Source organism: Salvelinus sp. IW2-2015, unplaced genomic scaffold (genome assembly GCF_002910315.2).
Source record: "Salvelinus sp. IW2-2015 unplaced genomic scaffold, ASM291031v2 Un_scaffold944, whole genome shotgun sequence".
In the NCBI taxonomy this organism is placed as follows: Eukaryota; Metazoa; Chordata; class Actinopteri; order Salmoniformes; family Salmonidae; genus Salvelinus; species Salvelinus sp. IW2-2015.
In genome coordinates, this window is record NW_019942659.1 from 388,746 (window position 1) to 450,008 (window position 61,263).

A 61,263-nucleotide genomic window follows, 5' to 3' on the forward strand; every position below is an offset into this window, starting at 1 on the left:
AATATTCATCCTCCATGCTTAAAACAAGCACCGGCCATGCCACGGTTGTGTGTGTGTGGGGGGGGGGAAGCCCTGTAATTCTGATAAGTCAGAGTAGTACCAGCCAAGCCATGCATGCCTGTAACGAAGATGCTGGGAGTTCAAACAGTGTACAGGAACAAGAGTTAGCATACTGAACACAGAAACAATGCTCTGATGGATCGATAACAAAGGAGTGCTAGATAAAGGCGTGATAATCAGGATAAGTGATGAAGTCCAGGTGTCCTTAATGATTGTAGGCGCAGGATATTATAATCGAAGGTTTTGCCAATGGGTGTTAGATGAAGTGCATACCCGAGATCCTTTTACAGGCATGCATAGGCTTGGGCTTTTTAACTACTCTACTATACCAGGGCAAATTACAAGGCTTCCCCCCCCCCCCCCCCCACACCACACACACCAGTGGTGGCCGGGTGTGCGGTTAATGTAGAAGATATAGGAGGGTTTGCCAGTGTGATTGAGATTAAATCTTTGGATGATTGAGTATGCCGTTGCCACTGTACCATTTTCGTGCTATTTACAGGAGCCGATATTGGTAGACCGGTGACAATGACTGTTTGAGCCGCCTCTACGAAGTGAGTGCCATTCACCCCAGTCTCAAGTGACCGAGAGCAAGTAGACGTAGACAATGCTTGATGAGTATGGCCTTATTTCTATTACAGCATATTGGATGACTGTCATTCATATTCCATTCACCCAGCTCAATGCAACATCGATAGGTTTAGGATACTACATGACACTTGAAATTTCCCTATACTCATTATGAGGTTGCTACAACTTAGCCTATGAGTGAAAGATTAAAACGTAGGTGCACACTCTTGCCTGCATCTAGCTGATCTAGTCCAACAGCTGCAAACGGTATGTTTATTCCCGTTTTGTTACCTTTGCTTCCACTTAAGAAACGTTTTTCAACAGTCAGCGGAATGAATACACCACTGAACACAAAATATTTCTCTAATTTCTTCAGAAATGGTGCTACCCTAAACAGTGCTGTTGAGGCTACTGTAGACCTTCCTTGCAGTGTGTTTAATCAATTATTTTGTATAGTTTTAGTTTTATCTAAAAAGGATCACTTTAATGTTTCACAATAAAATTGAATAAATGAAATTCACTGAGGAGGATGGTCCTCCCCTTCCTCCTCTGAGGAGCCTCCACTAACATAGAGACACACTTCCTCACACACACAAACACACACCGTTAGTAATAATACATTTCTCTGTGGCTGTACTCTGATTTATCCAGAGCTCTGCCCCACTGTAAATCTAAATACTCTACTTTACACTTACATTACACACTGCTTATCATGATTTTTCCATTCATGACACAGAACACTCATCAGCAACAACATAAAAGAACGGCGCAATACACCCAATACCAGTCGCCCCTTCCATACTGTTCAATATCTTCATTTTGCCAAACAACTACACCTCCATGACAAAAAAATATGTAATTACAGAGTATCGATACAGACATAAATTGGGCCAATAAATCACTGTTTGCTGGTGTGAAACGGTTTACTTGAGCGTGTCGGCAGAATTAGAACCTGAGAATTCAGTGAGAAACCCTCTCAGTATGCTTGACTAGGGAGGAGGGAAGGGCAAGGGATGGGCAGCCAGAGAGGGAAAGAGAGAAGGGTGTAAGAGGAGAGAAAAATTAAGGGAGAGAAGGAAGGAGTGGATGAACTGGAAGAAGAGGAGAGTTGGTGTAGGATAGAATGGGATGAATGAACACAGAGACTAAGACTGAGACTGAAGGAGAGAAGTAAAGTAAACATATTTGGTTGGAGAGAGGAGGCAAGACGTGAAGAGCAAGGGGATTGAGAGTGAGAGAGAAGGCGGGAGGGGGTGAGAGGGGGGTGGAGGGAGTGGGGAGCATGAGGCAGATGACAAATTGTGATTAATAGATGGTGTCCGGGGAAGCAGTGTAGAGCGTTGCTCATTAATAGAGAGAATTAGAGAGGCTGTGTAACTCAATCTGCACACTGCCACTTGCAATCAGGGACCATAATCAGATATACACACAGGCAGAGGTGCATGCACACACACATAGGCCTACACGTGTGTGTGTGTGTGTGTGTGTGTGTGTGTGTGTGTGTGTCTGTGCGCGCGAGAGGTCGCAGACACACGCAGATACATACAGTTAAAGTCGGAAGTTTACATACACCTTAGCCAAATACATTTCAACTAAGTTTTTCACAATTCCTGACATTTAATCCAAGTAAAAAATTCCCTGTCCTAGGTCAGTTAGGATCACCACTTTATTTTCAGATGTTAAAATGTCAGAATAATAGTAGAGAGAATGATTTATTTCAGCTTTTATTTCTTTCAACACATTCCCAGTGGGTCAGAAGTTTACATACACTCAATTAGTATTTGGTAGCATTGCCTTTAAATTGTTTAACTTGGGTCAGACATTTCAGGTAGCCTTCCACAAGCTTCCCACAATAAGTTGGGTGAATTTTGGCCCATTCCTCCTGACAGAGCTGCTGTAACTGAGTCAGGTTTGTAGGCCTCCTTGCTCGCACACGCTTTTTCAGTTCTGCCCACACATTTTCTATAGGATTGAGATCAGGGCTTTGTGATGGCCACTCCAATACCTTGCCTTTGTTGTCCTTAAGCCATTTTGCCACAACTTTGGAAGTATGCGTGGGGTCATTGTCCATTTGGAAGACCCATTTGCGACCAAGCTTTAACTTCCTGACTGATGTCTTGAGATATTTGCTTCAATATATCCACATAATTTTTCTTTCCTCATGATGCCATCTATTTTGTGAAGTGCACCAGTCCCTCCTGCAGCAAAGCACCCCCACAACATGATGCTGCCACCCTCGTGCTTCATGGTTGGGATGGTGTTCTTCGGCTTGCAATCCTCCCCCTTTTTTCCTCCAAACATAACAATGGTCACTATGGCCAAACAGTTCTATTTTTGTTTCATCAGACCAGAGGACATTTCTTCAAAAAGTATTATCTTTGTCCCCATGTGCAGTTGCAAACCGTAGTCTGGCTTTTTTATGGCGGTTTTGGAGCAGTGGCTTCTTCCTTGCTGAGCGGACTTTCAGCTTATGTCGATATAGGACTCGTTTTACTGTGGATATAGATACTTTGGAACTGTTTCCTCCAGCATCTTCATGAAGTCCTTTGCTATTGTTCTGGGATTGATTTGCACTTTTCGCACCAAAGTACATTAATCTCTAGGAGACAGAACACATCTCCTTCCTGAGTGGTATGATGGCTGCGTGGTCCCATGGTTTTATACTTGCATTACTATTGTTTGTACAGATGAACATAGTACCTTCAGGCATTTGAAATTGCTCCCAAGGATGAACCAGACATGTGGAAGTCTTACAATTTTTTTCTGAGGTCTTGGCTGATTTCTTTTGATTTTCCCATGATGTCAAGCAAAGAGGCACTGAGTTTGAAAGTAGGCCTTGAAATACACACACAGGTACACCTCCAATTGACTCAAATGATGTCAATTAGCCTATCAGAATCTTCTAAAGCCATGACATAATTTTCTGGAATTTTCCAAGCTGTTTGAAGGCACAGTCAACTTAGTGTATGTAAACTTCTGACCCACTGGAATTGTGATACAGTGAATTATAAGTTAAATAATTTGTCTGTAAACAATTGTTGGAAAAATGACTTGTGTCATGCACAAAGTAGATGTCCTAACCGACTTGCCAAAAATATAGTTTGTTAACAAGAAATTTGTGGAGTGGTTGAAAAACGAGTTTTAATGACTCCAACCTAAGTGTATGTAAACTTCCGACTTCAACTGTACACACACACACACACACACACACACACACACACACACACTTATATAGAAACGCTTGGTCAGTCTAATAAAATATGTCAAAGCCTTGCTATAGACAACATGGCACCATGCCTGCACTGTATTTCAATCGTCCTCCCTCTCAATCGCTTTCTGTCTCTCAAGCTTTTGGTTCAGGTCAGGCCCTTTCCAAAGATAATAATTTGGCCTGGGTGCCATCTCTGCAACATACACAGCGGTAACTCCCAGATAACATGTTGGCTTCCTGTTTGAGACCTGATTGGTTTGTTGATCGTTTGTTTTTAAGAGGTGGTCCAAGACAACTCCACACACATCAGGGGTCTCTCTCTCCCTCTCAACTTCCTATTCATCCTAATGACAATTTTGGAAAGTTACTCAATATCAATTTTGTACCAATAACTTGCTTAACATAATCTCTTTTATATCGAGCACATCTAAAATGACAGTCTCAGTGTTAGGAGATACAGTATAGCCTACTCAGGCAGTTAAGGATGTTAGTCAATTGTACAACAGAATGTCCCACCTGAGACTTGACCCAGCAGCCCTCTGGTGCGCCATCCATCCACCTGGCGGGAAGGCCATCCTATCAGTCATCACCAGTCAGACACGTGAAGGCCAGAGGATAAGTGGTGGGATGTAATGGTCATATTACAGGACAAGCACCAATGTCCCCCTATTCCAGCTATTCGTGACCACACTGTAGGGTCCACTGACTTTCTGCACAACCTGTATTCCCTTAAATCGGTAAGACTCTCTTTGGTTTAGCTTTTAGGTGAATATTGAGAAAGGTGTTAAGAATATCCATGTGTTGTCAGGTGTGTACACCTTAGAGCAGTTTATTATTTAATAATGACAAAGAAGACTCAAAGGCTTGCGATATGATTGTCGATATCCCCATCTAGAAATAGAATGATATTCGAAAGTTTTGTTTTATCTGCTGTTGGAATGGACAGTTCCAACATGGTGAATGACTTCAATAATCATCTAAACAAGATTTATTTAGCATATTTAAACATTTTAACCATACTAACAGTTAGTGGTGCATGTCAGAGACACATATGACAAGATAAATATATAAATCACAGACTTCTATATTCATCAGATCACTTCATATTTTATAAAGCTCTCAAAAAAGCGAATTCTCTGTCAATTGTCTTCGCCTCTTGGCATCGATCATTTAAACCTGGGGCAGTCAGTCAGGTCAGCAGCTACATACAGTGCCTTTGGAAAGTTTTCAGACCCCTTGACTTTTTCCACATTTTGTTAGGTTACAGCCGTATTCTAAAATTGATTAAATAGTTTTTCTCTCCCTCATTAATCTACACACAATACCCAATAATAACAAAGCATTTTTGCTAATTCAAAAATAAATGTCATATTAACATAAGAATTCAGACGCTTTACCCAAGACTTTGTTAAAGCATTTGGCAGCGATTACAGCCTCGAGTCTTCTTGGGTATGATGCTACAAGCTTGGCACACCTGTATTTGGGGTGTTTCTCCCATTCTTCTCTGCAGATCCTCTCAAGCTCCGTCAGGTTGGATGGGGAATATTGCTACACAGCTTTTTTCAGGTCTCTCCAAAGATGTTCGATCGGGTTCAAGTATGGGCTCTGACTGGGCCACTCAAGGACATTCAGAGACTTGTCCTGAAGCCACTCCTGCGTTGTCTTGGCTGTGTGCTTAGGGTCGTTGTCCTGTTGGAAGATGAACCCTCACCCCAGTCTGAGGTCCTGAGCACTCTGGAGCAGGTTTTGATCAAGGATCTCTCTGTACTTTGCTCCATTCATCTTTGCCTTGATCCTGACTAATCTCCCAGTCCTTGACGCTGAAAAACATCCCCAAAGCATGATGCTGCCACCATCACCATACTTCACCAGTAGGGATGGTGCCAGTTTTCCTCCAGATGTGACGCTTGGCATTCAGGCAAAAGAGTTTAATCTTGGTTTCATCAGTCCAGAGAATCTTGTTTCTCATGTTCTGATAATCTTTAGGTGCCTTTAAGCAGACTCCAAGCAGGCTGTCATAGCCCTAATTGGTGATGTTGCAGAGATGGTTGTCCTTCTGGAAGGTTCTCTCCCATCTCCACAGAGGAACTCTGGAGCTCTCTCAGAGTGACCATCGGGTTCTTGGTCACCTCCCTGACCAAGGCCCTTCTTCCCCGATTGTTCAGTTTGGCCAGGTAGCCAGCTCTAGAAAGAGTCTAGGTTGTTCCAAACTTCTTCATTTAAGAATGATGGAGGCAATGGTGTTCTTGGAGACCTTCAATGCTGCAGACATTTTTTGGTACCCTTCCCTAGATCTGTGCCGGAGTTCTACGGACAATTCCTTCGACCTCATGGCTTGGTTTTTGCTCTGACATGCACTGTGTCGTGTCTTTGGCACCATTAAAACTGAAGACTTATCTTCATCAAAAATTCTCTGTAATTATTATTACGTGATTAAACTACTTAATCATGTAACTGTAATTAACTAGGAAGTCGGGGCACCAAGGAAAATATTCAGATTACAAAGTTATAATTTTCCTAATATAACTTTCAGATGTTTTAATATCTGATCACTTAGTCTTCTGATTAATTAATTATTATTTACCTCACATTAGTCTCATTCCAAACGTCGTAAATTGTTGGTTATCTGCACGAACCCAGTCTTCACTATGACTCATCCATACATCAATTGTCTTAAAATCCTTTATTTACTAACTAAGTAATTCACAGAAATGCATCACACAAACAAACAAAATAGATATGTTTACAAAGAAATTATAGTGGGTTGTGCCCTAGTGGGCTAAACCGGTATGGCGGCTTGTTAGACAGAGTGATAATTATAACAATTGAAATGCTAATCCTTTGCACATGAACGCTCACTCATTCGGGAACAATTGCAATCAATATATATATTTACGCTCAGTGTGTCGTCGGGATCTCTGTTGAAAAGTTTGTTTCTGTTGGAGAGTTTGCCCGCTCTCTCTCTGTCGTGATTAGAATGGATAGTTCAGGGTGACATTCATTCATGTCGTTATAGAATAGATGTTTCGGCGGTTGTCGGTCTTCGCGTTCAATGATACCGAATTCCTAGCTGCAGACTAGTAATTAATATCAGACTTGTTCTTATTCTGTCGGTATCGATAGTCTAAGAGTTTAACCACTTGGTATGGTTAAAAGATTCAGCCATCTACTCAAACCTTAGGTTTATGGTCTCTACTCAAACCTTGGCCCTCTCGTGGTAAGCTGGTCTGCAACCTTTAGCCATCTCGTAATTGCGGTAAGCTCGGTCTCCTCTCAAACCTTGGCCCTCTCGTTATCGAGGTAAGCTGGTCTGGTGATAGAAAACCCGAGTGGGGGTTTTATTCAGAAGAGCAGAAAAGGGCCTGTCCCAGGACGCCAGACCATAACTGTGCTCATGGGCGGTCCTCTGATTTAGTTAAACTCCAAAGGGAATTGGAGTATCCTTCATTAACTTCTTTGGGATAGAGGGCAGCATTTTCACATTTGGATGAATAGCGTGCCCAGAGTGAACTGCCTCCTACTCAGTCCCAGATGCTAATATATGCATATTATTATTAGTATTGGATAGAAAACACTTTGACGTTTCTAAAACTGTTTGAATGATGTATGTGAGTATAACAGAACTCATATGGCAGGCAAAAACCTGAGAAAAAATCCAAACAGGAAGTGGGAAATCTGAGGTTTGTAGTTTTGAACTCAGCCCCTATTGAATACACAGTAGGATATGGGTTATTTTGCACTTCCTAGGGCTTCCACTAGATGTCAACCGTCTTTAGAACCTTGTTTCAGGCTTCTCCTGTGAAGGGGGGCCGGATGGGAGCTGTTTGACTAAGGGATCTGCCAGCAGTCTCGTTCTCAGTCATACGCATTTCACATGAGAGGTATCTCTCGTTCCATTGCTTTTCTACAGACAATGTAATTTTCCGGTTGGAACATTATTGAACATTTATGATAAAAACATCCTAAAGATTGATTCTATACTTAGTTTGACAAGTTTCTTCGACCTGTAATATAACTTTTTGAACTTTTCGTCCGACTGGACCTGAACGCGATTTTGGATTTGTTTACCAAACGCCCTAACAAAAGAAGCTATTTGGACATAAATGGACATAAATGATGGACATTATCGAACAAAACAAACATTTATTGTGGAACTGCAATTCCTGGGAGTGCGTTCTGATGAAGATCATCAAAGGTAAGTGAATATTTATAATGCTATTTATGACTAATGTTCACTGCGCAACATGGCTGTCACGTTCCTGACCTGTTTTCTGTTAGTTTTGTATGTGTTAGTTGGTCAGGACGTGAGTTTGGGTGGGCAGTCTATGTTTTCTGTTTCTATGTTGGTTTAAAGGGTGACCTGATATGGCTCTCAATTAGAGGCAGGTGGTTTTCATTTCCTCTGATTGAGAGCCATATTAAGGTAGGTGTTTTCACACTGTTTGTTTGTGGGTGGTTGTCTTCCGTGTCTGTGTCTGTGCACCACACGGGACTGTTTTCGGTTTGTTCGTTTTATGTAGTCTATTCCTGTTCATGCGTTCTTCACGTTATATGTAAGTTCGTGTCCAGGTCTGTCTACATCGTTTATTTGTTTTGTAGTTTATCAAGTGTATTTCGTTTCGTCTTCGTCTTGTTTAATAAATCATCATGTCATATCACAACGCTGCGCCTTGGTCGAATCACTACTCCTCCTATTCGGATGAAGAGGAGGAGGACAGCCGTTACAATGGCGGATATTTCTTTTGGCTGGTTTGGCCTCTGAGCTCCGTTCTCAGATTATGCTTTTTCCGTAAAGTTTTTTTGAAATCTGACACAGCGGTTGCATTAAGGAGAAGTGTATCTAAAGTTCCATGTTCCAAGTTCCAATTCCACTTGAATTTTCATCAACATTTATAATGAGTATTTCTGTGAATTCATGTGGCTCTCTGCAATATCACTGCATGTTTTGGAACTACTGAACATAACACGCCAATGTAAAATAAGATTTTTGGATATAAATATGAACTTTACCGAACAAAACATACATGTATTGTGTAACATGACGTCCTATGAGTGTCATCTGATGAAGATCATCAAAGGTTAGGGATTCATTTTATCTCTATTTGTGCTTTTTGTGACTCCTCTCTTTGGCTAGAAAAATGGCTGGGTTTTTCTGTGAGTTAGTGGTGACCTAACATAATCGTTTGTGGAGCTTTCGCTGTAAAGCATTTTTGAAATCAGACACTGTGGCTGGATTAACCTGTCTAGGACTGGGGTTCCGTTCCGCTAGCGGAACCCCTCGCCAACAGCCAATGAAATTGGAGGGCGCCAAATACAAATCAACAGAAATCTCATAAATCAAATTTCTCAAACATACAAGTATTAGGCACCATTTTAAAGATAAAATTCTCATTAATCCAGCCACAGTGTCCCCAGTCCTAGACAGGTTAAACAGTCCAAAATCACATTACACAATTTCACAAACAGCATCATCCTCACTCATTCATCTTATACAACAATTAGATGTAAGCCTCATATCTGAGGCTATTGTACAAACAGCATTATGGTAATGTGGCCGTATTGTCTCCCATGAGTTTCGCAAAATTGTACCAAACGGACCAGTTCGTAGCTGGATTCTTCACAGATCTTTTATACCTTCGCCAGAACATAAATGTCGTTCGGTTCTCCAGTTCTGTGAGGTGGAAGTAATTCCTTTGTTCTCTCTATGATCTCACTCTCTCTCTTTACTGTCTGGCCATGAGGCAGGATCTTCCCTAGGAATTTACGACCTCTCTGACCACAGCAGCCTGGTTGTAGGAGACAGAGAGAGGGGGATGGTGCTCGCTGTACCCAAAGAGGGCAACGTCATGACAACTGTCAACTGTGGGACCTTATATAGAAAGGTGTGTGCCTTTCTAAATCATGTCCAATCAATTGAATTTACCACAGGTGGACTCCAATCAAGTTGTAGAAACATTTCAAGGATGATCAATGGAAACAGGATGCACTTGAGCTCAATTTCGAGTCTCATAGAAAAGGGTCTGAATGCTTATGTAAATAAAGTATCTGTTTTTTGATTTTAATAAATTAGCAAATGTCTAAAAACCTGTTTTCACTTTGTCATTATGGTGTATTGTGTACATTGCTGAGGAAATTGTTTCATTTAATACATTTTAGTGTAAGGCTGTAACGTAACAAAAAGTCAAGGAGTCTGAATACTTTCAGAAGGCACAGTACATGCTCTGCATGTGCACACAGCAGTGCACACGCATGCGCACACACACAAAGGGCCAGACTTATAATACTGAAACACTTTGTAAATCTGTCCTTAAACCTATGGAGACTAACATGTGTCACTCCATTTATGAAGTTACACTTATACATGTCCTCTTATCTATGATATATTATCTATTTTATAATGCAGATGGATCTAGCATAGTGTTCTCTGGTTTACTCTCAGCTCTCTTGTTATTTGTCTAGAGCATGACCAATATATCGTTTCCCCGATATTATCGGCTGGTATTGGTCTTTTACAGATATATTGATAACCGGCTTATAATTCCACCAATAACCAATATTTAATAAATAGGATGAAAAAAGGTAACTCATGCTTATCTGAACACTTGCGACCATTTTCATGTGTCATTATTGTCACAATGTATGAAATCAACATATTTCTTGGACAATTGCTCTTTTGGATAGCAATTTATGAGAATTCAGTATGGAAAATGTTTCCCTGCTGAGAACTGGAATATCGGCAGATATAGTGGAATCTGTATGTTTTGTCCCACCAACAAATTGTAATCGGACCCAAAAAACCCATATTGGTCATGCTCTAGTTTTTTCTTCCTGCGTATGCTAATGTGACCAGAGGCTTGTCTGGCGCCCAGCGGCTCAGGCAGCTGACAGTATGCATCCTGGGGAGTGATCTATTGATCCATATTCAATATGTGTTTCACTTTCTTCCTCACTAAAGTTGACCGATGAATAACTAAAGTGTAGAACTGACAGTACATTCCACACTTAGGCCACAAAAGGCTGAAAACAGCCCAGATGCTAGTGTGCGAACGAAAGGCCTTAGGCCAGTCTTGTTAGATCTTCTCCACAAACAAATTTACTCAGGCTTAATTATTTTCAATCAATTTCATTGGCAAACATGGTTTAAATGGACTTTATTTATTTTTACAAAAATATGTTCTCTACATTAGAGGCTTTTTGAAAATGAAATGTCCCGAAACAGTCAGAGTGTGGAGGAGGGTGATATGGCACAACGAAAAACTGTCAAGATGTCACAGAATAAAGAAGATTGTACTGTTGCAATGATGTGCAGTCATGGTAGGCAGGCTAGGCAGTGTTCACCCTGTGATAATCCCCCCTAAAAATGGTGTTATGAAAAGCCAAATAAAAATACTATTACTTTATATAAAAATTGTCATTGTTTTTTCTTTTATAATGTTTTCTTTTTTTTAACTAGTGATTTTTATGCTCAAAATCAAAAAATGTGCCTAAACTGCATCAAAACCTCAGGAAAGGCGCCAGGTCATTCATGCCTTTTGTTCCATCCATTCAAATTGTTGACGCGCATGGCCATTCCTGACTCCAGTCACTGTTAATGGACAGGGTCAGATGCTTTGCCTAGCCTGAAGTAGCTTCATTCGTTGCATATTTTGCACATGCATATTGCCTGAACATGTTGTGTGGGTATTAAACTGGGGTAAGCTCTGCACATTTGGGCGTGTCCAATTTGGCGCTTGCATCCCTTGAACTGAAGGAAGCTAGCTGATGTAATGACGGCGACGGAGAGGATGGCTGCCATTTTATTGGCTCTTAACCAACCGTGCTATTTGTTAGATTTTTCGTATTGTTTGTAACTTATTTTGTACATAATGTTGCTGCTACCGTCTCTTATGACCGAAAAGACCTTCTGAACATCATAACAGCGATTACTCATCTCGAATTGGACAAATAATTTTTCTTTAATGAGTCGGACGGGAAGGATATACTCCAAACACCCGAAGAGGCCCTCATTCATGTCATTCGCAGGAGAAAGAAACTGAGATTTCACGGAAAGAGATCGGGGTACCTTGTGAGGACCAGGTTACGAGTGGCTAATCTGCCTTTGCCATCCGTACTGTTAGCCAACGTTCAATCGTTGGAAAATAAATGGGACGAACTAAAAGTACGTATATCCTACCAACAGGACATTAAAAACGGTAATATCTTATGTTTCACCGAGTCGTGGCTGAACGACGACATTAATAACATACAGCTGGCGGGTTATACACTCTATCGGCAGGATAGAACAGCAGCCTCTGGTAAGACACGGGGCGACAACCTATGTATATTTGTAAACAATAGCTGGTGTACGATATCGAAGGAATTCTCGAGGTTTTGCTCGCCTGAGGTAGAGTATCTCATGATAATCTGTAGACAACACTATCTACCTAGAGAGTTTTCATCTGTATTTTTCGTAGCTGTCTACAATACCACCACAGACCGATTCTGGCACTAAAACCCACACTCAATGAGCTATATAACGCCATAAGCAAACAGGAAAACGCTCATCCAGAGGTGGCGTTCCTAGTGGCCGGGGACTTTCATGCAGGGAAACTTAAATCAGTTTTACCTAATATCTATCAGCACGTTAAATGTGCAACCAGAGGTAAAAAAACTCAAGACCACCTTTACTCCACACACAAAGGCGTGTACAAAGATCTCACTCGCCCTCCATTTGGCAAATCTGACTATAATTCTATGCTCCTGATTCCTGCTTACAAGCAAAAATTAAAGCAGGAAGCACAAGTGACTCGGTCTATAAAAAAGTGGTCAGATGAAGCAGATGCTAAGCTACAGGACTGTTTTGCTAGCACAGACTGGAATATGTTCCGGGATTCTTCCGATGGCATTGAGGAGTACACCACATCAGTCACTGGCTTCATCAATAAGTGCATCGATAACGTTGTCCACACAGTGACTGTACGTACATACCCCAACCAGAAGCCATGGATGAGGCAACATTCGCACTGAGCTAAAGGTTAGGGCTGCCGCTTTCAAGGAGCGGGACTCTAACCCGGAAGCTTACAAGAAATCCCGCTATGCCCGTCAACGAACCATCAAACAGGCAAAGCATCAATACAGGACTAAGATCGAATCGTACTACACCAGCTCCAATGCTCGTCGGATGTGGCAGGGCTTGCAAACTATTACAGACTACAAAGGGAAGCACACCCAAGAGCTGCCCAGTAACACGAGCCTACCAGATGAGCTAAATAACTTCTGCTCGCTTCGAGGCAAGTAACACTGAAACATGCATGAGCGCTTCAAAGAAAAATCCTGGATGGTTTGTCCTCAGGGTTTCGCCTGCTAAATAAATTCTGTTATAACCACAGACATACTTTTAACAGTTTTAGAAACTGTAGAGTGTTGTCCATCCAAATCTACCAAGTATATGCATATCCTAGCTTCTGGGCCTGAGTAGCAGGCAGTTTACTTTGGGCACGCTTTTCATCCAAAATTCAGAATGCTGCCCCCTATCCTAAAAAAGTTAAACAGCTCAACATTCACAAGGCCGCAGGGCAGGACGGATTACCAGGACGTGGACTCTGAGCATGCACTGACCAACTGGCAAGTGTCTTCACTGACATTTTCAACCTCTCCCTGTCTGAGTCTGTAATACCAACATGTTTCAAGCAGACCACCATAGTCCCTGTGCCCAAGAACACTAAGGTAACCTGCCTAAATGACTACCGACCCGTAGCACTCACGTCTGCAACCATGAAATGCTTTGAAAGGCCGATCATGGCTCACATCAACACCATTATCCCAGAAACCCAAGACCCACTACAATTTGCATATCGCACCAACAGATCCACAGATGATGCCATCTCTATTGCACTCCACACTGCCCTTTCCCACCTGGACAAAATAACACCTATGTGAGAATGCTATTCATTGACTACAGCTCAGCGTTCAACACCATAGTGCCCACAAAGCTCATCACTAAGCTAAAGACCCTGGGACTAAACACCTCCCTCTGCAACTGGATCCTGGACTTCCTGATGGGCCTCACCAGGTGGTAAGGGTAGGTAACAACACATCTGCCACGCTGACCTGAAACACCTGCGGGGCCTCTCAGGTGCGTGCTCAGCACCCCCCCCCCCCCCCCCTCCCCCCTGTACTCCCTGTTCACTCATGACTGCACGGCCAGGCACGACTCCAACACCATCATTCAGTTTGGCAATGACAGAACAGTGGTAGGCCTGATCACCGACAACGATGAGACAGCCTATAGGGAGGAGTCAGAGACCTCAGCATGTGATGCAAGGTCAACAACTCTCCCTCAACGTGATCAAGACAAAGGAGGTGATTGTGAACTACAGGAAAAGGAGGACAGAGCACGCCCCCATTCTCATTACGTGGCTGCAGGTTGAGCGCTTCAAGTTCCTTGGCGTCCACATCACCAACAAACTAACGGGTCCAAGCACACTAAGACAGTCATGAAGATGGCACGACAAAACCTATTCCCCTCAGGAGACTGAAAAGATTTGGCATGGGTCCTCAGATCACTAAAAGGTTTTACAGCTGCACCTCAGGAGCATCCTGACGGGTGCATCACTGCTGGTATGGCAACTGCTCTGCCTCCGACCGCAAGGCACTACAGAGGGTAGTGGTACGGCCCAGTACATCACCGGGGCCAAGCTTCCTGCCATCCAGGACATCTATACCAGGCGTGTCAGAAAGGCCCTAAAAATTGTCAAAACTCCGGCCCCTAGGCATAGGCTGTCTCTCTGCACCCGCACGTAGCCAAGTCTAGGTCCAATAGGCTTCTAAACAGCTTCTACTCCCAAACCATAAGACTCCTGAACATCTAATCAAAGGCTACCCAGACTATTTGCATTGCCCCCCCCCCCCCCCCCTCTCCTACGCTGCTGCTACTCGCTTTTATTATTTATGCATAGTCACCTTAATAACTACCTACATGTACATATTACCTCAATTACCTCAACACCGGTGCCCCCGCACATTGACTCTGTACCAGTACCCCCTGTATATAGCCACGCGATTGTTATTTTACTGCTGCTCTTCAATTATTTGTTATTTTTATCTTTTACTTTTTTTGTATTTTCTTAAAACCGCATTGTTGGTTAAGGGCTTGTTGTATTCAGCGCATGTGACAAATAACATTTGATTTGAGCTAACTAGCAAAAACAACCTCACAAATGGACATTATACTGCATCTCAAACATTTTCCAAGTTGGAATAATGGAATGCGCCGTTTGAAGGGTTTGAAGAGTGGAGCGTCAACTATAATGAAAGACCAGACAGAGGCAGCACACAGGAGCTCTACGTGAGGCAGCATACAGGAGCAGGCAACCACCATCTCGCTCATTGCTAGCTGTCGGCAGGCTAACTGTGAGTACTAGGGTGTATTCATTCTGCCAATTCTGTTGCAAAACGTTTCTTAAACGGAAGCAGAGGGGACGAATTGGGCCGGGACTTACCTAAATGTGTCCAATAGAAACTCTTGTTTTAGTCCAAAAATGTTCCGTTTTGCAACAGAATCGGCTAAATGAAAACACCCCTGGACTGTCCACTTGTCAGAAATGTCATTACCAATTAATACTTTTTACCCAGTCTTTTACACATCTTGGAAATTTACTTGGCTTCCACAAGATGGATGTGACTAACTACAACGATTCAGTGTGCGTGGCTGCATGGGGGGCGCACTAGAGCGGAAGGATTCTTCTCTCCGACTGGCTGGATGCTCTAATGGATGGAGCAGACTACCTGTGCTACCAGCTACTGTTTGTGTGTGTTTGTCTTTTTGTGTCAGTGTGAAAATGGAACTGAAGGAGGCCTTGGGGATGCGTCTCCCACACGACCGTGGTTCTTCTGTGTCCATGCATAATAAAATAATGGACATGGGGTTCTGTTGTGACTTCTGCAATGCTGTCACCAAGATGTTCAGCATGAAGGACAGACGAATAGACTTAATTTACAAGTAAAGGTAGGCCTAATACATTTTCCTTTGCAATTTGGGGATTAGGCTACTGTTGAATGAACATGAGAATAGACAACATCCCTTTGATTAATCAATCAAATGTAATTTATAAAGCCCTTCTTACATCAGCTGATGTCACAACGTGCTGTACAGAAACCCAGCCTAAAACCCCAAACAGCAATGAATGCAGGTGTAGAAGCACTTCATTTATCAAGCTAGAATTGTGTTTTGATGAGACACTTTTTTGACGTTTTTAACTGCATTTTTCTGTCATTTCGATTGTTGATATCGACATTTTGTTAGAATCTTATTTAATATATACACTGAGTATTCCAAACATTAAGAACACTTGCTCTCCTAACCCTGAGACATGACATAGACTGACCAAGTGAATCCAGGTGAAAGCTATAATCCCTTATTGATGTCACTTGTTAAAATAAATCCACTTTAAATAAGTGTAGATGAAGGGGAGGAGACAGGTTAAAGAAGAATTTCTAAGCCTTGAGACAATTGAGACATGAATTGTGTACGTGTGCCATTCAGAGGGTGAATGGGCAAGACAAAACATGTAAGTGCCTTTGAACGGGGTATGGTAGTAGGTGACAGACGCAATTGGTTTGTGTCAAGAACTGCAGCACTGTTGGGTTTTTCACTCTMAAMAGTTTCCCGTTTATATCAAGAATGGTCCACCACCCGAAAGGACATCCAGCCAACTTAACACAACTGTGGGAAGCATTGGGTCAACATGGGCCAGCATCCCTGTGGAATGCATTCGAAACCTTGTAAAGTACAAGCCCCAACAAATTTATTAGGAAGGTGTTCCTAAGGTTTGGTATACTCAGTGTATGTGTGTGTAATAATATTTCATGTGTGTATATGAAGCGTGTGTATCTTGGCTACATTGGTATTTACATTTGGTGAACATTTTTGGTCAATTTATTTTAATAGCCACTCAGGTTTTTGGAGCTATCTGTTGTATGGATGAACTTGGGCTTCATCAAGGTTTATTTGTGAATAAATCTGGCTTGGATAATAGCCCGTGCCTACCCAGCCACCGACCTCACCGCACGTCACTGGCCTGTTGACATTAACAGAGACATCTGAAGGCGCTAAAGGTATAGAATATGTTGAGAAACAAAGAGAGAAGGAACGAATGAAAGAGTGAGAGAGAGCAAAAGAAAAACGGGAGGTTGTCAGTAGCAATGTGTCTTTCACCACTAATGAGATCTGAAAGCTGGAGAAACACAGAGGCACTGACAACAGCCCTGAGAACACCACTCTCCTCCTTTCACCCTCTCCCTCTCACACACATACACACACAGTTTGTCATTCTTCACACCGTGTCTCAGTCTCACATCAGTACATCCCCTATCCATATCACTCTCTTTTCACCTACCCTCCAACCACCAAGAAAACTTTAAATGTTACACAAAGATATAGCCCTTGATCATGACTCTCAGTTCCATTACATTACACATAAGAGTAATTGGATGAAGGCGTCTTCTGTAGGGGTACCTTTTAAGATCTCAGATGATTGGTCTGAACATTAACATGCATTGCTTGCGGTATGGTTTTGGAAGCATAATAACCTTATCTTTCATATCAGCAAGAAATCTTTTTCTAAAAACAAAAGGTTAACTTGATACACACCTTGATAGGGTTATGGTTAGTGTTCCCACATGGCCATATCTCCATGTTACAGTGCTTTTTTACGGAAAACAGACAGCAGATAAGCGGCGACCATCTGTGCTAATTAGCCATCTAGCATGCTCTGAACACCTGTGTGTAAGCGTAACTCAGGAAGTGTAGCGGAAGTGTAGTATCGTCGGATGGAGGCACTCATTGCTGTATGGATCTGTGCAAAACTGCTACAGTAAGTGTTATCTTTTTTATTTGAAGGACTCTTTCTCGCTGATGAAAGATAAGAGCCAAATGTTTCAAAAGCCTTATTGAAAGTGATTATTATTGACATTTGTAAACGTTAAAACACAGGGTTGGGATTGTAGTTCACATGAGACAGTCGTGGGTGAAGCTAATAGCTGAAAACTGTAGGGAGAAGGCAGAATGCCGCCTAGAGTTAGAGCTAACAAAGATTCTGCTATTTATCTGCTCATATCTTTAACAAGCAATGGTTTTGAAAATGCACTAGGCAGAAAAAAACACCTTGTAGAAAAAACACCATAAGAGGTTGGGTGAAATAAGACCTTGATAAAGGGATGTTTTGGTATTACAATCCTGTAAAGTTATCATAATCATAATATAATCATTTGTATTCACACTACACACACTTTTTTTCTCCATGTGAAGTAAGACTAAAACTAAATGTTTCTATTGCGGTGATGACAAGAGGCGATAGGGGACATAATGGTTGCCTAAACAGTCATGTCACGAGTATGTGAGAGTTCTATTCAGGCCATTTGGCTATTCACCTGTAGCCGATTGCTGCTCGTGCCTCGTGGCTTTTGCCCCATGTGTGACGAGCCGGGAATAATATATACACAAACTGCTGTGTATGCTAACATTTTTGTTTATTCTAGAGCTAAGATAAGTTATCAACGCGCGTATAATACCATAATGACACAGAAAGACTACTAAGGTCATACAGAATGGGACGATGTGTAAGCGCGGAAAGAGTGAGCACAGGAACATTGTGCGAGAGGGCGGGGGAGCAGAGCGCGCGACTGTCAAGAGGAGAGAGGAGGAAATCTAACAAGTGAGAAAACTGTTGCATTTTGGTAAAGACGCTTATTAGTGGATTAAAATATGAAAATCTACAAAAATTCTCTTTAGAATATCATGGAGCATAGAAAGGAAGTGAGAAGTTAATTTGGTAAGTGGTAGCCTAAGTCACTATTTTGTTCCGTCTGTCTGCCTTGGGTGTTGATGACCAACGAGTGACCTGTTACCCACTGACTGGAAAAATAATAATAGTCGGCATAACGACGATTAAGAGAAAAACAAAAGTGAATTTGCTGTTAGTTTTCGAATTCGTCGGACTATTCCAGAGCTTGACAACTCACGGAGACGACGGTGAGGATGCGCTGTCTTCGCTGTTTTCTCGACCACGTTGAAAGTCTGCCTGCGCGAAACTGAGAGGTTCACCTTCCCACAGCGTATCKCAGATCATCGACACCTCTATTGTGCAGCGAGGAGCAAAAGGTGAGCGATATAAAAAAAWATATATTTTTAAAGATTTGTTTGAAATAGCCTCTATCTCTCGGAGATATTTATATTTTCACTAGGCCAACATAAGAAACATGTATGGTCTCATTAAATATCGGAATGTGTTTGAATGTGTGTAATTAAAAATGCTTGAATAAAGTTATAAAGTTACTGATAATTAATTAGATATCCTAAAAAATAACTAATCTAGACTACTATGCAAAGCACATTTTTGGTTTCAAATTATTTTTAGGCATGGCTGTTATTCATAATTGTATTATTACAATTAGTTTTGTTATTATTCCAAAGATTAAGTAGTCTCACATGTATCCATGTATTGCACAAATGTAACCATTTAAGTCTACTAGTTTTKAATCAAGTTACTCTACAGTAGTCCTACACCTCTTTCATTTTCACATAAAATTATGAATTTAAACAATTTGTATTGGATATCAACATTTAAACTCTGCTTTGCAGTAATTGTGTAAGTGATTAGAATTGTGTTAATGGTTAGATATTATCTACACTTCATTGTATCTTATGCATATGGTTGAGCTATAGTAATCAATGCAATTAATATAGTGAATAATATACTCTATTCATTTAGTAGGCCTAAATGTACATCAACCTCAAAATATATTTCCTTCCCCCAATAGAATGCTCCTGGCACAAGATGTCTGATTTACAGGCGAGCAGTGGAACCTTAGATATTCTCTGCTACGACTCAACTCACCACAAAAAAAACAGAGAAGCAAGTTTTTATGAGGAACAGAACATTTTCTCAATACTATTTCAATAAATACTGACTTTTGAAAAAAATCACCTTCAAACAACCATATCTGAGAGGGGAATTTGTTAGTCTACCCAAGAGGAAAACAGACCCAGGATTAAGCGATGAAAAATACATAGAGAAAGAGAAACACAAGGAAGGAGGAATAGGAACAAATACAAGAGATTTAAGCGCTCTTTCATTCCTCTCCACTCATCCTTGGACCAGACAAGTGAGTGCCCTTCACTGAATGCCGTGGGTGAGATGGACTCCTTTGGGAATACTGGAGCAGACCCCACCTGACAGCTCTCCAACGGAGAAATATAAGGACATTCCACCAGGAGATCCTGCTGCCATTCTGGCAGAAAAATATTAATATTTTTAGAGAACCCTCTAGAACAATCTACACTCCATCCCAGGGAAAAACCTTGCATTTAACCTTCCAAAGACCTGGATGTGTGACTTAGTCAGTTTCAACCCGTGTCTGTAACACTGAGAAGTTGTTCACACTCAACTGGCTGGTTTCTCCTCTAGCCCTCTGAAAGAAAATAACATACTACATTTGATATCAGTGAGATCTTTACTGAAAAGAAGGATGAAGAAAGTGAATAAATATTGTTTTGCGGATTAAACGTTTTACCTTAAAAAATAAATGTGGAGAAAAGAGTTTTGACAAATTAGAGGATAAACCTAGAAAAACATTTAAAAAAATGAATGGAATGAAAACATGTTTTGTATTCTCTTCCTGACATTTGACTTCAACGACTCCTGATTTTGCAACATTGAGCTTTGCTGTTCCTTAAGTGTCCTATAGCATCTCATTCCTGTCTTTAATTTGAAATCTCCTATATTTATAGTCTTTCCTCACAACCCTCCTACCTTTTCACTCTCCCTCATTTACATCTTATTTCCCTTAGGTAAAATTAACTACTTCCCCCCTACTCCCAGTGTAGAACCTCTCTGTCCCATCGCCTTTCCCCCCTTAGCCCCTCTCTCACTATCTCTCCCCCTAGTCCTGGTTTTCCCAGAGTTCATTCTGGCCGGCACCACCATTCCGGCCAAGGGGGAGGAGGACTTCCTCACTCTGGCCGCCTCCCGGCTTAGCCGCAGGAAACGTGTCATCGGGGCAGGAGTGGGCGTGGCCATGGTGCTGGTGCTGCTGGTCGCCATCCCCTTATTGGTTCACACCACCAAAGGGGGGGCGTCTGGAGGCGGGAGCACCCACTATGAGATGCTCGGCAGCTGCAAGATGGTGTGCGACTCTTTCACCCCCCCACAGGGCAGCCACGAGCTGACCGCTGTCTCCCCCCAACCCCCAGACTTCACAGGGAGAAGGGGCAAGTCTGGGTTTCGTGGGAGCCCTGGCCCCCCAGGCCCCAGAGGTCCCACAGGAGAACCAGGCAAGCCAGGCCCCCCTGGTCCCCCCGGCCCTGGCCCAGGGGGCTACATCCCCTCCTTCTACAGCCCCAAGATCGCCTTCTACGCTGGCCTCCGCAAACAGCATGAAGGGAGTGAGGTGTTGAGGTTTGACGACGTAGTGACCAATGTGGGGAACTACTATGAACCCAGCACTGGCAAGTTCACCTGCCCCCTACCTGGCATCTACTTCTTCACCTACCATGTCCTGATGAGGGGCGGAGATGGGACCAGCATGTGGGCCGACTTAAAAAAGAATGGACAGGTGAGACAGAGAGGAGTGTGTGTTGTTGTGTGTGTGATGAGCTAGACAGATGAGCACACAATTAATCCCACACTAAAAGTCAACAGTTCAGCTGATTTAGTCTAAGAACCCCTGATACACCTATGCCTTCTTGTATCACTTCTACTTCCATTATCCCATAATATGTGTTTCTTCTTGTCAGAGGCCTCTCTGAAAAAGAGAAAGGGTTATAATYGTGGTTTGGAACCAAAATAATTTTACAATGGTTTCGTTCCGAACAGAACCTCTATTTCTTTCATTCCGTTCCAGTGTTCCGACCAGAAAAGTTTGGTTCGAAACCAAAAAAGTAACTGTTCATAKAGTTCCTTTTCGTACTTGTTCATACTTTTTTAAACCTATCAAATCAACATATTTTTTTACAAAAATAGCTCCTTAATTTACTTCACCAGTTAGCACAAACAGAGAAGCTTGCTATGGAATGCGTAAGTTAGTTGTTTAMATGTTTGATTGGCAGGCACGAGATGCAAATGAAATTTCACCAGTGGGGAGAGGGCGAGAGTTAGGAGTAAACATGGAGGGGGCTTGGCTTGAAGCGCTGAACATCATGACATGATGTGAACTGGAATGTGTTTAGGTTATAATTAGCATGATAACTTCACATAATTATATACCAGACATTATGAATTTAACAGGAATAGTAACATTATTAACCAGTTCTCAAGATTTGAAAATAACGGTTCTGTTCCGGAAGACTACAGATCTTTCCAGGCTACCCAGCCACATCACTCTGGCCAAACTGACGTTTATCGATGAGTCTGTATTTGCCTCCCTCCCCTACGATATCTAGAATGCTAACACATTCTGACCATTTTGATTGGTCCCAGAAACCAATGGGTTGGGCCAGACCCGGCGTACATGATGAGGTTATCAACTGTGATACTCTGATTGGTTATATTTCTTAGAGACGATCCAATCGCTGATTAATTTGCTTTGTACATCACCCCTCATTTTGAAGTCACACAAACGACTTCTAGGATGGCAGATTCATACTGAATGTATGTAGCGATCGATAGAGTGGAATTCAGGGTGACTTGTCAGGCACCTAAAGTTTATTTTCATTACCGGTTCTGTTTCCGTTCCTTGAACAATTTAATTATTTTTCGGTTTTCGGTTCTGTTCCCTGAACCGGTTCCAAGCCCTGATTATAATAGGTATTTTGGAGTTGTATGCATATGTGTCTTCATGCTCAGTCAGTAAAGCATGGCGCTTAGGTCGTGGGTTTGATTCCCGTTCGGGCCACCCATAAGTAAAATTTAGGCTCGCATGACTGTAAGTCGCTCAGGATAAAAGTGTCATATTATATTATTGAAGGAAAAGGCTGAGAAATTTGGTATATATTTGCCCATTATCTTTTGAGTCAAAGTTAATTTGGAAGGTTTGTTAAGAGATTTAGAAGCCTGTTTGCCTAATTGAATATCCAAGTACCTTGAGACAATTTTTGTCTGGTAGGAAGCTTAACCAGGGGACCTACATTTTACACAAGTATGTATACTCAGAGTGTTATTGTTTAAACATGAAAGAACAGAGAAGTAGAACAGTGGAACGCTTACATATTCCAATCAACTAGGAAGTTTGTTATGCCTACACATTCTAAACATTCAACACTAACCATTTAGCTTTTAGCTAGGCCAAATGACATGGGTTGAATGTTTCCATTTGGTATTCTATTATTGGTAAGATTGTGGGATGGCCATAAATAACAATGGCACGTGTTTGAAGGATGAATTAGCAAAGCAATCTAGATTAAACATAAACATTTAAACAAGGAAAGTTGAGGTAAAATAGATTATTTTGCAGACAGAGTAAAATGAGAATAAAATAACTCATCCAACATTTGTATAAGAACAAGTAAGCCCTCACTTAATAATTCAACAATCCATTTTCTCTGGATATCATCAAAAGGCTTTAAAAAAAAGTTCCCTAAAGATATAGTGAATTGCTCCTGGAGGACACAGAGAAAATGAAGGCCTAAAGTGCCTGAACAGCAAACTGCACACACCAAGCTGGAATGGAATGGAAGACAAAAAGTGTAACACTTTGCTAGGTTCCACCTCCTGATTTGGGCAGCAGGAGAGAGAGAAGGCAGTGACAGCTATGCGATCAAGAGGATAACGATCCTCCACATTTCTGTGGAATGACGCCAAAATGCAACAGCTGGCTACTGTCCTCTGAGGATCTCCGGCTTTAACATCAATAAATAAACAAGCAAAAAAAATAAAAAAAATAATAGCCATCTGGAGATGACAAGCTTGAGGAATTAAACCCTGACTCTATTGAGGTTTCATTTTGACGTGTGTGGTGTGGAACAGAAGAGCTACACAGAGGGATTACCATAGAGGAACAGAATACGACTCACTTTGCATTGTGTTTGATGAAACACTGGTGGTTGATTTCTTTACACATAATTTACAAGCTGTGTAGTCAGGCAGCGGTGTGTTGCTAAGTCGACCCTGACCCTGATAGCTACTGCTTATTCAGGACAGATTGGTAGGCATCAACAACTTGAACCAATCCATCATAAAATCTCTATAAAACTGTCTTCAGGGGAAAAACTGAGTTTAATATTTCTTACCCTTTATAAATTAGTACAAACAATTACAACTAAGTGTAAGTGTAACTAACCTGTCTTCATCAGACAATTTTTACTGGGTTGAATGTATACCCCCAACCAAAGAACTCAAGTCCAGTCAAGCACTTATCCACTATAGCCATAAAGGAAGGATGTTAGGGGTTTCGCATCGTGCTCTGGTCAAATTTCAAGTGTTGGCCTTACTGTTATACTGTATCTCAATCATCTAACCATCTCCCTGTAAAAATAGGCAGAGTACATGTTACCATTTAGGCAGAGTGCATGTTACCATCTCCATTATATAAATGTTACCTACCCAGTTGGTGGTGGAATGGATGTGTCTAGTTCTGGCACATTTTTAAATGATAACGTCTATTATAAGGGTGCATTCGTTAAATCACTCTGGCTATCTACTCTTATTTCAGAACACGCTCGTCTGACAAATTTCCAAACACTGACAAATTTCCAAACACTCAACACCAATTGAATAGGGCCGGTGTCACTAAACGTCGGCAAAAAGGCGTAATTTAAATTGTTACCAGCAGCACAGTTAGTCACCAATGCTCTTGGATAACATGAAAACAGCCTAACCAGCTCTGCTAGGGGGAGTAAAATGGTCAAAGTGAGGTGTTCTCTCATTTGTGTCTGGAAGTAGCTAGCTAGTTAGCCAATGTTAGCCAGTTAGCTTGGGTGCTTGACTGCCGTTGTGAGRCCAGAACACTCGGATCAACCCTACACTACTCCACGGCCAGAGTGTCCAGAGTGTCTGAATGCTCCGAGAACGAAACGCTCAGAATTGACGAACGGACAATCTGACAACACTCTGGCACTCCAGATTGAATTTACGAACGCACCCTAAGTTACCATTCATTTTTTATCCTGTACCACCCTGGCACTTCGCCCAGCTTTCCCAATACACCCATAACACAGGCTTTTTATTTGACCAGGTCTATTAAGAGGTAGATTCCGCTCTGCCTCCCCGCTCATTGATTTGACAGGGTGTGAATAAAGTGCACAGTAAAGAAGACGGACAGGAAAATGCCAGGGATAATTGGTAGACCTTGTTTGTTGCGAGCTGTCACTGAAATTGTCATTCCTGTCCTGTACCGGTGTTAAATAATTCATGGCCTTTAGATTAGATCCTCTCCACTCCACCCCACCCCCCCAACGCTTCTGGCTTGTCTATTGGCTTGCCCATTAATTATCTTTTCCATCAACTAAATTATTTAACTCAATTCAGTGCCCATCCCCCTTTCACAGGCCCACTCCACTTCGTGGTCCCACTTTGCAATGAATAGACAAGAGCTTTTATAGGGGAGCTAACTGATGGGATCAATTACAAAAACACAACCCTGGGAGAACATTGCATAGCCAACACTAGAGACCAACAGATCAACCTCAAAGTTATAGCAAGGAGTACCAATATCAATGTCAATGTTTGGTATTTGCCGTGTGTAGGCATACTGTTTGGATTGTGTCAGAAATCGAAAAATGTGATTTGTCTGTTGTAGCTCCCCCTCCCATGTCCCATTTGAGTTGTTGTACCTGTCCATCTGAGTATCCAGTCAATAACTCTAGTTTTAAACAAGGCAACAGCAAACATGTCGTCCCCCACGAAAATCCATTATGGGGGACCTAATGGGTCCCTGAGGCATATTTGTTCCTTATGAGGAGAGGGACACTATGTACAGTGCATTTGGAAAGTATTCAAACCCCTTGACTTTTTACACATTTTGTTATCTTACAGCCTTATACTAAAATTGATTTAAAAAATGTTTCCTTATCAATCTACACACAATACCCCATAATGACAAAGCGAAAACAGGTTTATAGACATTTTTTGCAAACAGAAATACCTTATTTACATAACTATGCAGACCCTTTGCTATGAGACTCGAAATTGAGCTCAGGTGCATCCTGTTTCTATTGATCATCCTTGAGATGTTTATACAACTTGGTTGGAGTCCACCTGTGGTAAATTCAATTGATTGGGCATGATTTGGAAAGGTACACACCTGTCTATATAAGATCCCACAGTCCACTGTGGATGTCAGAACAAAAACCAAGCCATGAGGTCGAAGGAATTGTCCGTAGATCACCAAAACAGGATTTTGTTGAGGCACAGATCTGGGGAATTCTATACTCCTGATTCCTGCTTACAAGCAAAATTTAAAGCAGGAAGCTCTAGTGACTCAGTCAAAAACAAAGTGGTCAGATTAAGCAGATGCTAAGCTACAGGACTGTTTTGCTAGCACAGACTGGAATATGTTCCAAGATTCTTCTGATTGCATTGAGGAGTACACCACATCAGTCACTGGCTTCATCAATAAGTGCATCGATGACGTCGTCACCACAGTGACTGTACGTACATACCCCAACCAGAAGCCATGGATTATAGGCAACATTCGCACTGAGCTAAAGGGTTGGGCTGCCGCTTTCAAGGAGCGGAACTCTAACCCGGAAGGTTATAAGAAATCACGCTATGCCCTCCGACGAACAATCAGGCAAAGCGTCAATACAGGACTAAGATCGAATCGTACTACACCTGCTCCGACGCTCTTCGGATGTGGCAGGGCTTGCAAACTATTAAAAACTACAAAGGGAAGCACAGCCGAGAGCTGCCCAGTGACACGAGCCTACCAGACGAGCTAAATTACTTCTATGCTTGCTTCGAGGCAAGTAACACTGAAACATGCATGAGAGCAACAGCTGTTCCGGATGACTGTGTGATCACGCTCTCCGCAGCCGATGTGAGCAAGACCTTTAAACAGGTCAACATTCACAAGGCCGCAGGGCCAGATGGATTTCCAGGAAGAGTTCTCCAAGCATACGCTGACCAACTGTCAAGTGTCTTCACTGACATTTTCAACCTCTCCCTGTCTGAGTCTGTAATACCAACATGTTTCAAGCAGACCACCATAGTCCCTGTGCCCAATGAAGCGAAGACTACCGACCCGTAGCCCTCAGGTCTGTAGCCATGAAGTGCTTTGAAAGGCTGGTCATGGCTTACATCAACACCATTATTCCAGAAACTCTAGACACCTGCACAAAAGAACACCTATGTGAGAATGCTATTCATTGACTACAGCTCAGCGTTCAATACCATATGGCCCTCAAAGCTCATCACTAAGCTAAGGACCCTGGGACTAAACACCTCCCTCTGCAACTGGATCCTGGACTGCCTGACGGGCCTCCCCAGGTGGTAAGGATAGGTAACAACACATCCATCACGCTGATCCTCAACACGGTGGCCCCTTGGGTGCTTACTCAGTCCCCTCCTGTACTCCCTATTCACTCATGACTACACAGCCAGGCACGACTCCAACACCATCATTAAGTTTGCCGATGACACAACAGTGGTAGGCCTGATCACCGACAACGACAAGACAGCCTATAGGGAGAAGGTCAGAGACCTGACTTTGTGGTGCAAGGACAACAACCTTTCCCTCAATGTGATCAAGACAAAGGAGATGATTGTGGACTACAGGAAAAGGAGGACCGAGCACGCCCCCATTCTCATTGACGGGGCTGTAGTGGAGCAGGCTGAGAGCTTCACGTTCCTTGGCGTCCACATCACCAACAAACTAACATGCTCCAAGAACACCAAGACAGTTGTGAAGAGGGCACGACAAAACCTATTCCCCCTCAGGAGACTGAAAAGATTTGGCATGGGCCTTCAGATCCTCAAAAAGTTCTACAGCTGCGCCATCAAGAGCATCCTGACGTGTTGCTTCACTGCCTTGTATGGCAACTGGTCGGCCTCTGACCAAAAGGCACTACAGATGGTAGTGCGTGCGGTCCAGTACATCACTGGGGCCATGCTTCCATCCATCCAGGTGTCAGAGGAAGGCCCTGAAAATTGTCAAAGACTCCATCCCCCCTAGTTATAGACTGTTCTCTCTGCTACCGCAAGGCAAGTGGTACCGGAGCGCCAAGTCTAGGTCCAAGAGGCTTCTAAACAGCTTCTGCCCCCAAGCCATAAGACTCCTGAACATCTAGTCAAATGGCTATCCAGACTATTTGCACTGCCCCCCCCCCCCTTTACGCTGCTGCTACTCTCTGTTATTATCTATGCATAGTCACTTTAATAACTCTACCTACTGTACATGTACATATTACCTCGTCATAACTGGTGCCCCCACACATTGACTCTGTACCAGTACCCCCTGTATATAGCCTCTCTATTGTAATTTTACTGCTGCTCTTTAATTATTTGTAACTTAAATGTCTTATTTTTTTGTAGGTATTTTTCTTAAATCTGCATTGTTGGTTAAGGGCTTGTAAGTAATCATTTCACTGTAAGGTAACCCCTGTTGTATTCGATGCATGTGACAAATACAATTTGATTTTATTTGATTCTTAAATGGAAGAGGTTTGGAACCACCAAGGCCGCCCAGSCAAACTGCGCAATCGGGGGAGAAGGGCCTTGGTAAGGAAAGTGACCAAGAACCCGATGGTCACTCTGACAGAGCTCCAGAGTTCCTCTTTGGAGATGGGAGAACCTTTCATATTGACAATCATCTCTGCAGCACTCCACCAATCAGGCCTTTATGGTAAAGTGGCAAGCCGGAAGCTACTCCTCAGTAAAAGGCACATGACAGCCCGCTTGGAGTTTGCCAAAAGGCACCTAAAGGACTCAGACCATGAGAAACATGGTCTGATGAAACCAAGATTGAACTCTTTGGCCTGAATGCCAAGCGTCACATCTAGAAGAAATCTGGCACCATCCCTACGGTGAAGCATGGTGGTGGCAGCATCATGTTGTGGGGATGTTTTTCAGCAGCAGGGACTGGGAGACTAGTTAGGATCAAAGGAAAGATGAACGGAGCAAAGTACAGAGAGATCCTTGATGAAAACCTGCTCCAGAGCGCTCAGGTCCTCAGACTGGGGTGAAGGTTCACCTCCCAACAGGACCCAGCCAAGACAATGCAGAAGTGGCTTTGGGACAAGTCTCTGAATGTCCTTGAGTACCCAGTCGGAGCCCGGACTTTAACCCGATCGAACATTTCCTGAAAATAGCTGTGCAGTGACGCTCCCCATCCAACCCGACAGAGCTTGAGAGGATCTGCAGAGAAGAATGGGAGAAACTCCACAAATACAGTAGTGTCATACCCAAGAAGACTCGAGGCTGTATTCGCTGCCAAAAGGGCTTCAACAAAGTACTGAGTAAAGGGTCTGAATACTTATGTAAATGTAATTTCAGTTTTTTATTTGAGTAACATTTGCAAAAAATTTCCATACAACCTGTTTTTGCTTTGCCATTATAGGGTATTGGGTGTAGATTGATGAGGGAAAAAAACTATTTTAGAACAAGGCTGTGATGTAACAAAATGTGGAAAAAGTCAAGGGGTCTGAATACTTTCCAAATGCAATGTACCTTCATTACTTTAGGTAAATCGGGGTGAGGGGCGTGGCGTTTCAAAGTTAGTATTTTCCATCTCTTGTTATAGTGCCATCATCTGGCCAATCAGTATAATTTTGCTAAATAACAGAATCTTTTTGCCAAGATGTTTCGGAAAAATCGGGCCAGTGGTGTCTGAGATATCGTGTGGGTTAGCTAGACTCATATCACTGAGCCTGTGTGCCAAATTTCATCACTCTGATACTCTGACTTTGACYTTTTCTGCCAACTTTACCATACCACCAACTTTTTTCCAGCCCTTTTCTTGTATCTGAAAGGTATTGCCGGTATCAAAGCTAAAACATTTATTTCCGCCTAATGACCTAGTAATCATTTTGGTACATTTCTGCCTACGGCTTAGTATGAAACGTGCCCGTAATGCTGTGGCAGCATTGGCACACACTGCGCTCTTAAACTCTTGATGGTTGCGAGGCAGTGCCAGTTAACCATCCTCCTGCCAGCTCCCTAACTTTGCGAGGCATTTCACTTCTCCCATCTCTTCGCATAGCCCACTATTTTCTTAACCACAGAAGAATTACTGTGTGAATAAATATCACTGAATGACAAAAATATTGGAAGAAAATTGGCTAATGCAATTGAAGGCATGTATCAAATTGTTGCTTACCGAAACTCCCAAAGTTATCCAATCATTGTAATACATTTGAAGCAATAGGCTACCCGCCTGTGGTCAATTAGATTATAATTTCAGCATCGTTTTTATTGGGACAGCACTATTGCGCTGCTTTGAGACAAGCGTGGGGACTCGTCTTGATAAATCAATCAATGTCAGATTTTTGTTTTTACTGATTCTCTGTTTGGATATTGGTTAGGCTACAATTAGGCTGGGGAAATGTTAGCTGAGGTGAGTGCTGCTCATGGTCATCTTGTCTAGTTGGCTCATTTATTAGAACATTTTGTAGTTTAACAAGTGGATTATTTTGCTCTTCACTCCCAGTCACTTAGTATCCTAGGCTTACTCCTGACCAAAAGCCTGTGACTTCACTGACTTGTCTCAATTAATGGGATTTTGTTTCACTGAATCTCCGTCTGTAGGCTATTTGGTTAAGTAGTTTCTGGTTGGGCAAATAAGTGGAAGTGGTAGCTCATCTATTTGTTTGCTCATCTATCACTGATCAGAAACATTTAGCATGCAATAATGTACCAGAAACCAAGTGGAGGCCTATTATTTTGCTCGATCACATATAGGCAACTCCAAAAGTCCGCAGAGGTTATGAAATGAAATAGGTCCCGTGTGGCTCAGTTGGTAGAGCATGGCGCTTGSAACGCCAGGGTTGTGGGTTCATTCCCCACGGGGGGACCAGGATGAATATGTATGAACTTTCCAAATTGTAAGTCGCTCTGGATAAGAGCGTCAGCTAAATGACTTAAATGTAAAAATGTAATGAAATATGAACKCGAGACTCACATGCTTTAGAAAATAGGATTGCTATTATTTTCTATGGGTATCATGATGGAGATATTGTCAATGTATGCCTGCACCCTAACAAAGTGGAGTGAGGGTTTCGAAAGAGATTAATTGTGGCTCTTTTTCAAAATATCACTTTTTTACAAGACAGCGGTTCCACACATTCCAGTGACACAAGTTGTGTGGGAAAAATATTATTTGTGTTTTATTCTGTTGTATTCCATTATATTCTTACTACAAAATATATGTGTGTTAACTGTGATTGGGGTATTAATGAACAAAATAATGAACTATTGATTTCATTCATTTGGACATAACATAATTAAACCCAAAATATCCCATTCTATTGTTTTGAAAATACATTTTATTAGTCTTAGGACCTACCTAAACAAATGAATAATTCATGTCTTTTTGATGGTGTATATTACTACTGCTACCACTCGTTGCCGACATGTTCACAGGAGGTATAACATTTGTATGCAGGCAAGAATGTGGTAACAATGGGCCTGTTTGTAAGGGGGTCATATAAACATGGCCCAATACATTTTTAAGGCCAAAATACAGTAAATCCTATGTGAAAGCAGTAAGAGTCAAACAGATCAAGAGATATAAACACGTGCCCGTTATAGCGCCACAGTGTGGTCGATATGAATGTTCTTGCATATGTTGAGTCTTGACAGTGTTTGCAACATATGTGTGTTACAATACGAATATCCTTGACTGATTTATATGCCTGTTACAATACGAATAGCCTTGACTGATTTATATGCCCGTTACAATACGAATAGCCTTGACTGATTTATATGCCCGTTACAATACGAATAGCCTTGACTGATTTATATGCCCGTTACAATACGAATAGCCTTGACTGATTATATTGCCCGTTACAATACGAATAGCCTTGACTGATTTATATGCCCGTTACAATACGAATAGCCTTGACTGATTTATATGCCCGTTAAATACGAATAAGCCTTGACTGATTTATATGCCCGTTACAATACGAATAGCCTTGACTGATTTATATGCCTGTTACAATACGAATAGCCTTGACTGATTTATATGCATTTATGTGCCAGACCACACCCACGTAATTGCTTATTGGTCAATAGCGGTTGTGTTGTTTTGGTTACTAGTATGGAAAATATTGACTTGAGAGAACTTTGTCCATAGATGCCACGTGTTAAGTTTCGTGCAGATCGGTCATACCATACCAGAAGAGTAGCGTTTTAAGTGTTTTTCACAAAATTGTAAATGGTGGAAAATCCATCATGGCGGAGCTAATGAGTCTCTGAGGCATATTTGTTCCTTGTGAGGAGAGGGACCAATGTACCGAATTTCATGACTTTAGGTCAATCGGGGTGAGGGGCTTGGCCTTTCAAAGTTAGCATTTTCAATCTCTTGTTATAGAGCCACCATCTAGCCAATCAGTGTAATGTTGTAAATGCCGTATCTCTATGGCAAGATGCATCATTCACCCAAGTTTCATCAAAATCGGGCCAGTGCTGTCTGAGATATCGCATGTGACTAACGTACGAATGTACTAACGGACAGAGACAGATATACAGTTCCCTCCCCGATTTTCATCGGGGGGAGAATTATTATGTACTGTAAGTGTGATTTACATTGACTATAACTCAAAGGGCAGATCTAGGTTGTGTGCTTAAATTGTGTCATATTGACACAGAGATGCAGTTTATCCGCAGCACATCAAAGGGAGGTGGGATTAAGACACAGCCGGGGGAGAGATGACTGTAAAGGGAGGCAGGCTGCAGACAAGTGGGGCGACAGAGAGATCAAGAGAGGAGAGAAAGATGGATGGATAAACAGAGGAAAGCAGTCATAGGGGGATAAGAGACACAGCTACAGCAAGGCCAACATGAGAGGGTAGGATCAGATCAACATAAAGAAGAAAGATGAAGATGGATACGAAAGAGGGGAGATGGAGTGAAAGAGAACAAGGCCAGTGTAAGGACAGAAAGGTGGAAGAAGTTAAATGAATCAAAGACCTTATTGACAGTCGTAGATCTCTGAATATCTGATATTGCTAAATGGATGATGAATCCTTCACGTGTTCCTTGACATCTTGTCCAGTGTACCTATTAGACATCTATGATTAGGAGGGAAATTACGTCTGATCCTCACAACTGACAAGCCTGCATACCCTACTGAGCCGTCAGATCTCTACTCTCCATGTTTCTTAAGCAACCAAACGATTTTTGTTAAAGCAAGTGACCTTTCCTATGAATTTATAATTTACAACCAATATAGATTTTGCCCTTTTGCGATGATGAGCTGGGAGTGGGATTATCATGAATATTTATAGCCGGTGCATGGATTGGTCATTTTGGGAGTGTCTAGGCCCATCCCTCATGTTGGCCGCATATTTCTTCTATGACTAATAGTTTATGATGAGTCCAGTGCAGAGCTGGTGCTAACCCATTTAGACCCAACATGTCTGCTCAGAAGCTTTGTGCCACTTGTGACACCATGTCCCCATTATAGGACTGTGGCATTTAGTTTGATTTGACCTATTGGAAAAGAGACCTGGAGGACAGACCGAGCACTAATTAAGCCCAACACAACATTGGAACCGCTGCCCTGATTCCTGCTTCACATGGCTCAACTCTTTGCACTTCTCAGAGGATATACAACTGGAGAGTTAGTGTATTTTCCATTCAGTTGGATAGTGCAGTGTCAATATAGGACATAAAATGTCCTCTGCTCTAATGTTGGACCGGATCCCTTCTGAAGTGAACATGACTGTGTTTTCGTATCAAAAACATGAAAACACAGTCATGTTCACTTCAGAAGGGATCCGGTCCAACATCAACTCAATTAGCTCATTAATTAAGGATGCTAGTAGCTAGTAGCTAATTTCTGGGCAACTGTGTGACACATTGTGTGAATCGCTATATCTTATTTAGTGGGCCTGACGTGTCCGCTGTCAGGATTAGTAGCTACTAATCACTGTGGGTTTCAGTGGAGGTGTTAGTTTAGAACAGCCTTCCAGATACTGTCTGCTACACAGGAATTAATGACTACATTTGTTTTGCCTTTCCCTTACTTGTCATCCAGCTTTTGTAAGACATACAGGTGACTTTGAAACTGTAACAGCAAAGCTTATATTTAATTGTATATTCATTACTCTTCCTGTACATTTATTGTATAACCATAAAAAACACAACTACGTTATATAGTAGGGCACATTTTCCAAGCGATGGTTCTTTTCATCATGTACTGTTTCATAAGTCAGGGTGGCAGGGAGCTTAGTGGTTAGAGCATGGATGGGCAACTTTGATGGGGGTGGGGGCCACAAAAAATCTGAACTCATCACGATGGGCCACAACGGCTCGCGGGTCTGCGTATTCACATCCATACCCACACATGCATTCAGAGCTGGCCCTAGCCTTTTGGGGGGTCCTAAGTGAAATGTTGTTGTGGGATCACCCCCCACCTTCTGAGCAAAACATTTTAGCAGCCCCCCCTCTTGACAGCAGAGACAAAGTAAGGTTTAGAGTTCATTTCCTGCAAWTGTACACACTTTGCCATGGGGCAGAGAGAAGATTTTGCAATTGTATAACTAATATCAGGCAATTGCAATTATACTCGTTTTGCCATGTGGCAGTGAGAAGAATGTGCAGTTTTACAACTAATTTCCTGCAATTCTACACATTTTGCCATAGGGTGGATTGTGATGTTTGCCATTTTTAATATGATATCYGAGTGAGAGTGACTAACAAAATCAATGGGGAGTGAGTGAGAGTCACTAAAAGTCAATGGGGGCCCACTGGTCAGTAATTCGACAATGATTTCTACAAGTTTAGATAGTCTAGCCAGCTAACTTACCAATCTAAAACATGTTAGCTGACATGGCTAATTGATTGACTGTCAGTGACTGACATTACATTTACATTACATTTAAGTCATTTAGCAGACGCTCTTATCCAGAGCGACTTACAAATTGGTGCATTCACCTTATGATATCCAGTGGAACAACCACTTTACAATAGTGCATCTAACTCTTTTAAGGGGGGGGGGGGGGTTAGAAGGATTACTTTATCCTATCCTAGGTATTCCTTAAAGAGGTGGGGTTTCAGGTGTCTCCGGAAGGTGGTGATTGACTCCGCTGACCTGGCGTCGTGAGGGAGTTTGTTCCACCATTGGGGTGCCAGAGCAGCGAACAGTTTTGACTGGGCTGAGCGGGAACTGTACTTCCTCAGAGGTAGGGAGGCGAGCAGGCCAGAGGTGGATGAACGCAGTGCCCTTGTTTGGGTGTAGGGCCTGATCAGAGCCTGAAGGTACGGAGGTGCCGTTCCCCTCACAGCTCCGTAGGCAAGCACCATGGTCTTGTAGCGGATGCGAGCTTCAACTGGAAGCCAGTGGAGAGAGCGGAGGAGCGGGGTGACGTGAGAGAACTTGGGAAAGTTGAACACCAGACGGGCTGCGGCGTTCTGGATGAGTTGTAGGGGTTTAATGGCACAGGCAGGGAGCCCAGCCAACAGCGAGTTGCAGTAATCCAGACGGGAGATGACAAGTGCCTGGATTAGGACCTGCGCCGCTTCCTGCGTGAGGCAGGGTCGTACTCTGCGAATGACATAACAAGAGAAAAACTGCTGATGCACAACCACATCTCGAAATTGCACCTATACAATTGTAACTCTTAACAATAAGTTGAGACCCCGTGGGCTTACAAAAGGGGACCAGTTGCCCATCCCTAACTTAGAGCGTTGAGCTGATGAGGTGAAAAATCTGTCGATGTGCCCTTGAGCAAGGCACTTAATTCTAATTGCTCCAGAGTCGCCGTTGATAATGTCTCATTTCCAATTCACACATGCATATTAATACACACTTGTACATGTGTGAAATAGGACAAATATAAGCACCCACCTTATTAATATTATTAAGTCAGTACACCACAAATGCAGTTTTGCCATCTCTCTCACACACACAGCCATTATACTGTATTTCCATAAATTTCTTTAATTATCACTGAGGCATTAATACAGTGCAGACTTAGGCCTCCCTTCTCTTTATTTTTCCTTCCTTTGTTTCATCTATGTTTTCCTTCTCATTTTGCCTCGCACAGTCCTTCAAAAGTTCATCCCAAAGGTTGGGTTTTCTCATTGAGTAGTGTTCAAATGTCAGAATTGGTTTGATAAATTCAATTTTTTTGTGTTTAGGGGGGATAAAGAACATTTAGCCCTTAGAGATCATGGAAATGTATATGACATTAGAAATATAACATTTGCAAGAATAGACAGTAAAGGCTAATAGTATGGCATTACCCATGACTCATGGTATTATATAATGAGGGAACTAAAGGTAGCCAATTAAGAATTTCTCCCCACCATGACAGCTTGATCACTTTGTGAAAATATCAGCAATGTGAGATGTCTTAGAATTGGATGACCATGTGAAGTAAATCAGTCACGTGATGTTTGCATGACCTGACCACACACATAGGTGGCATTGTAATCAGATGGTATGGAGGAGAAAACCCTGGTTAGCAAGGCCCAAGAAAATATGTCTACGTGTCTGCATGCATGCTTGTGTGTCTGCCTTCCTGCGTGCTTGTATTGGTAAATATCCCAAGAATTCCAATATTAATATTTTCTAAATTGTTAATAGGAGCCAGCAAATGACCAGTCACTGACTAAGTGGCACATTACTTAATGTCATTGCACAACCTTTGGCTGCTTCATAGTTGATGCTCTGCAGGTAGAGCCATCTGTAGCTGAAACCCCTTTATTTCCAATTAAACTATCTCCACCATTGGAATATTCCAGCCCAGAGCCAATTAGAGACTTTCTAATCAACGTCTTGACACCATAGGTCCAGAGTGTCATGGCAATATATTAGCATTTAGCATGCCAATTAGGGGTCAGACCCACACGGCTGCTAAAAGGCTTCCACAACCACCACCCTAATGGTAAGAGCACACCTTAACACAGCACGGAGAGAGAGAGAGGAGAGAGAGAGAACCACAGCATTGTATAAACTGGATATTTCCATCAGTCCTCCATACCCCCTCCTCGACCCCTGCCTCTCTACCCATATATATAGTGGTCCCACAGGTGAGTTTAAGAGACCCCTCTCAATCGTCTCGCTCCGCTCTGAGAGGTCTGTACATCACGGTGAATGAATCCTGTCACTTTTATTACCAGAGGAGCAAGGCACCACTGCAAAACACCAAAATAACAGAGACTACACAGACCCCCACCTCTCAAGTCTCATTCCTGCCTTCCAGAAATAGGTTCTCTTGATCAGTTTGTTATCCAACAGGCTCCCTCCGTCCCCATCCCTCCAGGCCCCCTCCAGTTTGGCTCCCCTCACCCCCGTCTTGTGCTTAGACTGTTAAAGTGCCACGCAGCTGCTCTCTCCTATGTTCTCTCATTCTAAATCTCTCACTTCCTCTCTTTTTCATAGTCTCTCTCCTCTCTTTACCTCTTTCCCCTGTACTTGCCTCTACTTCTCTGCCTCCTGTTCTCCACGGCCTCTCTGCCTCCACCTCCACCTCCCGCTCTCTTTTCTGTGTCTTTTGTGCCCTTGTACCACCTCTCTCTCGCCTCTGTGTTTTTAGCTCCCCCTCGCCATACATCTCTCTCTCTCTCTCTCCTATTTAATGGCGCCCCTAATGAAAAGTGGAGGCAGTGTTATCCTCCCTGTCGTCCCACGGGCCCTCGCTCTCCCCAGCAGCAGCTCAAGTCGGCACGTCATTTGGCCAACAGACAGGAATTCACTCCCTTGTCGATATCAATCTCCACTGCAGTTGACAATAATCCTGATTTGCCTTCCTCTCTTTCACATTCCCACTGCACCCCCCTCTTAAAGTAAACAAGGTTTCATTTTGATAGTTACTGAGAGACCAAAATGAGACTCACTGCTCTGGTTCTCTCAGACTGCTCTGCCTGTTCCTGTTGGCCCACTGGCTTGACAAAATACAGTGTTTGGTAATGAAATATTTTAAATTATGATTCTAATTGACTCATTTGATTTGAGCTTGTGGACTCAAAAACAGAACCATCTTTCATCTGTAGTTGGTAGCCTATGCTCTGTTCATTTACACAAATTACTCTTTGCTGTTTGATCATGCAATTACTTTAGAGTTGAGGGTAATATCATAAATAACACTGTATACTCATTTAATAACACTGTATACTCATTTTCATATATTGGTTTCACTAACATAGTTTTAAAATGTAATATAATGAAGCTTCATTGTTGGGAAGAATTGCTGTTGAGCCACTAGGTTATATAGGAAGTACAATGTAACCATACATTAATCATAAACATGACACATTAAATGTCAGCGACTGCATATATTTTCTGCGGTCTGAGCCTTAGTGAAGTAATGTCCCCTATGGACCCATGCCAGAAGAGTCATAAATAACCAGGTCTCCTTAGCAAATATAATTAACTGAATGACATGTTTAAAGGGTAATTGCAGGGAGGAGGGGTAAACACCAGCACTGTCATAGCTCTTGTTATGACCCTTTAACATGTGGGCTATTCAAATAGACAGAACGCTCATTGCATTTGCCCTTGAATTCAAGAGTGTGCAGTGTCATAGGTTAAATAAAAGCTGGCCAATATCTCGGAAAGTTAGAAAATTGGTTCTGTGAAAGTTCCCAGAGCATTTGTTAGGTTGATGCAAATGTTCTCATAACACAAAAACTGTCCAGTTATGCTAATGATTATACAATGTTTGTATAAAACATTCACCTGATGTTGCAAGATATTTTGTTGTGGCAGTATGTTCTAAAAACATTACTTGGAAATGTGTTTTATTACTTAACCTGGAAACCGAATGAGAACTTTTGGGGAATGTTCTGTGGTGGTTGTTACAGATGGTGTACACTATATTTTAGTGAATGTTAGAACATTCCAAGGATATACAGTACCAGTCAAAAGTTTGGACACACCTACTCATTCAAGGGTTTTTCTAAAATGTTTGACTATTTTCTACATTGTAGAATAATAGTGAAGACATCAAAACTATGAAATTACACATGGAATCATGTAGTAACCAACAAAAAGTGTTTTTTTGTTTTTTTGTTTATTTTTTTAAGTAGCCACCCTTTGCCTTGATGACAGCTTTGCATCAGCTCTGGTGGACATTCCTGCAGTCAACATACTAATTGCACACTCCCTCAAAACTTGAGGCCACTCTAAAAGGTGCAGTTTTGTCACACAACAAAATGCCCAAGCACAAGGTGCACTTATGTAATGATCATGCTGTTTAATCAGCTTCTTGATATGCCACACCTGTCAGGTGGATGGATTCTCTTGGTAAAGGAGAAATGCTCACTAACAGGGATGTAAACAAATTTGTGCACAACATTTTAGAGAAATATGCTTTTTGTGTGTATAGAAAAATTCTGGGATCTTTTATTTTTAAAATCAAATCACATTTTAGCTCATGAAACCATGGGACCAACACTTTACATTTTACGTTTATATCTTTGTTCAGTATATATCTACAGTCCACCTGAGATACATAAACTATGAAGACTACTAAGGAAAATAAAAACTACTAGTCCAGCAGCTTTTATAGACGAAAATAATGAATTTGTATTCTGACCTCCCACCACTGTTTCTTGAGCCCATCTGACCGCAGTAGCCTATTGTGTGTCCCATTTATTGTGATTGTATGGAGTTATTGAGGAGTGGGGGCTATTAGGGAGGGAGCTGGCATGGCTGTTCCACTACCAATTACCAAACCCTGTAGCCTGGCCTAACGCATCTGGGGGCTGGTGGAGGGGGTCCAGGGAGACCTGCCACAGCAGCGCGCTGTTAATCAATCCGATTTAGAGCGGACAGGGACACGCTTAGCCGCAGCTCCCGCCAACACTGCCATGGTGGGGGAAGAAACTGTGAGCGTGACCTGCATCTCATTCTGGGGAAAGAAGGAAAAAAGATGGATAGATGGGTCCAGAATGAAGAGATAGTGAGGGGGTGCGGATGGAGGATATGTTAGATGGAGAGGGAGAGACAGAACAATTAATGGAGTGATGTGAGCTGAATTAAAAACGACAGGAATGTATTGATTAATTTGAGTCTTCGGGAAGAAGAAAAAAGACCCAAGCAACAAGCTGTACATGGAAACAGATAGCCTGGCTATTAGACTATAGGAAACTAATGAGTTAATGGTATGATATGTGCAAAAGAAAACTCATTATTGCCAACAAGTTTGTGGAGAAATGGTTAGTTTAGTCTCGTCTGACAGGTTGAGATGATGGAACATATCCTCAGCCAGGCCTAAACCCTGGGAGAGAGACAAGGATGGAGTGAGGGTGTCAGATTTGCAATCATTAATATGGATTCACTAGTGTATTTTCTTTTTCCAGGATTAAATAGATCCCATGCTTGAGCAGTTGGCTATTTATCTGGTGATGGTACTATTCATTATAAGCAGCTTTAGTTATTAGGCCTACAAACATACAATTAATAAATGGCACAACTTAAGATGTAGTGCAACTCATTACAGGCCATTTGAGTACAAAAAATGTTATACCGTGAGCACTGTATTTTCCTGTGTTATACCATGTATATTGAATATAAATGGAATATGCTTGTATAATTTTAGGAGGCATATAAATGCATGACTGGTGAGATACTATACTGAACAAAAATATAAATGCAACAATTTCAGATTTTGAGATTGACACTGGTGAAGCATGTCTTCCCTGACCCCAACTAAACCATCTAGGATGCGATCTCTAGAATTGTCCCACTGCAACAGCTTGCTGAACATCCCAGTAAATCGATAGAGTGCAAGTTTGTGTTTCAATGGAGGTTCTGGGTCAAAGGTCAATGCACAGCTCATCTATTTGGAGCGATACATGCCCATTGGACAGGAAGGCCTTTGTACCTATGACATTATACCAAGACCCCTGAGTGAAGGAGGAAATAATATTAAACGGCTCAGAGAGAGAGAATAGAGAAGGAGAGGGAGATTGGAAGAGAGCGAGAGGAATAGAAAGATTACTGATTAATAGAAAGGGAAGATTGGTGAGGGAAGCTGAGAGAAAGAGAGAGGTAAAAATAAAGGAAAGAGGAAAATACAGGAAAATATCACCAAGAGGATTTGGTATATATACCGATATACCAGTATATACCGATATACCTTCTTCTGGGCTATTAACAGTGAATATTTATGATTTATAGTATATGTGTGTTGGGGGAGATGATGCCATCTTGGAAAGGTAGTTGTAAATTAAGACATAGGGATGAGCCATAATTCCCCCATGTGTCTTCCTCTTCCTCCTCATCTTGGGAATTAACATTTAGATGACCATGATGAAGGCTCAACCTCAGGCTATAGGGCGGCAGATATCCTAATGGTTAAGAGCATTGGGCCAGTAACTGAAAGGTTCAGCTTTCAATCATCCACGTGGGTATACTGTATACTCCTAAAAACCAACGAGGAGGTGGGAGAAGCAAGTTCTATTTTAGCGCCTGGCTACGCAGACATTCGTTAAGAAGCGCGAGCAGTTTGGATGAAATGATTGAATAACATGTATGTGTAAAAACAAATGATTATGTGGTCAGCATGTTATTCACTTTCTTCAACCCCGCCCCGTCTTTCTTTCGCGTTCTCTGTTTCTTTCTCTCTGTGTGTCTCAGGTGAGGGCCAGTGCCATTGCCCAGGATGCTGATCTGAACTATGACTATGCCTCCAACAGTGTCATCCTGCACCTGGACGTGGGGGACGAAGTGTGTGTGCAGCTCGATGGGGGTAAAGTCCACGGAGGAAACACCAACAAATACAGCACCTTCTCTGGCTTCCTCATCTACCCTGACTGAAGGCAGCCACCTGACTGAAGGCAGCCACATGTTACACACACACACACACACACACACACACACACACACACACACACACACACAACCATACACACACAACTACACACATTCTCCCAGGCAAACAAATACAGCAACTATTTCAGGATCCTCATCCAACCTGATTCTCTCAACCACTCTCTTCTCTCTCTTTTTTTCCCTCTCTCTCTCCCTCTCTCTCTCACTCCATTGCTAAAACACACAGTATTTAAAGAAACAGATGCAATGGGAAAAGGAAATGTATAATGGCTCTGTGTTTTTAATGTCTAGATAATGGTCATACCATAACATTCCAAACCAAGTATAGTTACAAGGCATCTATTGTGCATATAGACTGTGTATATAGACATTTTTATTTAATACACACACCCATTTGTTTGTCATGTGTTTTGTCATTCTCATGATATCAATGAATCACAGATATGTAAATGAAACTAACATGTAAGTATGGGGTGACAAACAAGAATTATGTCAAGACAAAACTTGTTTAAAGATCATCTTGATATCGTGTGTATTCTTAAAGTTACATATATATTCACTTCTGATGCGCACACATCTGTGTGTATGATCATGTATGTGGAAGCATACCTACATGACTCGCATACAACTCTTTCACACACACACACACACACACACACACACACACACACACACACAAACACACACACAGTGATTCATTGAACTTCCCCTATCTAGTGTTGCATTGACATGAGCTGACCATTTCGGCCACCAGTGTGGAATTTAGTAAAATGGTCTCAGATTGCAGACTGTAAATGGAAGACTGCGAGGTTGGTTGCAGAGCTTCCCGCCTCCCTTCTTCGCTCCAAGATGGATTTCCAATACGGCTGAAGACACCAAATGAGAAAAGTCATGAATATATTGATCGGAGCTGATAATACACCCAACACCATGAACATCATCCAGTGTGGTGTGTGTAAGATAAGTATCATGTTGTTAGTTTTACCTACACGGCCCCTGCCTACAGCTAAGGGGGGTGGGGAGGGGTGATGGTAGTCCCCTCACACACAGGATATCAATGATGAGGCTTATGGTAGACAGATACAGTATTTTTCCAGACCTTATGGTGGATGATAGAGCATCATCATGTTCCACTAATGAGCCCATCCTTTGTTTAAACTCTCAACCCTCAAACCCTATTCCTATATTCACTTTACATTCAATTGATAACAGAGCAATTTAAACTGGGTGTCGAACCCAGACATAATCAGAGATGGAGCTTTAGATCATGGAGAGATGATGCTTTAGATCATGGAGAGATGATGCTTTAGTTCATGGAGAGATGATGGCGTGTGATATGATAATGGAGGAGTATGAGATGCTTTACGTTATATGGAGAGATGATGCTTTAGATTGGAGAGATAGATGCTTTAGTTCATGGAGAGATGATTGCTTTAGTATATATGGAGAGATGATGCTTTATCATGAGGAGAGATGATGCTTTTAGTTCATGTAGAGATGAATAGCTTTAGATATGGAGATGAGATGCTTTAGATCAATGAGAGATGATGCTTTAGATTCATGGAAGAGATGAATGCTTATAGTTATAGGAGGAATAGAATGACTTTAGTTCATGGAGAGATGATGAGTGAAGCTTTAGTTCATGGAGAGATGATGCTTTAGATCATGGAGAGATTATGCTTATAGTTCATGAGGAGATGATGCTTTAGTTCATGGAGAGATGATGCTTTAGTTCATGGACAGTTGTGTATTTGTATAATGATGAGTTTCTTTTTCTAAGGTAAAAGCAGCCTGTTTGTTTACAGTGTGGATACGGACATTGAGATCATCTTGTCTCTGTACAGAACTAGTTTCACATTTTCAAATGTACGCTGCCACCGTAGAACTAGAAACGGACTGAGTGTCTTTAATGGAAATGTACATCTTTGTGTGTTATTGGAATGTACCATACATTACTAATTGTGTAATGCAATCAAATATGCAGTTTCAGGTTGTTCTGTCTGTCAAATATAGTTATGCAAACCCTGACACGGTGGCAATGAGAATTATTGTGTCACTTGTGTTATCGATCAGAGATGGATTTCATGGAAATTTTAGATTTTAGAGGGGGCATCATTATTACTTTGTCAGGCACATTAATATATAATATATCAGTACGTGGGGAGAACAGTATTTGATACACTGCCGATTTTGCAGGTTTTCCTACTTCACAAAGCATGTAGAGGTCTGTAATTTTTATCATAGGTTCACTTCAACTATGAGAGACGGAATCTAAAACAAAAATCCAGAAAATACATTGTATGATTTTTAAGTAATTAATTTGACATTTTATTGGCATGACATAAGTATTTGATACATCAGAAAAGCAGAACTTAATATTTGGTAAGAAACCTTTGTTTGCAATTACAGAGATCATACGTTTCCTGTAAGTTTTGACTAGGTTTGCACACACTGCAGCAGGGATTTTGGCCCTACTCCTCCTACAGATCTTCTCCAGATCCTTCAGGTTTCGGGGCTGTCGCTGGGCAATACGGACTTTCAGCTCCGTCCAAAGATTTTTCTATTGGGTTCAGGTCTGGAGACTGGCTAGGCCACTCCAGGCACCTGAGATTGCTTCTTACGGAGACTCCTTAGTTGCCATGGCTGTGTGCTTCGTGTCGTGTGTCATGCTGGAAGACCCAGCCACGACCATTTCAATGCTCTTACTGAGGGAAGGAGGTTGTTGGGCCAAGATCTCGCGATACATGGCCCATCCATCCTCCCCTCAATACGTGTGCAGTCGTTCCTGTCCCCTTTGCAGAAAAGCATCCCAAAGAATGATGTTTTCACCTCCATGCTTCACGGTTGGGATGGTGTTTCTTGGGTTGTAACTCATCCTTTATTCCTCAAACACGGCAGTGGAGTTTAGAGCAAAAGCTTATTTTTGTCTCATCAGACCACATGACTTTCCATTCCTCCTCTGGATCATCCAGATGGTCATTGGCAAACTTCAGACGGGCCTGGACATGCGCTGGCTTGAGCAGGGGGAACTTGCGTGCGCTGCAGGATTTTAATCCATGACGGTCGAGTGTGTTAATAATGGTTTTCTTTGAGACTGTGGTCCCAGCTCTCTTCAGGTCATTGACCAGGTCCTGCCGTGTAGTTCTGGGCTGATCCCTCACATTCCTCATGATCATTGTGCCCACGAGGTGAGATCTTGCATGGAGCCCCAGACCGAGGGTGATTGACCGTCATCTTGAACTTTCTCTTCATTTCTAATAATTGTGCCAACAGTTGTTGCTTCTCACCAAGCTGCTTGCCTATTGTCCTGTAGCCATCCAGCTTGTACAGGCTACTACAATTTATCCCTGATGTCCTTACACAGCTCTCTGGTCTTGGCCATTGTGGGGAGGGTTGGAGTCTGTTTGATTGAGTGTGGTGGACAGGTGTCTTTTATACAGGTACGAGTTAACACAGGGTGCAGTTAATAAGGTAATGAGTGGAGAACAGGAGGGCTTCTTAAAGAAAAACTAACCAGGTCTGTGAGAGCCGGAATTCTTACTGGTTGGTAGGTGATAAATTACTTCTTCATGCAATAAAATGCAAATTAATTACTTAAAAATCATACAATGTGATTTTCTGGATTTTTGTTTTAGATTCCGTCTCTCACAGTTGAAGTGTACCTATGATAAAAATGACAGACCTCTACATGCTTTGTAAGTAGGAAAACCTGCAAAATCGGCAGTGTATCAAATACTTGTTCTCCCCACTGTATATCTTTACATCAATGTGAATGCCCTGCCTAGACAATACCATGAAAAGCAGGTCCTTCTCCTGTAGTTCATAGCATCATACATGCACCTAATGAAAGTAGTTGTACATGTTACAGTACTTCAGAGGAGGCCTCTATTGTAACAAGTTGTTGTATTAGGAAAACCACTGAATAAATGCAGCTGCAGCAGGAATGATACTGCTACTCCATGTGTGTGCATTACTGTTGCAACACAGTATGGCCGGTGTGTGTGTCGCGTCTCAGGTCCAACTACAGGACAGAGCTTTGGGCTTGATCTAAAGACATAACACCAGTTATTATCAAACTGCATCAGTCAGATGAAAACATTATTCCTGTACTATATCTTAACTGACAGTATTACAATAACCACCTACCATCTTATTTAAACCAACATAATGTACTGATTTGTTTGTCTGTACATGACTTTTCTCTGTGTCATGCTGCATTCTACTGTGTTCCCTGGCACCAAATAATGTTAAATAACTTACCGTTAGAAAAGGAAACCTGGTCTTTATTTATGAACAGTATGGATTGATTGTTGTCATTGTACCTTGTGTGTATATCTTATGTATAATATTATAAACAACAATTTATCTACCCTAAGGTAATATATAAGACCTACAATAAAACAATGTGAAGACGCCTCTGAGTCACTGTCTGACTTACACTAAAGCTGTCATTATTTACAATCCCCCAAAACTTGATCAATTTATTACTGCAGTAATGTTTTCTCTTTTGTTGATATGCGGTGGGTTGAGAAAACAAATGACATGTTACAGACTTAAGGACTAATACTGTATTTATGTATGTACATCAGGAGCTAACAGGAACTGAATACTGGCAGCTATTTCAGTCCAAGTCAAGCACTGATGTTCATTACATTCAGTCTACCATTGTTTTGTAGAAGTGCTGACTAACAAAGAGTAAACTGTCTCAAAATAAGTAAAGAAAGTCGCTCACTCTATATATGCTCCCAACTATTTAATAGATAAACCTTATGTGCCTTCAGAAAGTATTTACATCTTTTGACTTTTTCCATATTTTGTTGTGTTACAGCCCAAATTCCAAATTTAAAATGGATAAAACATTTAAAAATTGTCACTGGCCTACACACAATACCCCATAATGTCAAGGTGGAATTATGTTTAAAAAATATATATATATATAAAATCTAATTAATTCAAAATTAAAAGCTGAAATGTCTACAGTCAATACGTATTCAACCCATTTGTTATGGCAAGCCTAAATAAATTAATGAGTAAAACAAGTCACATAATAAGTTGCTTAACAAGTCACATAATAAGTTGCATGGACTCACTCTGTGTGCAATAATAGTGTTTAACATGATTGTTGAATGACTACCTCATCTCTGTACGCCACACAACAATTTCTGTAAGGTCCCTCAGTCGAGCAGTGAATTTCAAACGCAGATTCAACCACAAAGACCAGGGAGGTTTTCCAATGCCTCGCAAAGAAGGGCACCTAAATGGCAGTGGTGTAAAGTACTTAATAAAAAATACTTTAAAGTACAACTTAAGAAGTTTTTTGGGGTATCTGTACTTTACTTTACTATTTATATTTTTTCCAACTTTTACTTCACTACATTCCTTAAGAAAATAATGTACTTTTTACTCCATACATTTTCCATGACACCCAAAAGTACTCGCTACATTTTGACCGGAAAATTGTCCACTTCACACACTAGTCAAGTGAACATCCTTGGTCATATCTACTGTCTCTGATCTGGCAGACTCACTAAACAGAAATACTTTGTTTGTAAATTATGTCTGAGTGTTAGAGCGTGCCCCTGGCTATCCGTCTATAAAAAAAGAAAAGAACATTGTGCCGCCTGGTTTGCTTAATATAAGGAATTTGAAACGGTTTATACTTTTACTTTAACGTATGATACTTAAGTACATTTTAGCAATTCCATTTACACTTTTGATACTTAAGTATATTTAAAACCAAATAGTTTTAGACTTTTACTCAAGTAGTATTTTACTGGGTGACTCACTTTTACTTGAGTTATTTTCTATTAAGGTATCTTTACTTTTACTCAAGTATGACAATTGAGTACTTTTTCCACCACTGGTAGATGGGTAAAACAATTTAAAATAGTTTTATTCTGTACAGGCTTCCTTCTTTTCACTCTGTCAATTAGGTTAGTATTGTGGAGTAACTACAATGTTGTTGATCTATCCTCAGTTTTCTCCTATCACAGCCATTAAACTGTGTAACGGTTTTGCTTCATGGTGAAATCTCTGAGCAATTTCCTTTCTCTCCGGCAACTGACTTAGGAAGGACACCTGTGTCTTTATAGTGACTGGGTGTATTGATACGCCATCCAAAGTGTAATTAATAACTTCACCATGCTCAAAGGGATATTCAATGTCTGCTTTTCTTATTTTTTTTACCCATCTACCAATAGGTGCCCTTCTTTGCGAGGCATTGGAAAACATGCATCCTGGTTGCAACAAGGCAATAAAGTAATACTACAAAAAATGTGGCAAAGTAATACATTTTTTGTCCTGAATAAATAGTGTTATGTTTGTGGAAACTCCAAAACACATTACTGAGTCCCACTCTTCATATTTTCAAGCATAGTGGTGGCTGCATCATGTTATCGGTATGCTTGTAATCATTAAGACTGGGGAGTTTTTCAGGAAAAAAAAAATGGAATGGAGCTAAGCACAGGCAAAATCCTACAGGAGAACCTGGTTCAGTCTGCTTTCCACAAGACACAGGAAGATTAATTCACATTTCAGCAGGACAATAATCTAAAACACAAGGCCAAATCTACGCTGGAGTTGCTTACCAAGAAGACAGTAAATGTTCCTGAGGGGCTGAGTTACAGTTCTGACTTAAATCTACTTGAAAATCTATGGCAAGACCTGAAAATGGTTGTCTAGCAATGATCAACAACCAACTGACAGAGCATGAAGAATTTTTAAAAGAATAATGGGCAAAAATTGCACAATCCAGGTGTGGAAAGCTCTGAGAGATTTACCCAGAAAGACAGCTGTAATCACTGCCAAAGGTGATTCTACAAAGTATTGRCTCAGGGGTGTGAATACTTATGTAAATTAGATATACATGTTTCTAAAAACATGTTTTCACTTTGTCATTATGGGGTACTGTGCATAGATGGGTGAGATATTTTTTTTATTGAATTAATTTTGAATTCAGGCTGTAACGAAACAAAATGTGGAATAAGTCGAGAGGTATGAATACTTTCTGAGTTTGCAACTTCTTAATTTTTTAAATCTCACTATTACCACAGTTAGCTAGGTGATAGAGAAATCCCTTCCTCATATAAAATGGCAGTATCTTATCTCTTAACCCCTGAAACCACAAGCAATACTCTAGAATTACAGAATAGACCCGTGTCCTGCTCCTACCCTCAGTGAACCAGTCTGTGGTCTCATCTTGTCAGAGTGAAAACAAGCAGACAGATATTTAATTAAAGGTGAGAGGTAATAGTATTCTGGATGCTGAATTTGTTTCCTACGGGAGACTGGAGGGATAGTGGTGGTAGAAGGGAGGGGGATACCTCGGCAGTCTCCCCTCCTCCTCCTCACACTCTATCCTGGCAGATTCCAGTGTAAAGTTAATTGGACAGGGATTGAGGGCATAGGAGGGAAGCGTTCGTGCCCATTAGCAATCCCCCTGTGGAAGGCTGAGCCGAGAGGATCACAGACTCACAAATAGGAGGATTAAAATAATCAATAGGCTTCACTCTCCTTTCCAGCACCACACACACACACACACACACACACACACACACACACATACATACATATGTTCTGCCTGGTCACATGCACACCCCCGTACACTCAAGACATACAGACACATGTAGACTTTCAATTACTCACACATTTCCATGCATAAACACTGATTTGTATGAACCCATACACACAAAAGTAATGATTCTGCACACACACACACACAAACATATACATCTATCTTAGTGCTAATGAGGGGTATGCGGAGACTGGCGGAGACGGAGAATAGGAGCAAAAGGTCAAAGAGAAGAATTCACCAGACAGCGCGTTTCTGTCTTTGGAACAATGTGAAATGGATGTTTCTGGGATATATTATTAAAGGAATACCTTAGATCTTGGCAATGAGACCCTTTATTTACTTCCCGAGAGTCAGATGAACTTCTGGATACCATTTCTGCGTGCAGTTTGAAGGAAGCTAATAACTAGCGCAATTGCTAACTAGCAATAGCGCAATGACTGGAAGTCTATATGGGTATCTGCTAACATGTGCAATGACTAGAATTCTATGCTAGCAGATACCCATAGACTTCCAGTCATTGCACTAATGCTAGTTAGCATTGGCTCGCAAAACTAACTCTAAGGCTGCGTTTCAAACACATAAAAGTCACACCCTCCTCCACTTAGCCTCACCTTATGCACTTGGGGGAAATCCCTGCGGCCATCTTTGTAGACGGTCCAAATGATTAGCCAAGCATGGGAAGTTGGCAACACAAGCCCCTCAGCCCTCGTTTTTGATCGAGTTTGCGAGTGTACAATTATGTTCACTCCGGTGCCTGAAACGCMGCATAATTTAATTTGCGGTGATTGTACATCTGCTAAGAAAAGTCAGCCAAAACTTAGAACCAATATTAATATGGAGAAATCAACATACAAGTGTATGTAAAAAAGAATGTAAATAAGTTAGAAATTGTGCTACTAATGCACATGACGGCTCAAACACGTATCATAAAAGTAATGATGTTTTTGTTTGGTTAGCTTTTGGAAACGTTAGCTTGCGTGTACAACTTCCCTGACATCACACTTATAGATTGTAATTTTCGATATACCTGATATAGTCGGATGGCTAACATTCGATGTCTGCGGAGGCTTTGTCTTCTAGCCAAGATATGAAATGCAATCATAATTGACTGTAGCGCATATAATGCACACACAACAGCTACCAGTGGTTTCATGATGACTGAAAACACAACCGTGGGATGAACGAGTGACAAATTTCCAGGCAAGAAAATGTTAAATTAATTCATTCTTCCCTCGCACCTTGCCCTGCAATTATCAACTTGTCAGAGGTCATGATATGTCATCAGAAGTGTCCACTTAATTTGAGGGCTGAGGGGAGAGGGTGTGTCTTTTAAGTGTTTGGAATGCAGCCTAACTTCCTTCATACTGACACAGAGACATAACAATGGTATCCACAAGTTAATCTAACTCTGGGGAAGTGAATAAAGGGCCTCATTGCCAAAATCTTTTTATCCTTTGCTTATTTGTGCAGATTTTTTTTTTACCAGGGTAGCCTAATGGTTAGAACGTTGGGCCAGTAACCAAAGCTGACAAGGTAAAAATCTGTTCTGCCCCTGAAGAAGGCAGTTAACCCACTGTTCCCTGGTAGGCCGTCATTGTAAATAAGAATTTGTTCTTAACTGACTTGCCTAGTTAAATAAAGGTTCAATAAAATAAAAAAACAGGGAGACCACAAGATGGACATCTCTTTTTTAATGCTTGTTTTTATGTAGAAAATACATATTTATAATGTGGTAATGATTTTTCTCATCCCATGTCAAAACATAACTTAGAAAGGTAAGCCTACATTACATTCAATGTGCGCTCTCTGGTGTCCGTGTTKAAAACGATGCAGACATTATTACGCACTTATCTTTATGCAATGACGCCACCTATTGTATATTTACTGCAACTACAGTGGCAGTAATGGGCCCACCGACTGCAGTATCTTCTTTCCACCACCAGGTCGCTGTCATTCTGCAGACAAAGATGGCGGTGCGGAAGAAAGACGGCGGCCCGAACGTAAAATATTTCGAAACGTCTGATACCGTCTCGCAATTCGACAATGTCCGCGTTTGGTTGGGCAAGAATTATAAAAAGGTACTGCCTGTTTTTTTGCTAAAGTAATAAATACACGCATTCATATTATCATAAATGAAGGAGGGCAATCCTAACAGCAAAACGAGTGAGCAAAGAGAAAGGAGAAGGAGGGTGTGAGATGAGATGGGTTGCAGGATAGTTCAGCGGTTTAATCCACACATTCACGAGACGGAAACAAAAGGATGCTGCGAAAACGTCTTGGGGAAATGCCGCGTTGCAAATTATGAACATAAGTCCATGTTTCTACCCCCTTTTAGTAGAGGGGAATGAATGGCCTGTGTTGCAGGTTTTTGTTCAAGGGGAGGAAACCCAACTAGCTATCTAACGGTAATTTCATTGATTGCAGATGTCTATACTCCGGCTACCGCACCGGCAGCGCAAGTGCACAAATCCAGATGTTGAGCTGTCTTTTTACCGGCGCTTTCGGTTTTATCTTTCACCTCATTGCACGCCATGTTCTTTTAGGGCAATATATGCGCCTTGAGTTTTAATGACCCGCCCCCTTTTACCCCCTCCCAGATGGTGTGTAGAATTTTCTCATTATAGTGTTGCCAAAAAGCCCTGTCTATTGTCTCAGAGCATGCGCTCAGCCCTACCATTCTCAACCTGGCCCAGACAGAAATAATGCAAAGATTCACGTAAAGAAACCTGTTGTTTTTTTGACCATCAAATGAATTCTGTTTTTGTTAATTGTAGTGTTCAAACTGTCAAAGTTCTATGGTGGAACTAGAAAAAAAAATCCTATTATCTCTCTCTCTCTTTCTCGCTATCTCACATGCACACACAAACTAAACTTAAGTTATAATGTCTATTTATTCTGACATTTCCATGTAAATCCTCTCTCTCTCTCCCATCCCTCAGTACATCCAGGCAGAGCCCCCCACCAACAAGTCTCTGTCCAGCCTGGTGGTCCAGCTACTGCAGTTTCAGGAGGAGGTGTTCGGACGACATGTCAGCAACCCACCTCTCACCAGGCTGCCGGTACAAACATACACACACACAATTTGGTATTGTGCTTCCCCTATTACACTATTCTAGGGCTCGCGAGTGGTTCAGCAGTCTAAGGCACTGCATCTCAGTGCTAGAAGCGTCACTACAGACCCTGGTTTGATTCCAGGCTGTATCGCAACCGCCCGTGATTGGGAGTCCCATAGGGTGGCGCACAATTGGCCCAGCGTCGTCCGGGTTAGGGTTTGGCGGGGGTAGGCCATCATTGAAAATAAGAATTTGTTCTTAACTGACTTGCCTAGTTAAATATATATATTTTTAAGAATACTGTATCTAACCCTCTGTCTTTCTGTTCAGATGAAGAGTTTCCTGGACTTTAAGTCTGGTGGGGCTCTCTGCCACATTCTGGCAGCAGCCTACAAGTTCAAGAGTGATCAGGGCTGGTAAGAGTTTCATTAAAGCCATCAGATTTTGTTTGGCTCACTACACATACATTCCCCTCAAATGAATTGAACCAAGTTGTATAGTTGAAAAGTTCTGTTTAAGATTAAACAAGATAGATTGATCCTTGAGATGTTTTCATTTTGACAATGATGTATTTTTATTGAAATATTTGACGAGGTTCTTTGAGATTTTTTACTCCTGTCTGTCTTCATGGCAGGCGCAGGTTTGACTTTCAGAATCCTTCTCGGATGGACCGCAATGTGGAGATGTTCATGACTATCGAGAAATCCCTGGTACAGGTCAGTCTTCCGTGTTCTTCTTTGGAAAACTATTTTATTTATTTATTGATCTGTGTCCCTCTCTTTCTTATTCACTCTCTCTCTTTCTTGCCATCTGTCGATTAGAACAACTGTCTGAGTCGACCAGTGATCTACCTGAGCTCTGACATTGAGGCCAAGCTGCTGGGGAAACTGAAGGACATAATCAAGAGGCACCAGGTAGGCTTGTCTTCACTGACCTAATGACAAAACTGTATATGGAGTACACATACAGTGCAATACAATACACCACAACATACAAACACAGTTAAGCAGAGTTTGTTTGCTGCCAGCAGGGCTCAGTGACTGAAGACAAGACATGCAGCTCCCATGTGGTGGTTCCTATCCCTGCCAGTCTTGAGGAGGGTGAGTCAGTCTAACATTATGTATCAAACGTGCCCTTGAGCAAGGCACTTAACCTTAATTGCTCTGTATAAGAGCATCTGCTAAATGACAAAAATGTAGTGGCTTGAAAATGAGGCCCCTCCCTCTCTCTCTCACCAATCCTCTGGTTGGTTCAGAGGAGTGGGTGCGTCCGGTGATGAAGAGAGACAAGCAGGTGCTGCTCCACTGGGGATATTCTCCTGACAGGTAGGTACTGTCCATACTGGGGCCTCAGCCTGACACAATCAACTCAACCTTAGCCTTTAGCAGCACAGCATGCTTTAACACCGGCGACACTGACACTATCGAGTAGTCACACAGTGAATGTACACTAACATGCTCTCTAACCCATACCCACATCTCCTTTACCTATTCATACACCACAACAAAAGCAAACTGTTCCACACTGTTTTCTCAGCCTGTGTTATAGCACCATGTTGTGACATGTAGTGCACTAGACTGACACTAGTCTCTGACCTCCATCTGACCTATGTCCCCTGCTGCTCAGCTATGACACCTGGATCTTAGCCAGTGAGGTGGAGGCAGCTGTTGAAGATCCGCCCAGCCCAGAGAAACCCAGGAAGGTCAGCACACATAGCTTTCTTCCTCTCTTTCTGTGTGTGTAAGGGCTGTGCCCGAAATCGTTCTTGCCTACTAATTACAAAAATGCTCTACTATGTACTAACCATACTACGTAGCCTAGTATTTAGAACATACTGATAGTACCCGCCATTCATTCATTTTGGACAGGTCGCCTCGTCCCCTTGTCAAACACACTTGGGTCTGAAATAGACGATTCTCTTCCTCAATAGCATGCAGCTAATTCGTATTAGATGAAGAGCGAGATTGAATATGACATCCTATCATTTAAAGCATACAACATTTTTGAAATCTCATATACCATAAAACGTTCTATTTTCGCATATATACAGTAATCAGTGTACTATTTATTATGCAAGTACCGGTATCCGGACACGGCTCTGTCTCATATATACATGTAAGAAATTATTAACATATATACATGTTCATGACCAGAGTGCGAATTACACCGTGATATTCGGGGGGGGGGGGGTGTCTCTATATGAATTTGTTTTATGGGCCTAATAATAAAGATATCATTTAATGGTAAAAATGAATTACCTTTCAATGTGGCATGAGCACAACCAGTCACGGTGTTTTCATCTGTTTGTCAAACAAATTACTTCAAAAAGTAGGCTGCCTGCATGTTCAACCACTCCAAAACAATCCAAACAGTGCATCGCATGTACACTTACGCCATTACAAATCAGTGTGCCTAATGACATTCAGCCATTGATAAGACCTACAATTGATTCATCTTGCTGATAAATTTAACTTTTTTGTAGGCTGAAAAGTTGGGACACATGAAATGGGGCTGAAACTGTTCCGTGGAAAACGGGAAGGGTCACCCAAATACACACGCTCAATTTACTACTCTAGGCTACAAATTGTAGGCCTGTTACCATGAACTTCAAATAGGCCTACCGGTAGCCAGTGATGTAGTGGTATTTGGATGCTTTTATTGTCATATTTACCACTGTAAAACATATTTACCACTGCATTTTTAAGCAAAGAGTATAACATTAAATGAGCATTATTTAGAGACCCCCCAATGTTGGACTTTTGTTGCATTTAGGAGAGATAATGCCTCATTCAGAGGAGCTGAGCCCCTCCTGGCTCCCCCGTAATTCACACCCTGTTTATGACATCATATTAAAAACTGTGTTTCTTCAGGTCCATGCCAAGTGGATCCTGGACCTGGACCAGTTTAATGAGTGGATGAATGAGGAGGACTATGAGGTCGGAGAGGGGGGCCCCAAGAGGAAGAGRATCTCAGCCAAGACCCTGACGGACGAGGTGACCACCCCAGGGGACGAGCGCCGGGATAAGAAGCCCGGAAGCGCCAAGAAGAGGAAGCGCTCCCCCTCCCCCTCGCCCACTCCACCATCCCAGGAGAGCAAGAAGAAGAACACCAAGAAAGGGTATGTGTGTGTGTGTGTGCTACCCTACTACCCTTTGTTTACTACTGTATAGGCCAGCCCAGAATGATGCCCTTTGTAGAGGTGTCATTGGGAGATCTGTAGATTGCTGACACACACTATGACTAAGAAATACTAGCCTTTAGATGCTATACAGTATGACTGACTTTGTATGTGTGTGTGTGTGTGTGTGTGTGTGTGTGTGTGTGTGTGTGTGTGTGTGTGTGTGTGTGTGTGTGTGTGTGTGTGTGTGTGTGTGTGTGTGTGTGTGTGTGTGTGTGTGTGTGTGTGTGTGTGTGTGTGTGTGTGTGTAGGCCCACCACCCCGTACACTAAGTCTAAGCGAGGCCAGAGAGAGGAGGAGCCGGAGGATCTGACTAAAGATCTGGATGAACCATCACCTGTACCTGCTGTAGAGGAGATCACCCTACCTAAGACAGGTACACAACACACACACACGTACAGTACATATGACATTTTGTTAGTGAACTATCTAACTCACACATACACTTTATTATGTACGATTTTGACTCAGCCCATTGGCTTATCCTTCTGATATTTACGCTGGTTGAAACATCAGTATCATCATTGTGACTGAAGGTCAGGGGTTGAACTAAAGTCTTGTGTCACAGGAAATGCAAACCCCCCTCCCTCTCTGTCTCTGTCTCTCTTTAGCCAACACTAAGAAAGACTCTGAGTTGACACCAGTGAAAGGAGGTACCATGACAGACCTGGGTGAGTTCCCTGAACTACTTCATCAATACAATACTTTCTGTATTGGTCCATATGCACACAGATTATTTAAATGTTTTGCTGTCACAGTATCCAACCTGATACACAACACACACATCACATCTCAGTGTATACACTGTCTGCAGGGTGAGGTCACTATATTTTAGCTTAATCTATCCTTTCTGTCCCCCTATGTTCATTATCTCCTCTTTTATCTCTTGAACAGATGAGCAAGAGGATGAATCCATGGAAACTGCAGAAAAGGAGGAGGAGGAGGGCTCTCCGAGTGTGAAAGGAGAGCCGGTGAAAGGGTTGGACCTCCATGAGGACAACGTGACTGAGCAGACCCACCACATCATCATTCCCAGCTACGCTGCATGGTTTGACTACAACAGGTAGGCTACACATCCCCCCCACCCCCGGATCATCAGCCTTATAGTGTTACGTTTTAGAGTTTGTTTTGTGCAATGCTACACATTTGGCCATGGGGCGTTGAGAAGATTTTGCAATTTTATAACTAACTTCATGCAATTCTACTCATTGTGCCATGGAGTAGAGAGGACAATGAGCTGTTTTAAAGCACATTTCCTACAGTTCTACACATTTTGCCATAGGGTAGAGAGAAATGTTTGCAGTTTATAATATAATATCTGAGTGAGACTAACTAAATCAATGTGGGTCCCCCGGGCGGTAATTCGACCATAACAAGTTTAGATAGCTGGCCGCTAAACTAACTTAGCAATCTAAGAAATGTTAGCTGACATGGTTAACTATCAGTGACTGACATAACAAGAAAAAAGCTGCTGATGAAATTGAACCTTGTGTATTCTACTATTCCCTGACTGGGGGGATTGATCCGAGGGTGCGAGCTGCCAGTTGCCCATCCCTGTTCTAGAGAGATGTTCTTAAATGGTATAGCTAGTCTACTGTATGTTAACCTTGTTCTCTCTTTCCCAGTGTCCATGCTATTGAGCGCAGAGCCCTTCCAGAGTTTTTCAATGGCAAGAACAAATCCAAAACCCCTGAGATGTGAGTAAACCCATGCTAACATATCATTATTACACATGCCTAGCTTATGCACTCCTCTGTGTTATGCATAAAACAACAGCTTTCACACAGCTTTCAGGTTTGGAGTGACTTAACTATATATTCACTGACAATAATCTCTATCTCTCCTCACAGTTACCTGGCCTACAGGAACTTCATGATTGACACGTACAGGCTGAACCCGCAGGAGTACCTCACCTCCACCGCCTGTCGTAGGAACCTGGCCGGAGACGTGTGCGCCATCATGAGGTTAGGAGGACTCGGTGCACACAGGACATTTACAACAGTCGCATTACAGTTTACTCCGTTTTGTAATTCTTATAAGAAGAGTATAATACTATCTTCGTTAAACCAGACCGCTGCGCTCAGATCAGGCTGGTTTAACACTGTAGAACAAGGGTGTCAAACTAATTTTGCCCCGGGGGCCGCATTCGGTCTTCAACGAGGTCCGGAGGGCCGCACTGCAAAAATTAGTCCTCTGGCCATCGTGTTTGGAATTTTTGATGCTGCCTGACTGTCTAGCTTTCATTTGGGTGATTGTAATGTAAGTCCATTATCATTTCTACACAGTTTCCATTTGGTTTTAGACATTTTAAAGTATATTGAGTTTTAAAAAAAACACCTTTAGTCCAGATTTGACACCCCTGCTGTAGTACATTGTGTACACACTGTCATTGTTGTGTATTCTTGTCTTTTCATCTACTTCCTGCAGTAATATTTACCTACTCCTCTCCTCAGGGTGCATGCATTCCTGGAGCAGTGGGGTCTGATCAACTACCAGGTGGACTCAGAGAGCCGGCCCACCCCCATGGGCCCCCCGCCCACCTCCCACTTCCACGTCCTGGCTGACACCCCCTCCAGCCTGGTGCCCCTGCAGCCCAAGGCCTCCCAGGTACACAGACACACACAGACAGGTTGTTTCTATATTTTGGTTCTAGATGCCTCTATTTGACTGTAGCTTCACTCCACTTCTCTCTGTCCCCTCTAGACTCCGGCGGCCCAGCAGATTCTGTCCTTCCCAGACAAGGTGAAGGAGAAGCAGCCAGCCGACCTGCAGAACTTTGGCCTGAGGACAGACATGTACAGCAAGAAGACTGGGCCTCCTAAGGTATGGCTCACAACACTGCAGGACTGATGAGGATCATAGTGCACTGTGTAGCTATCTATAAAGAGTAGTGAGGTGTGTTATGGGGATGCTACTTCTTCCTGTCTGCAGAGTAAGACTGCTGCCAATGCCATGCGAGACTGGACCGAACAGGAGACACTACTGCTGCTAGAGGTAACTAACAACTGTCTCCTCCACTTTATTACCATTCAACAGAATGGTTCAACAAAATGCCCTTTAAATCCAAATAAACTTAAAATTGAAAACGTGTTGAGAGGAACAACAACAAAAACACACAAAGCACTTATCTGAAAACAAAATCTAAGGCTTAATATAACATTATGATTATTAATATCAATCATATCATCCCTACCCTTTCAGGGTCTGGAGATGTACAAGGATGACTGGAACAAGGTGTCAGAGCACGTGGGCTCACGTACCCAGGACGAGTGTATCCTGCACTTCCTGCGTCTGCCCATYGAGGACCCATACCTGGAGGACATGTCCTCGTCCCTGGGCCCCCTGGCCTACCAGCCCGTCCCCTTCAGCCAGGCAGGCAACCCCGTCATGAGCACCGTGGCCTTCCTGGCCTCCGTGGTGGACCCCCGCGTGGCCTCCGCAGCCGCCAAGTCTGCCCTGGGTGAGAGGTCAACTCACTAAATAACCGTTGGATCACACAGAGTACAGCGTGGCCTCATTTGTGTCAGAGCTGTTTAGTTAACCTTTATTTACCAGGAAGTGTCTTGGAAGTTTTGGATCTTTTTTTTCTTAAGAGATACTTTTTAGAGGTGGCGTGTGTATTTGGTGTAGCCTTCAACGGTTCAGAACCAACTCCCTGCTTCTTTCACCACCGTTCATTATCTCTCTTTTCCTTCCTCCCTCCCCCCTCTCGCACTCTCTCAGAGGAGTTTTCGCGTATGAAGGAGGAGGTCCCAGCAGCACTGGTGGAGGCCCATGTGAGGAGGGTGGAAGAGGCGGCGCGGACCAGTGGCAGACAGGACCCCCTCTACGGCCTGGAGGGCAGCGGCATCGCAGGCACCAGCCTGGAGGAGGGAGAAAAACCTGGTACAGCTTCCATCTACTATTATCTAAAACTATAGTTGTCTTTGGTCATGTTTCCATGTATTGTATGTCAATGAAGAGAAATTAGTTTCCGGTGGGGTGCACATAGGACACTAGGCTTGCTGACAACTCATCTGTCTTTTCTCTGCCTCCAGAAGAGAGCAGTGAGGAGAGTAAAAGTGACAGCCAATCCAGTGAGGAGAAGAGGGAGACCAAGGTATGGTGTTTTTAGGACTTCTACTTTACTTGTGTTTGTGTGGTCGAGTCTTCTGAAACCAGCTACGTTCTGGGTCTGAATTGTCTAGGTTGTGATGATTTATACTCAAGTGTTGACCATTGTCATTGTCCCCGTCCCCATGGTGATAACAGGAGAACAAAGAGGGAGCCATGGAAGAGGGGGAGAAGAAAGGAGAAAATGGGAAGAAGGAGGAGGAGAGAGGGAGAGAGGGAGAAGGAGAGGGAGAGCAAGAAGCTGAGAAGACAGACTCGGAGATGGGTAATGTTTATGTCTGTGACTGATTTTGAATGTATCTGTAAACTTTGTAAAATAGTCAAGTCTGTCTCTTGTTTTTTACAGACACTTAATTATGTGTGACTTCTATGTTTCCCTCTCTGCATTAGGTGATGGAGAGAAGGAGAAGGAAGGGAAGGAGGGCTTGGAGGAGGGCCAGAGAGAAGGAGAGAGTGAGGGAGAGAGGAAGGCTAAGGTGGAGCGGGATGTGGGAGAGGGGAACCTGGCTACCGCTGCTGCCTCTGCCCTGGCTGCTGCTGCCGTCAAAGCCAAGGTCTGACCTCTGACCCGTGTTTAGCATGATCCCCCTAACCGCAGATCTAGGATGAGGGGCTGTATGTATCAAACTTGTCAGAGTAGGAGTGCTGATCTACAGGTGTAGGATCTTATAATTTGATCACTATTTTGTTGCTGAGGATTTTCTTGCACAGCAGTGTGTTTGAGGTTTAAAAAGGCTTCTAAAGTTTGTAATTTCCACTTTAAAATGTCAGACTTGATTTGCCCTAACGAAAAATGCATCAACCCCTACAAAAAAGGTCCATTAATTATAATCACATTTCTTGTTGCTGCAGGATTCATTTCCTGCTGTAGCAAACTGTCTGACATTAAGATCCTACATCTGTAGGGTCAGTTTTGCCTTTGGGATCATAATGAATAAGATTTCATTATTTTATATTATTTCACCTTTATTTAACCAGGTAGGCTAGTTGAGAACAAGTTCTCATTTACAACTGCGACCTGGCCAAGATAAAGCAAAGCAGTGCAACACGACCATCTGGATGATCCAGAGGAGGAATGGGAGAAGGTCATGTGTCTGATGAGACAAAAATAGAGCTTTTTGGTCTAAACTCCACTCGCGGTGTTTGGAGGAAGAAGAAGGATGAGTACAACCCCAAGAACACCATCCCAACCGTGAAGCATGGAGGTGGAAACATCATTCTTTGAGGATGCTTTTCTGCAAAGGGGACAGGACGACTACACCGTATTGAGGGGAGGATGGATGGGGCCATGTATCGCAAGATCTTGGCCAACAGCCTCCTTCCCTCAGTAAGAGCATTGAAGATGGGTCGTGGCTGGGTCTTCCAGCATGACAACGACCCAAAACACACAGCCAGGGCAACTAAGGAGTGGCTCCGTAAGAAGCATCTCCAGGTCCTGGAGTGGCCTAGCCAGTCTCCAGACCTGAACCCAATAGAAAATCTTTGGAGGGAGCTGAAAGTCCGTATTGCCCAGCGACAGCCCCGAAACCTGAAGGATCTGGAGAAGGTCTGTTATAGGAGTGGGCCAAAATCCCTGCTGCAGTGTGTGCAAACCTGGTCAAGAACTACAGGAAACGTATGATCTCTGTAATTGCAAACAAAGGTTCTGTTTACC

The 61,263-nt window shown here is 42.3% G+C and overlaps 2 protein-coding genes across 5 annotated transcripts in view; both read left to right on the top strand.

Annotated features, from left to right (window-relative positions):
* Nucleotides 1-18,448: 18,448 nt before the first annotated feature.
* On the top strand, nucleotides 18,449-43,153 carry LOC112069239 (complement C1q-like protein 4). Its single transcript, XM_024136533.2, has 4 exons — nucleotides 18,449-18,980; nucleotides 19,640-21,433; nucleotides 41,498-43,023; nucleotides 43,130-43,153. Exons 2-3 carry the CDS (start codon nucleotides 20,897-20,899, stop codon nucleotides 41,675-41,677), a joined length of 717 nt encoding a protein of 238 aa, XP_023992301.1. The 5' UTR covers nucleotides 18,449-18,980; nucleotides 19,640-20,896; the 3' UTR covers nucleotides 41,678-43,023; nucleotides 43,130-43,153.
* Nucleotides 43,154-51,102: 7,949 nt separating this feature from the next.
* LOC112069240 (SWI/SNF complex subunit SMARCC2-like) overlaps nucleotides 51,103-61,263 on the top strand; it is an 18,193-nt gene continuing 8,032 nt past the window's right edge. The window contains exons 1-22 of one of the 4 annotated variants that reach the window (XM_070438468.1): nucleotides 51,103-51,343; nucleotides 52,205-52,324; nucleotides 52,649-52,734; nucleotides 52,953-53,034; nucleotides 53,140-53,232; nucleotides 53,349-53,418; nucleotides 53,574-53,643; nucleotides 53,945-54,020; nucleotides 55,189-55,436; nucleotides 55,748-55,872; nucleotides 56,108-56,167; nucleotides 56,391-56,559; nucleotides 57,122-57,193; nucleotides 57,347-57,460; nucleotides 57,950-58,103; nucleotides 58,200-58,319; nucleotides 58,428-58,490; nucleotides 58,698-58,956; nucleotides 59,220-59,381; nucleotides 59,534-59,595; nucleotides 59,748-59,874; nucleotides 60,000-60,482. In XM_070438468.1, coding sequence (XP_070294569.1) covers nucleotides 51,170-51,343; nucleotides 52,205-52,324; nucleotides 52,649-52,734; nucleotides 52,953-53,034; nucleotides 53,140-53,232; nucleotides 53,349-53,418; nucleotides 53,574-53,643; nucleotides 53,945-54,020; nucleotides 55,189-55,436; nucleotides 55,748-55,872; nucleotides 56,108-56,167; nucleotides 56,391-56,559; nucleotides 57,122-57,193; nucleotides 57,347-57,460; nucleotides 57,950-58,103; nucleotides 58,200-58,319; nucleotides 58,428-58,490; nucleotides 58,698-58,956; nucleotides 59,220-59,381; nucleotides 59,534-59,595; nucleotides 59,748-59,874; nucleotides 60,000-60,169 — 2,676 coding nt within the window. In that variant the 5' untranslated portion in view covers nucleotides 51,103-51,169 and the 3' untranslated portion in view covers nucleotides 60,170-60,482. Of the gene's footprint in view, nucleotides 51,344-52,204; nucleotides 52,325-52,648; nucleotides 52,735-52,952; nucleotides 53,035-53,139; nucleotides 53,233-53,345; nucleotides 53,419-53,573; nucleotides 53,644-53,944; nucleotides 54,021-55,188; nucleotides 55,437-55,747; nucleotides 55,873-56,107; nucleotides 56,168-56,390; nucleotides 56,560-57,121; nucleotides 57,194-57,346; nucleotides 57,461-57,949; nucleotides 58,104-58,199; nucleotides 58,320-58,427; nucleotides 58,491-58,697; nucleotides 58,957-59,219; nucleotides 59,382-59,533; nucleotides 59,596-59,747; nucleotides 59,875-59,999; nucleotides 60,483-61,263 lie in introns of those variants that run through there. The other 3 variants (XM_070438467.1, XM_070438465.1, XM_070438466.1) reach the window with 3 other exon arrangements.

Excerpts from the sequence above, each read along its gene's own strand:
- LOC112069239 (XM_024136533.2), top strand. The coding sequence starts at position 20,897 with ATGGTGCTGGTGCTGCTGGTCGCCATCCCCTTATTGGTTCACACCACC. Across the intron at positions 21,434-41,497 it reads ACTTAAAAAAGAATGGACAG|GTGAGGGCCAGTGCCATTGC; the intron begins GTGAGACAGAGA and ends TGTGTGTCTCAG.